The sequence below is a fragment of the Balaenoptera acutorostrata genome, chromosome 10 (assembly GCF_949987535.1).
Source record: "Balaenoptera acutorostrata chromosome 10, mBalAcu1.1, whole genome shotgun sequence".
Lineage (NCBI taxonomy): Eukaryota > Metazoa > Chordata > Mammalia > Artiodactyla > Balaenopteridae > Balaenoptera > Balaenoptera acutorostrata.
In genome coordinates, this window is record NC_080073.1 from 47,955,325 (window position 1) to 48,027,413 (window position 72,089).

Below are 72,089 nucleotides of genomic sequence, written 5' to 3' on the forward strand. Positions count from 1 at the left end.
CAACTTGTTTCTTGGTCAGGCCAGCAATGAGGATGTCAACACAGTGGATGAAAAGTAGTTCTGGGGATACCTGGGCTTGCTGCAGATCTAGGCCTACCACTGGTGGTGTATTGCAGGGGAATTGAGGTATTGCTATAGACTAAATTGTGTCCCCCCTACATTAACATGTTGAAGCCCTAACCTCCAATTTGACTGCGTCTGAAGTCCTAAAACGAGAAATGAAGGCAGATTGCAAAAGTGTGCTTATTCAAGACAAAGGAAGAATAACCCTAAAGGTGATTCAGACATGATCAGGGTTTACCACCTCGGTTTCAAACAGACCAGACAGCTTCCACAGAAGCCATGGGGGCAGAGCCACCCAGAGCCTTGGGATAGACTCCCCCGGAGCTCTGACTCTGTCTGAGCTCTGGATGTTCCCCAGAGCATCCAGAAGGTGGGACCATCACCCCAGTGGTCCTGGAGGGCAGAGGACCGACCAAAAAGTTATTCTTGAGCCTTAAGATCTCATGTAACTTGCTTTGCTAAGTTGTGGACTTGCTCAGGCCCTAGCACTTTCTTCCTTCTGATTTCTCCTTTTTGGAATTGGAATGTGTGAGATTACATTGGTCTCTGCCCCCAGTTCCTGGCACAGAGCCCCTGAAACCCTTGTAATTGTCTAAGTCATAAGAGCTCTAGGAGCATCTTTTGTTCTAATATTTGGCCTTTGACCCTGGTTCTTGACACAGGGGTCCTGAAACATTTGTAATTTCCTAAGTGATAGGAGCATCTTTTATTCTAATAAAGCAACTCTGCGTGAGCTCCTGGATGAGAGCTGGTCACCAGAAAGACCACGCCATGATTCAGAGGTCGGAATTTTCAGCCCCCTTCCCCCAGTCCTGTTCTCCTGATAAGACAGAAGGGCTGGGAATGGACTTAATGATTGACCATGCCTACACGACAAAGCCTCCATAATAATCCCTATAGAACCAGGTTCAGAGATCTCCCCAGTGGGTGACACATCCTGACTCCACAGGGACAGAAGCTCTTGTGCTCAGGACCTTCCCAGACCTTACCCTATGTATCTCCTCATCTGGCTATTCATATGTATCCTTTATCATATCCCTTTATAATAAACCGGTAAATTTAAGTAAACTGTTTTCCTGAGTTCTGTTAGCCACTCTAGCAAATTAAACCCAAAGACGGGGTTGTTGGAACCTCTGATCTATAGCTGGTTGGTCAGTAACACAGGTGATAACTTGGGCTTGGAACTAGTATCTAAAGTTGGTGGGGGTGGGGTAGGGGGATGAGGTGTGTGTGAGTCTTATGAGACTAAGCCCTTAAGCTGTGCGATCTATTTCCACGTAGTGTCAGAATTGAGTTAAATAGTAGGACACCCAGCTGGTGTTGCAGAGAATTAGTGTGGGGGAAGACACCCACACATCTGGTGATCTCAAGTGTAAGAACTGAAACGTTCTGAGTAGTGAAGGTGACACAGGAGGGAAGAACTGCAGGTTTTTTCAACATACAATGTTGATCCTATAACTGTCCCAGCACTGTATTTTGGAAGCACATAACCTGTCTGGTTTCACAGGTTCACAGCTGGAGAGGAACTCTGCCTCAGGATGAATTGTAGCTCAAATCTCACCCATATCTGATTTAGATGAGACTTTGTGGACTTCAGAGTTAATGCTGAATTAAGACTTCGGGGCTGTTGGGATGGAATTAACTTATTTTGCAAATGAGGACATGAATTTGGGGAAGCCAGACTCAGAATTTATGGACCAAATGTTTGTTTCCTTGAAATTCATATATTAAAGCCCTAATCCCCAGGGTGATGGTATGTAGAGTTGGGCCTTTGGGAAGTAACCGGGGTTAGATTAGTTTACGTGGGTAGGGCATTCATGATGGAAGTAATGTCCTTATTAGAAGAGGAAGAGACAGAGAGCTGCTCTCTTTCTTTACAATGTGAGGCTACAGCAAGAAGGTGACGGCAGCCAAGACTCAAAGGATCCTTACCAGAACCTGACCATGTTGGCAACTTGATCTTGGACTTCCCAGCCTCCAGAACTGTAAGGAATAAATGTCTGTTGTTTAAGCCACCCAGTCTATGGTATTTTGTTATACCAACCCAAACTAAGACAGCTGCTAAAGATATGTCCCTCCCAATCCCCTTCCTCCCAAAAAGGGATCAGGCCCAGTTATTTTTATGCTTCAAAGAATAATCCCCTCATTATGCAAACTCTTCCTGGTAATAAAAGAGTAAAAAACAAAACTTCCAAATTCATTTTGCAAAGCAAATTGAATCTAGTTCTGTACTTAAAAAATAAAATAAAATCACCACAAAAAAATGGATTTTATTCCAGGAACACAAGGAAATTTCATTTGGAAACTTGCCAGCAAAATCGATTCTGAAAAGAATGATAAAACCATAACATTACACCAACAGATTTTTAAAAGTCTAACAGAACTTAGCATCCATTCCTAATAAAAACTTAAGTATAATAATAATTTGCTATAGGGTATACTACATGCCAAGTATTGTTTCAAGTGCGTTACACTTACGAACTGATTTTATCCTCAAGGCCCTATGAGGTAGCTCCATTTTACACATGGAAGACAAAAGGAAGCAAAGCAACTTGCCCAGGATCACACACCTAAAGAAAGTGGTGGAGGCAGGATTTGAACCTAGGCTTCCAGGCACAAAATCTGTGCTCTTTACCACTATAACATATTGCTTCTTCTAAAAATAGGAATAGAAGAAAACTTCCCGAACAGAGTAGAGTATTTATCAGAAACAATGAGGTGAATGCCATATAAAACTGTGAAATCCTAAAAAACCTTTCTCCTGAAAGTTAGGAACAAGACACTGAAAGCCTGTTATTCACTATTCAACATTTTTAAAATATTTGTGCTCATGCACGACGTAAGTGGCATACAGATTAGAATTAAGAGAACACTAATCGTTATTTATTGTATACCTAGAAAAGCTAGGAAATGAAACTGAAAAACTCTTCAAACCAGAACTAATCTAGCAAGGTAATTGGATCCAAGTAAATTTTTTTTAAAATCACTGATTATTAAAATACTAGCAATAACCAGTAGAAATTGAGGTGTGGCTTTCAAACGTAGCCCCTTTTCCTCCAACCAAGAGCCTAAGTGCTCTTCTAGCAAGTGAGGACATTCACTGCTACTTAGCACCTACCCCGGACGGGTGGTGGTCAGCTAACAGGGTTATGAACAGTGCTGGATCCCTCCCTCCAGAGACTTAGTGTGGTACAGTATGAGCAGAACCAGAAGATAAAAAATTACAATACTCGACAGAGGGTTCTCTACTAAAGACATAACCAGTCATGTTGAAATCAGAGTAGAGGGCTGGACCCGTGTGTTCATATGGGGTTAGGCTCTCCCCTGGAATCTGGGAGCTTCCAAAGTAAAACACTTTAAAAAAGAAAGTCCTATCGGTTTAAAAAAAATGAAAATAAACACCAAAAATATAGCTATAACAGAAATTTAAAATATTCACAAATGGCAAATTTCCAGTTCTGTCCTTGGTTCAGTAATTTTTTAGGCTCCTAATAAACACTCTAACCTTTTCTGAGATGCCTCACCCAGAATCATATCTAATTCTTATTTTCTTCAGCCCCAACTCTCTTCCCCTTCTTCTCCACTGTCTCGGAGACATAAATCACAGCTCACAAAAATCTCTCTCCTCTAGGTTATGTGCCCGACATTGCCCCTCTAACCTCCTCCTCCTCTGCCACACTGCTGATCCTGTCATATTGCTAAGAGGAAGAGGGTAGCTACCAGGGGCAAAGATCCCCTAGCATTGAGGCCCTACTAAAAGGATGGAAAGAAAAACTTGTGCCTGATACATGACTGTAAAAGAGGAAATCCCCTGAAAATATTTTGTTTCTTAAGCCTTTGAGGTATGAAAGTTGGCCCAGAAGATAATCACAATAATTAAGCGTACACCTCTCACCTAAAAATCAGATGACAGTTGCAGGCATCTAGAACTAGTTGGTAAGAAAATCAGAATGGTGTGACTCTATTATCTTGTCACAAACTTCATTACTGTTCCATTCCAATCATCCAAGAATGCTAGGAACTGAAATTGCCATGGAAGTTGAGTCTTCTTTGCAGTAAACTTTGATGCTGTTCTTAACTTGTTCACTTAGACAGCAGGGTGGAGAAAGCTAGTACAGAACTGGAGTCCATGTTCATGTCAAAGTACGTATCACTGGAACATGACAGCTGCCTCCAATACCTAGATACACACATACACACACACCTGCACAAACTCAAACACAAATCCATTAACTGTCTAGGCTGAGGTAACAGTAGTAAGACTCTAAAGGACACAAGGAGAAGATATGAATGAGGCCTTTGTATGTGATATCTTTAGAAATTTTAGGTCTGGTGGTGAAAGGGGAGTTCGTGCCCACTTTAAGCATGGTTCAGTTGGAGAGGTGAGTTTTAAAAAGCTATTTAACAACTAGAATATGCAAAGTATTATCTATATGCTAAAAGAAATAGATACTATACCCAAGCTCAAAGCCTACATGAAGTTAGTATAAAAGGACACAAAGGGGCATTAGGTTGAGAATTGACAAGGCAATTATATAACAATTGCAAATTATAGCACAGGTTAATTCAAAACACTGAGGTCAATCAACAGGTTAGGAGGAAAAAAGGAGCATTTGAAGAAGACAGTCCTTCAGAGATGACCTAGATCTGAAAGGTTCAAGGGACAAAGATTGGCAAACAGGAAGAAAAGCTTTTCTAGGTAGAGAACACAAGTGATGAGTCTAGATTAAAGTAGTTTTAAAAGAGCCACATTCAAGAGGTAGAAAGAATGACTCAGAGTCTTGGAGAATGACTTGATATAAATGGTAAAATGGAGGAGGTGGAATAGAATAAGGAAATATGTCTTTCCTTAAGAATATAATTATGGAACAAATAATTAAGAAACAGGATAGATTTTAATTTTTTTAAAAAGTGAAAGAAGGGGATTCCCTGGTGATCCACTGGTTAGGACTCCTTGCTTTCACTGCTGAGGGCGTGGGTTTGATCCCTGGTCGGGAAAGATCCCCTGCAAGCCGCATGGCACGGCCAAAAAAAAAAGGTGAAAGAAAAAGGAAACCTACAAGCCCATGAAATGTGTAGTCCTTAGTGGGGAAGGATGGTACTGTTACTCCCACTCTCCCACCTTCCTGACCACCAGAGAGCATTTAAGGAATGATCCACTTTGAATAGTGGTTCCAAGAGGAGACCAGGGTGAGCATACTTCTTATATAGAAACCTTAACTCAGAGTTCCTTGTTGTCTTAGAGAATCATGCCTTAAGAAACAGACCGAGCCAGACCTGAGGGCTTTTCTCCAGTGTGAGTTCGCTGGTGGTGATTGAAAGTAGAACGCTGACTGAAGGCTTTCCCACACTCAATACATTCATAGGGTTTCTCTCCAGTGTGAACTCTTTGGTGCACAGTGAGTTGTGAGCTGTCACGAAAGGCTTTCTCACAATCTTTGCACTTATAGGGTTTCTCCCCAGTATGAGTTCTCTGATGTACCATAAGGCTAGAATTATGACTGAAGACCTTCCCACATTTGTTACATTCATAAGGTTTCTCACCAGTGTGAATTCTCTGATGAATAATGAGGTATGAGTTTTGATTGAAGGATTTTCCACACTCATTGCATTTATAGGGCTTTTCACCAGTGTGAAGTCTCTGATGTCGAATGAGACATTTACTCAGACTGAATGCCTTACCACACTCATTACATTCAAAGGGTTTTTCTCCAGTATGAATTCGCTCATGGTCAGCAAGTTGAGAGATCTGATTGAAGGCTTTCCCACACTCACTGCATTTGAATGGTTTTTCGCCACTGTGGAGGCTCTGATGTCGAATAAGACATTTACTTCGACTGAAGGCCTTGCCACATTCATTACACTCATAAGGCTTCTCCCCAGTGTGGATTCTCTGATGGTCAATAAGATTTCTGTTGGAACAGAAAGCTTTCCCACACTCATTACACTTGTAAGGTTTCTCACCAGTGTGAAGTACCTGATGGCGGACAAGGCTTTTACTCCGACTAAAGACCGCTCCACATTCATTGCATCCATATGGTTTCTCCCCAGTATGGGTTCTCTGATGGTCAAAGAGTTTGGAACTCTCATTGAAAGCTTTTCCACATTCAGTACATTTATACGGTTTCTCCCCAGTATGGAGTCTCTGGTGTTGAATGAGATGGGAGCTGTGGCGATAGGTCTTTCCACAGTCACTGCATTCATAGGGCTTTTCCCCTGTGTGGATTCTGAGATGGACTATGAGCTGAGAGGTCTGCCTGAAGGTCTTGCCACACTCATTGCACTCATAGGGTTTCTCCCCAGTGTGGATTCTCTGATGCCCAATGAGGTGAGAACTCCAATTAAAAGCTTTGCCACATTCATCACATCGATAGAATTTCTGTCCCTTCAGAACTCCTTGATGTTCTGCAGGACTGGAGGACAGGTCTGGATGTCCCCCAAGTTCCTTATATTCATCACACCCATCTTTTGTGGATTTATTTTTATCTTCCTGTGTTATTTCCAAGAAATCGCTTTCCAGTCTGGTCCCTTCTTCACCTGAGGGTTGAACTTCTAGCTTCTCTAAAGCCTCTTCACAGGCATCTCCAGCTTCTGGTCCTCCAGGAATCATCCCACAGAGTACTACTGAGGTCCTATCAGATGACTTCAGAACTTTAGAAATTTCCTTCTTTGGAGGCAACTCTGAACTCTCCATCCTGTTCTCACCTGCTGCCAAAAGAAAGAAAAAAACAACTTTCACTCATTTCTTGTCCTACTGAAGAAAGAGAATCATCAGGAGTCTATATACTTGAAAAAACTTCACATTATAGGTAAAGAATGAGGAGACACATTAAGAACAGGAGAGAAAATGGGAAATGGCTCAAATTTTTCTTCATGGACAGAAAAACAAAGAAGGGAAGCTGGTCAGTGGAGGAGGGTGGAACGACAGCCCTCAGGACAGAAGGATGCTGAGCCAGCACAGCCAGGTGAAAAGGCCAGTTGAAAGGCAAGAGACCAGACTGTAAAGCATGGTGTGATCTTCCAGAAGTCACTTAGATGCGACGTCTCCTTAGTAAATAGAGGAACCCTAAGGTCTTTTCCAACTATGACATTGTATGGTTCCACAGTTCTCAGCAAAGATGTTGGGGAGAGAGAGTGGTGGCAAATACCTCAAATCAAATAAGAGAAACAATGTGGACAAACCTGAGAGTAGAAAGGAAATTTATATTATGAGGATGTGATTAGGAAAAAGTGGACATAAAGAAGTGATTCTGGGGAGGGAGGGGCAAGATGGCAGAAGAGTAAGATGCGGAGATCACCTTCCTTCCCCCAGATACAGCAGAAATACATCTACATGTGGAACTGCTCCTACAGATCACCCACTGAATGCTGGCAGAAGACGTCAGACCTCCCAAAAGGCAAGAAACTCCCCACGTACTTGGGTAGGGCAAAAGAAAAAAGAAATAACAGAGACAAAAGAATAGGGACGGGACCTGCACCAGTGGGAGGGAGCTGTGAAGCAGGAAAGGTTTCCACACACTAGGAAGCCCCTTCGCGGGCGGAGACTGCGGGTGGCAGAGGGGGGAAGCTTCGGAGCCACGGAGGAGAGCGCAGCCACAGGGGTGCGGAGGGCAAAGTGGAGAGATTCCCACACGGAGGCTCGGCGCCGAGCAGTGCTCACCAGCCTGGGAGGCTTGTCTGCTCACCCGCCGGGGCGGGCGGGGGCTGGGAGCTGAGGCTCGGGCTTTGGTGCTAGCTGGGAGGGAGTCCGGGAAAAAGTCTGCAGCTGCCGAAGAGGCAAGAGACTTTTTCTTGCTGCTTTGTTTCGCGGCACGCAAGGAGAGGGGATTCAGAGCACCGCCTAAACGGACTCCAGAGACGGGCGTGAGCCGCGGCTATCAGTGCAGACCCCAGAGGCAGGCGCGAGCTGCGGCTAACAGCGCGGACCCCAGAGACGGGCGCGAGCCACGGTTATCAGCGCGGACCCCAGAGACGGGCAGGAGACGCTAGGGCTGCTGCTGCTGCCACCAAGAGGCCTGTGTGCGAGCGCAGGTCACTCTCCACACCGCCCCTCCCAGGAGCCTGTGCAGCCCGCCACTGCCAGGGTCCCGTGATCCAGGGACAACTTCGCCGGGAGAACGCACGGCGCGCCTCAGGCTGCTGCAACGTCACGCTGGCCTCTGCCGCCGCAGGCTCGCCCCGCCTCCTCCGTACCGCTCCCTCCCCCCGGCCTGAGTGAGCCAGAGCCCCGGAAGCAGCTGCGCCTTTAACCCCGTTCTGTCTGGGCGGGGAACAGACGCCCTCAGGCGACCTACATGCAGAGGCGGGTCCAAATCCAAAGCTGAACCCCAGGAGCTATACGAACAAAGAAGACAAAGGGAAATCTCTCCCAGCACCCTCAGAAGCAGCGGATTAAAGCTCCACAAACAACTTGATGTGCCTGCATCTGCTGAATACCTGAATAGACAACGAACCATCCCAAATTCAAGAGGTGGACTTAGGGAGCAGGATATATTAATTTTTCCCCTTTTCCTTTTTTTGTGAGTGTATAGGTGTATGCTTCTGGGTGAGATTTTGTCTGTATAGCTTTGCTTTCACCATTAGTCCTAGGGTTAGGTCTGTCCGTGTTTTTTTTTTTTTTAACTTAAAAAAATTTTTTTCCCTAATAAATGTTTTCTTAATAATTTTTTCCTTATTTTCTATTTTTAGAAATTAAAAAAATTTTTTAATAAGTTTTTTCATACTTTTTATTTTAAAAAATTAAAAACCTTTTTCTTAATAAATTTTTTAAATATTTTATTTTTTACTACAAAAAATAATAAATCTATTTTTAAAAATTAAAAAAAAATTTTTTCTGAATACATTTATTCTTAATAATTTTTTTTCTTATTTTTTATTATAATAGCTTTATTTTAATTTATCCTCTTTCTTTCTTTCTACTTTTTTCTCCCTTTTATTCTGAGCCATGTGGATGAAAGGCTCTTGGTGCTCCACCCAGGCATCAGGGCTGTGCCTCTGAGGTGGGGGAGCCAACTTCAGGACACTGGTCCACAAGAGACCTCCCAGCTCCACGTAATACCAAACGGCAAAAATCTCTCAGAGATCTCCATCTGAACATCAAGACCCAGCTTCACTCAACGACCAGCAAGCTACAGTGCTGGACACCCTATGCCAAACAACTAGCAAGGCAGGAACACAGCCCCATCCATTAGCAGAGAGGCTGCCTAAAATCATAATAAGGCCACAGACACCCCAAAACACACCACCAGACGTGGACGTGCCCATCAGAAAGACAAAGATCCAACCTCATCCACCAGAACACAGGCACTAGTCCCCTCCACCAGGAAGCCTACACAACCCACTGAACCAACCTTAGCCACTGGGGACAGATACCAAAAACAACGGGAACTACAAACCTGCAGCCTGTGAAAAGGAGACCCCAAACACACTAAGATAAGCAAAATGAAAGACAAAAAACCACACAGCAGGTGAAGGAGCAGGGTCAAAACACACCGGACTTAACAAATGAAGAGGAAATAGGTAGTCTACCTGAAAAAGAATTCAGAATAATGATAGTAAGGATGATCCAAAATCTTGGAAATAGAATAGACAAAATGCAAGAAACATTTAACAAGGACGTAGAAGAACTAAAGAGGAACCAAGCAATGATGAAAAACACAATAAATGAAATTAAAAATACTCTGGATGGGATCAATAGCAGAATAACTGAGGCAGAAGAAAGGATAAGTGACCTGGAAGATAAAATGGTGGAAATAACTACTACAGAGCAGGATAAAGTAAAAAGAATGAAAAGAACTGAGGACAGTCTCAGAGACCTCTGGGACAACATTAAACGCACCAACATTCGAATTACAGGGGTCCCAGAAGAAGAAGAGAAAAAGAAAGGGACTGAGAAAATATTTGAAGAGATTATAGTTGAAAACTTCCCTAATATGGGAAAGGAAATAGTTAATCAAGTCCTGGAAGCACGGAGAGTCCCATACAGGATAAATCCAAGGAGAAACACGCCAAGACACATATTAAACTATCAAAAATTAAATATAAAGAAAATATATTAAAAGCAGCAAGGGAAAAACAACAAATAACACACAAGGGAATCCCCATAAGGTTAACAGCTGATCTTTCAGCAGAAACTCTGCAAGCCAGAAGGGAGTGGCAGGATATACTTAAAGTCATGAAGAAGAAAAACCTACAACCAAGGTTACTCTACCCAGCAAGGATCTCATTCAGATTTGATGGAGAAATTAAAACCTTTACAGACAAGCAAAAGCTGACAGAGTTCAGCACCACCAAACCAGCTTTACAACAAATGCTCAAGGAACTTCTCTAGGCAAGAAACACAAGAGAAGGAAAACACCTACAATAACAAACACAAAATATCTAAGAAAATGGGAATAGGAACATACATATCGATAATTACCTTAAATGTAAATGGATTAAATGCTCCCACCAAAAGACACAGGCTGGCTGAATGGCTACCAAAACAAGACCCATATATATGCTGTCTACAAGAGACCCACTTCAGACCTAGAGACACTTACAGACTGAAAGTGAGGGGATGGAAAAAGATATTCCATGCAAATGGAAATCAAAAGAAAGCTGGAGTAGCAATTCTCATATCAGACAAAATAGACTTTAAAATAAAGACTATTACAAGAGACAAAGAAGGACACTATATAATGATCAAGGGATCGATCCAAGAGGAAGATATAACAATTGTAAATATTTATGCACCCAACATAGGAGCACCTCAATACATAAGGCAAATACTAACAGCCATAAAAGGGGAAATCGACAGTAACACAATCATAGTAGAGGACTTTAACACCCCACTTTCACCAATGGACAGATCATCCAAAATGAAAATAAATAAAGAAACACAAGCTTTAAATGATACATTAAACAAGATGGACTTAATTGATATTTATAGGACATTCCACCCAAAAACAACAGAATACACATTTTTCTCAAGTGCTCATGGAACATTCTCCAGGATAGATCATATCTTGGGTCACAAATCAAGCCTTGGTAAATTTAAGAAAATTGAAATCGTATCAAGTATCTTTTCCGACCACAATGCTATGAGACTAGATATCAATTACAGGAAAAGATCTGTAAAAAATACAAACACATGGAGGCTACACAATACACTACTTAATAACAAAGTGATCACTGAAGAAATCAAAGGGGAAATCAAAAAATACCTAGAAACAAATGACAATGGAGGCACGACGACCCAAAACCTATGGGATGCAGCAAAAGCAGTGCTAAGAGGGAAGTTTATAGCAATACAAGCCTACATCAAAAAACAGGAAACATCTCGAATAAACAACCTAACCTTGCATCTAAAGCAATTAGAGAAAGAAGAACAAAAAAACCCCAAAGCTAGCAGAAGGAAAGAAATCATACAGATCAGATCAGAAATAAATGAAAATGAAATGAAGGAAACAATAGCAAAAATCAATGAAACTAAAAGCTGGTTCTTCGAGAAGATAAACAAAATTGATAAACCATTAGCCAGACTCATCAAGAGAAAAAGGGAGAAGACTCAAATCAACAGAATTAGAAATGAAAAAGGAGAAGTAACCACGGACACTGCAGAAATACAAACAATCATGAGAGATTACTACAAGCAACTCTATGCCAATAAAATGGACAACCTGGAAGAAATGGACAGATTCTTAGAAATGCACAACCTACCGAGACTGAACCAGGAAGAAATAGAAAATATGAACAGACCAATCACAAGCACTGAAATTGAAACTGTGATTAAAAATCTTCCAACAAACAAAAGCCCAGGACCAGATGGCTTCACAGGCGAATTCTATCAAACATTTAGAGAAGAGCTAACACCTATCCTTCTCAAACTCTTCCAAAATATTGCAGAGGGAGGAACACTCCCCAACTCATTCTACGAGGCCACCATCACCCTGATACCAAAACCAGACAAAGATGTCACAAAGAAAGAAAATTACAGGCCAATATCACTGATGAACATAGATGCAAAAATCCTCAACAAAATACTAGCAAACAGAATCCAACAGCACATTAAAAGGATTATACACCATGATCAAGTGGGGTTTATTCCAGGAATGCAAGGATTCTTCAATATATGCAAATCAATCAACATGATACACCATATTAACAAATTGAAGGAGAAAAACCATATGATCATCTCAATAGATGCAGAGAAAGCTTTCGACAAAATTCAACACCCATTTATGATAAAAGCCCTGCAGAAAGTAGGCATAGAGGGAACTTTCCTCAACATAATAAAGGCCATATATGACAAACCCACAGCCAACATTGTCCTCAATGGTGAAAAACTGAAACCATTTCCACTAAGATCAGGAACAAGACAAGGTTTCCCACTCTCACCACTATTATTCAACATAGTTTTGGAAGTGTTAGCCACAGCAATCAGAGAAGAAAAAGAAATAAAAGGAATCCAAATCGGAAAAGAAGAAGTAAAGCTGTCACTATTTGCAGATGACATGATACTATACATAGAGAATCCTAAAGATGCCACCAGAAAACTACTAGAGCTAATCAATGAATTTGGTAAAGTAGCAGGATACAAAATTAATGCACAGAAATCTCTTGCATTCCTATATACTAATGATGAAAAATCTGAAAGGGAAATTAAGAAAACACTCCCGTTTATTATTGCAACAAAAAGAACAAAATATCTAGGAATAAACCTACCTAAGGAGACAAAAGACCTGTATGCAGAAAATTATAGGACACTGATGAAAGAAATTAAAGATGATACAAACAGATGGAGAGATATACCAAGTTCTTGGATTGGAAGAATCAACATTGTGAAAATGACTCTACTACCCAAAGCAATCTCCAGATTCAATGCAATCCCTATCAAACTACCACTGGCATTTTTCACAGAACTAGAACAAAAAATTTCACAATTTGTATGGAGACACAAAAGACCCCGAATAGCCAAAGCAATCTTGAGAACGAAAAATGGAGCTGGAGGAATCAGGCTCCCTGCCTTCAGACTATATTACAAAGCTACAGTAATCAAGACAGTTTGGAGGTGCTGGGAAAATTGGACAGGTACATGTAAAAGTATGAAATTAGAACACTCCCTGATACCATACACAAAAATAAACTCAAAATGGATTAAAGACCTAAGTGTAAAGCCAGACACTATCAAACTCTTAGAGGAAAACATAGGCAGAATACTCTATGACATAAATCACAGCAAGATCCTTTTTGACCCAGCTCCTAGAGAAATGGAAATAAAAACACAAATAAACAAAAGGGACCTAATGAAACTTAAAAGCTTTTGCACAGCAAAGGAAACCATAAACAAGACCAAAAGACAACCCTCAGAATGGGAGAAAATATTTGCAAATGAAGCAACTGACAAAGGATTAATCTCCAAGATTTACAAGCAGCTCATGCAGCTCAATAACAGAAAAACAAACAACCCAATCCAAAAATGGGCAGAAGACCTAAATAGACATTTCTCCAAAGAAGATATACAGATGGCCAACAGACACATGAAAGAATGCTCAACATCATTAATCATTAGAGAAATGCAAATCAAAACTACAATGAGCTATCATCTCACACCAGTCAGAATGGCCATCATCAAAAAATCTAGAAACAATAAATGCTGGAGAGGGTGTGGAGAAAAGGGAACACTCTTGCACTGTTGGTGGGAATGTAAATTGATACAGCCACTATGGAGAACAGTATGGAGGTTCCTTAAAAAACTAAAAATAGAACTACCATACGACCCAGCAATCCCACTACTGGGCATATACCCTGAGAAAACCATAATTCAAAAAGAGTCATGTACCAAAATGTTCATTGCAGCTCTATTTACAATAGCCAGGACATGGAAGCAACCTAAGTGTCCATCATCGGATGAATGGATAAAGAAGATGTGGCACATATATACAATGGAATATTACTCAGCCATAAAAAGAAATGAAATGGAGGTATTTGTAATGAGGTGGATGGAGTTAGAGTCTGTCATACAGAGTGAAGTAAGTCAGAAAGAGAAAACCAAATACAGTATGCTAACACATATATATGGAATCTAAGGAAAAAAAAAAAAAAAGGTCATGAAGAACCTAGTGGCAAGATGGGAATAAAGACACAGACCTACTAAAGAATGGACTTGAGGATATGGGGAGGGGGAGGGGTGAGATGTGACAGGGTGAGAGAGTGTCATGGACATATATACACTACCAAATGTAAAATAGATAGCTAGTGGGAAGCAGCCGCATAGCACAGGGAGATCAGCTCAGTGCTTTGTGACCGCCTGGGGGGGTGGGATGGGGAGGGTGGGAGGGAGGGAGATGCAGGAGGGAGGAGATATGGGAACGTGTGTATATGTGTAGCTGATTCACTTTGTTATAAAGCAGAAACTAACACACCAAAAAAAAAAAAAAAGAAGAAGTGATTCTGGTGTAACAGGACAGTGACAAGATTTGGAGAAGCCATGGGTAGAGAAATACTGGGGAAAAGTATTGAAGGGGAAAGCAAAGCTGTAAAATTGGGCACCCCCTAGTCCCTGGACCACTGGACTGGTAGGTGCCAGTAGGCACTCCTATAAAAATTAATTTTTATAATTTGAAACATAAATCAGAATACATGTTTTGTATCTTGATAATCTGGAGTCATAATGAGACTGAACAGCTGAGTATCTGCTTTTGAATTCTAGAATTTTTGAATACAAAATTTGCGAGAAGGCAGAGCAATCATGGTCATAGCTAAACACAAAAATATTGGTTCCTTTCAATCACATCTTAACCAAGGCCACAAGCCATCATACCACCTTAGCATACAGAAAGTTAAAGATATTCGGTTCCTTGATTCTAAGCTCACCCTCTCCAGAGTAGGCTACTGTATTAGACCGGTCAACCCCAGAACCTGCCCTGACAACAGCCCATTCCAGGAAGCAGCCCTGCCCCAGTCTTTCTGAAGGGGAAGCTGAGGCAACCATGCTTTGTGCCAAGCAACCCAGCTCATCCCATGATGGACAACAGGTGACTGGAACAGGGCCAAGCACCAGACGCCAAGTGTAGCTTATCTGTAGATTAGTCATCAGCCTCTGCGTGGCCTGGGCCAAAGTTCTGCTCAAACAAAGATGATATTTAATGGCTGAACCACCTGTGGAGTCCTTTTCTACATAAATTCTGAACGGAAGGTAGGAAAAACTAAGGAAATTACAAGTAAGAGCTCAAGCTGAAATGATGCATGGAGAGAAGGCAACCATCAGGAGCCAAAGCAAGCAGAACATAGGAGGAAACACAAAGTCTAATTAAGAAGGAGCTCGGAGGGGGAAAAAAGATTCAGAGTAAAGAGAATGGGTATCAGTGGGAGGAGAAAACGGATATGCAGGGCACAGCTGTCTTACGACACTGGTGTAAAAATCCTTTCACTTCCACTGCTGAGGTTCCCAGGTTCCCAGGTCCCCACAAGGCTTCGTTTCCCAGGTTCCCAGGTCCCCACAAGGCTTCGTTTCCCGAAGTCTGGTCTAGCTGGTCAGTCTGTTCAGGGCTTCCATTCCTTTAGTTTTACTGTAAGTAACTTAGCTCATCCCTTACAATAACTAACTGAATGGCACTCTACTCCTTCCAACTACAAACTCTAATAAACTGGCCCAGCTCAATTAATAATAGGAGAATGTTAATAACTATTAAAGTGGGTGATGATGGAGAGGTGTTCATTATACTATTCTCTCCCTTTGTCTTTTTATATTTTCATAATAAAAACTTATAAAAGAAAACGAATATACCAAAGAACGTGTAAAGAAGACAGACTCTAAGTACCGGGGAACAGAGTCATTACCCAGTGAGGCCAGGCTGCGGCAATTTTCCAGCATGATGTTCCGGTACAGGGCTGCTTTCTGGCTGAGTGCCGGACCTTTCCACTTCTGCTGAGTATAGTCCACAGACAGGAACTCGAACACTGCAGCCTCCTGTAATGACAAATTTCTACTGCTCAGGGACATTCCCAATCTGAGGGGCAGAGTCATTAGGGGCACTGAGAGCACAGGGTCGGGGCCCTGGTGCCAAAAGGGGTGGGGGGAGGGTGGGAAGCTGGAAGGACACATTAATAAAAGGAGAAGTCCAGGGCAAGATACAGTCAATGAATTCAGTGGACGGGAGCAGCTCCAGGGGAAGCAGTTAGGTGGGGAAGCCATAGCAGCAGACTCAGAATGGGCCAGAGGCCCGGAGATGAGCTCTAGCTATTCCTGGGCCACAGACTTGGAACTCAGGAAGCTCACCTGGGGCCTGACCATCCGGAGCACCGTTGCCGCTGCTTGGTCTCCTACGTTCCCCACTTGGGGAAGGGCAGGCACTGGGGAAGCATGCTGAGCTGAGGGAGGAAAGAAAGCTCTGAGTGGGACCAGCCCTGCTCTTGGCTCCAATGAGGTCTGTATCCCAGCAAGTGGATTCAAAGAACCCAGGTGGCTCCACACACACGGGCCCTCATCCCTGTTCCATAAACGCGTTATCCTTTGTGAGCTGTGAACTTTTCCTGGAGGCACAGAAGGTCCCTGTTCAAACCGAACTGGCGGCTCCTTCCAGCCCTCTCTCTGCCACTCTCAGAAGGAAGCTACACTTCTGACCATCTTCTCTCTCCCATGGCTTCCCCAGCAGCAGCCTGCTTGGTCTCCCCCTCATCTCTCTGCCCCTCATTCCCTGGCTTCTCTTCCTTCACCTGCCCTCTCATCACGGACACTGCAGGCGTTCAGGTCTCAGAGCTTCTCCTTTCCTTCTCTCAGAGATCTCATTCTCTAATGCTGCTCTGCCAGTTCCTTGTTCTCTCCTCCACATCTAACACAAGCTCTAATTGCCTACTGGACATTTCACCTGGTGTTCCACAGTAGCGTAAACTCAGTGTCAAAAATGCATCTTCTTACTATCTTCATTTCCTATCTTCCCACGTTTTGTTAATGATTCCAGACATCAGTCAAAACCTTTAATTTATGCTCTCTTTTCTTTAAACCCACATCTAACAGATATTCCCCAAATTGATATTCAGATTCAACACAACCCCTTTCAGAAACCCAGCTGGTTCCTTTGCAGAAATTGACAAGCTGATAATAAAATTCACTGGAAATTCAAGAGTTCCAGTACAAGGCAAAAGAAACTTGAAAAATAAAAATAAGCTGAGCGAACTCCCTGGCTGTCCAGTGGTTAGGACTTGGCACTTTCACTGCCATGGCCTGGGTTCAATCCCTGGTCAGGGAAATAAGATCCCACAAGCCACACGGCACAGCCAAAAAAAAAAAAAAAAAAAAAAAAGTTGAAGGATTCACACTTCACAATTTCAAAACATTTGACAAAGCAACACTCATCAAGACAGTGTGATACTGGCATAAGGATAGACATATATCAGTGAAATAGATTAAGAGTCCAGAAATAAACCCATACATCTACAGTCAACTTATTTTTGATGGAAGTCCCAAGACCACTCAAAGGGGAAAGAGACTTTTCAACAAATGGTGCTGGGACAACTGGATGTACTCATACAAAAGAATGAAGTTAGACCCGTACCTCAGACTATATATGAAAATTATATGGACAGCAGGCCTTGGCACCTGTTGCAAACTGGCCCCACTGCTCTGTGTACCAGATCACAGATGATAGCTAGCTTTCCCTGAGAGCATGGAACCCTCGGTCTTCCACGATGGTTAAGCAAATTTTTTAAAAATCACTACCTTCATCCACGATTAAAATAGAGGCCATCATCTCCTATATTTGCTACAAACCAATACCTAGGCAATGTCTCCTGGACTCAGCGAGCACTGCTGGGACTGACAAAAAAGATACAACCGTAAACTGAGATGGGAAGAAGGCTCACACCAGAAAGCTTGTCACCACCCAGATAAAAGAAACTGCAGTGCTGCTACAAGGGGATGGAGAATCAGTTGAAGAACTACTTTGGAAGTTGCTGAAGTTTTGGCAGAGAAATGAAGCTTTGCTGAGAAACAAGGGGGTGGGGTAAGGAAAATAAGTACACAGAGAAAACAAAAGCAAAGGAAAACTGAGAAGTGATAAGGTACATAACTGAAGGCCTGTAAAAAGAGACTTGAAGACACAGCAAGAGGAGGCTGAAGAGGAAAGGTGCCTCCGGAGCGGCAGGGGCAGGCTCCAGCCTTGCTGAGCCGCAGCAGCACCGACGGAGCTGCTCAGGAGGAAGCTGAGAGTCACAGGAAGAGGCGAGAGACGTTCCCAGCCAAACTTGCAGAACAGACTGGGGAAGAGAAAGACACTCAGGTGCAGAGAAATCCGGGAGTGAGACGCAACAGAACGAACTGGAGACCAGAGAGAAATATTTTGAAGAAACACACCCAGCGGGAAATGTAAATGGCACTGACCTATCTCAGGAAATTGAGACCCACAGGGAAATTAGCACCAAACATAAGCCTCCCAGCTGACCTGTTCTGAAGCAGCTGCTGCAGAAATGTCCAAAGAGGTCAGTGAAGTATTTGTAAAGAGGTGATGAGAAGACGGACCAACAGAAAAATGAGGGCAACTGCCTGTGAATATGGCAAAAGATTCCAGCCCTCTGAGCCCAGCCCCTGCAACCATGAACATGGATAAAAGTTAGTGACTTCCTGGGACTTCCCCGGTGGTCCAGTGTTAAAGAATCTGCCTTCCAATGCAGGGGACGATGGTTCAATCCCTGGTCAAGGATCTAAGATCCTACATGCCGCGGGGCAACTAAGCCCACACGCCACAACTAGAGAGCCCACGCATCATGGAGCCCGAGCGCCACAACTAGAGAGAAGTTGGTGCACCACAATTCCTACATACTGCGACAAAGATCCCACATGTCGCAACTAAGACCCGACACAGCCAAAAAAAAATTAAAAAAAGAAAAGAAAACCATTCCTTAAAAAAAAAAAAAAGTTAATGACCTCCTGGGCCTTTCGAAGTCTGAATGAAAGCCCCACAGCATAGTAAAGAGATGGGGCCAGTGAGCTGAAACTGCCCAATTAAATTCAGGTATCCTAATGCCTCAGGGTTCCTTCCAGGTCCCAACTAGCTTCTGAGGACAGAAGAAAAGCTTCATTCATCAACTTGTTAAGATTATACCACAGATGGGAGCCCCCAGGCCTGTGGAGCAACCTGAGATGGAGCAGGCCTCTTCTCCCCCAGAGCTTCATCCCTCTGCCCAGTTTCATTCCCAAATGAAAATGGCTTTCAAAAGAACAGGGGAAATCCCAAGCAATCATGAGGGCATTTTTCAGGGACATTTTCTTCTTTCTGTCATTTTGCTTTATCACCTTATATACAATGTAATTTTGATTTCCTTTTAAAATCCTCATTAAGTAGTCTCTTGTTCTCATGTTTTTCCTGCCCAGTAAGAGGGTACATAAGGTTTACTTTATACACTGATAATAAGCAAATAAGTTTCTAAGGCAATTGCCACTAAAGAAAGATTGCTTCTACGAAATAATGCCATTTGCAGCAACATGGATGCAACTAGAGATTATCATACTAAGTCAAGTAAGTCAGAAAGAGAAACGAATATCATATGGTATCACTTATATGTGGAATCTAATATTTGGCACAAATAAACCTATCTACAAAACAGAAACAGACTCACAGACATAGAGAACAGGCTTGTGGTTGCCAAGGGGGAGTGGGTTGGGGGAGGGAAGGCCTGGGAGTTTGGGATTAGCAGATGTAAACGATTATACATAGGATGGATAAACAACAAGGTCCCACTGTATAGCAGAGGGAAATATATTCAATATCCTGTGACGAACCATAATGGGAAAGAATATTTTAAAAGAGAAGTCTATATGTGTTTAACTGAGTCACTCTGCTGTACAGCAGAGATTGGTGCAACATTGTAAATTAACTATACTTCAATTTTAAAAAAATTTTTAAAGAAAGATTGCTTCTAGTACACATTTAAAATGTTAAAATAATATTTATACCAATTTGCCAATTAAAAAATAAGCTCAGGAGGATAGAGAAGATGGCGGAAGAGTAAGACGCGGAGATCACATTCCTTCCCACAGATACAGTAGAAATACACCTACACGTGGAACTGCTCCTACAGAACACCCACTGAACGCTGGCAGAAAACGTCCGACCTCCAAAAAGGCAAGAAACTCCCCCCGTACTTGGGTAGGGCAAAAGAAAAAAGAAATAACAGAGACAAAAGAATAAGAACGGCACCTGCACCAGTGGGAGGGAGCCGTGAAGGAGGAAAGGTTTCCACGCACTAGGAGCCCCTTCGCGGGCGGAGACTGCGGGGGGCGGAGGGGGGAAGCTTCAGAGCCACGGAGGAGAGCACAGCCACAGAGGTGCGGAGGGCAAAGCGGAGAGGTTCCTGCACAGAGGCTCGGCGCCGAGCAGCACTCACCAGCCCGAGAGGCTTGTCTGCTTAGCCGCCGGGGCGGGCGGGGCTGGGAGCTGAGGCTCGGGCTTCGGTCGGATCGCAGGGAGAGGACTGGGGCTGGCAGCGTGAACACAGCCTGAAGGGGTTAGCGCACCACAGCTAGCCCGGAAGAAGTCCGGGAAAAAGTCTGCAGCTGCCGAAGAGGCAAGAGACTTTTTCTTGCCTCTTTGTTTCGCGGCGGGCAAGGAGAGGGGATTCAGAGCGCCGCCTAAACGAACTCCAGAGAAGGGCGCGAGCCGCGGCTATCAGCGCGGATCCCACAGCAACAGGGGCGCAGAGGGAAAATCGGAGAGACTCCCGCACAGAGGCTCGGCGCCGAGCGGCGCTCACCAGCCCGAAAGGCTTGTCTGCTCCCCCGCCGGGGCGGGCGGGGCTGGGAGCTGAGGCTCGGGCTGCGGTCGGATCGCAGGGAGAGGACTGGGGCTGTCGGCGTGAGCACAGCCTGAAGGGGTTGGCGCACCACAGCTAGCCGGGAGGGAGACCGGGAAAAGGTCTGCAGCTGCCGAAGAGGCAAGAGACTTTTTCTTGCCTCTTTGTTTCGCTGCGCGCAAGGAGAGGGGATTCAGAGCGCCGCCTAAACGAACTCCAGAGAAGGGCGCAAGCCACGGCGATCAGCGCGGACCCCAGAGACGGGCGTGAGACGCTGGGGCTGCTGCCGCCGCCTCCAAAAAGCCTGTGTGTGAGCACAGGTCACTCTCCACACCTCCCCTCCCGGGAGCCTGTGCAGCCCGCCACTGCCAAGGTCCCGGGATCCGGGGACAACATCCCCGGGAGAACGCACTGCGCGCCTCAGGCTGGTGCAACGTCACGCCGGCCTCTGACGCCGCAGGCTCGCCCCGCCTCCTCTGTACCCCTCCCTCCCCGCGGCCTGGGTGAGCCAGAGCCCCCGAAGCAGCTGCTCCTTTAACCCCGTCCTGTCTGGGCGGGGAACAGACGCCCTCAGGCGACCTACACGCAGAGGCGGGTCCAAATCCAAAGCTGAACCCCAGGAGGTGTGCGAACAGGGAAGAGAAGGGGAAATCTCTCCCAGCAGCATCAGAAGCAGCGGATTAAAGCTCCACAAACAACTTGATGTGCCTGCATCTGCTGAACACCTGAATAGACAACGAATCAGCCCAAATTCAGGAGGGGGACTCTGGGAGCAGGAGATATTAATTTTTCCCCTTTTCCTTTTTTTTGTGAGTGTATATGTATATGCTTCTGGGTGAGATTTTGTCTGTATAGCTTTGCTTTACAATAGCTTTATTTTACTTCACTATATTATAGCCTCTTTCTTTCTTTCTTTCTATTTTTTCTCCCTTTTACTCTGAGCCGTGTGGACGAAAGGCTCTTGGTGCTCCAGCCAGGCATCAGGGCCGTGCCTCTGAGGTGGGAGAGCCAACTTCAGAACACTGGTCCACAAGAGACCTCCCAGCTCCACGTAATACCAAACGGCAAAAATCTCCCAGAGATCTCCATCTCAACATCAAGACCCAGCTTCACTCAACGACCAGCAAGCTACAGTGCTGGACACCCTATGCCAAACAACTAGCTAGACAGGAACACAACCCCATCCATTAGCAGAGAGGCTGCCTAAAATCATAATAAGGCCACAGACACACCAAAATACACCACCAGACGTGGACGTGCCCACCAGAAAGACAAGATCTAGCCTCATCCACCAGAACTCAGGCACTAGTTCCCTCCACCAGGAAGCCTACACAACCCACTGAACCAACCTTAGCTGCTGGGGACAGATACCAAAAACAACGGGAACTACGAACCTGCAGCCTGTGAAAAGGAGACCCCAAACACAGTAAGATAGGCAAAATGAGACGACAGAAAAACACACAGCAGATGAAGGAGCAGGCTCAAAACACACTGGACTTAACAAATGAAGAGGAAATAGGTAGTCTACCTGAAAAAGAATTCAGAATAATGATAGTAAGGATGATCCAAAATCTTGGAAATAGAATAGACAAAATGCAAGAAACATTTAACAAGGATGTAGAAGAACTAAAGAGGAACCAAGCAATGATGAAAAACACAATAAATGAAATTAAAAATACTCTAGATGGGATCAATAGTAGAATAACTGAGGCAGAAGAAAGGATAAGTGACCTGGAAGATAAAATGGTGGAAATAACTACTACAGAGCAGGATAAAGAAAAAAAGAATGAAAAGAACTGAGGACAGTCTCAGGGACCTCTGGGACAACATTAAACGTGCCAACATTCGAATTATAGGGGTACCAGAAGAAGAAGAGAAAAAGAAAGGGACTGAGAAAATTTTTGAAGAGATTATAGTTGAAAACTTCCCTAATATGGGAAAGGAAATAGTTAATCAAGTCCTGGAAGCACAGAGAGTCCCATACAGGATAAACCCAAGGAGGAACACACCAAGACACATATTAATCAAACTGTCAAAAATTAAATATAAGGAAAACATATTAAAGGCAGCAAGGGAAAAAAAACAAATAACACACAAGGGAATCCCCATAAGGTTAACATCTGATCTCTCAGCAGAAACTCTGCAAGCCAGAAGGGAGTGGCAGGATATACTTAAAGTCATGAAGGAGAAAAACCTACAACCAAGATTACTCTACCCAGCAAGGATCTCATTCAGATTCGATGGAGAAATTAAAACCTTTACAGACAAGCAAAAGCTGAGAGAGTTCAGCACCACCAAACCAGCTTTACAACAAATGCTAAAGGAAATTCTCTAGGCAAGAAACACAAGAGAAGGAAAACACCTACAATAACAAACCCAATACATTTAAGAAAATGGGAATAGGAACATACATATCGATAATTACCTTGAATGTAAATGGATTAAATGCTCCCACCAAAAGACACAGGCTGGCTGAATGGATACAAAAACAAGACCCATACATATGCTGTCTACAAGAGACCCACTTCAGACCTAGGGACACATACAGACTGAAAGTGAGGGGATGGAAAAAGATATTCCATGCAAATGGAAATCAAAAGAAAGCTGGAGTAGCAATTCTCATATCAGACAAAATAGACTTTAAAATAAAGACTATTACAAGAGACAAAGAAGGACACTATATAATGATCAAGGGATTGATCCAAGAGGAAGGTATAACAATTGTAAATATTTATGCACCCAACATAGGAGCACCTCAATACATAAGGCAAATACTAACAGCCATGAAAGGGGAAATTGACAGCAACACAATCATAGTAGGGGACTTTAACACCCCACTTTCACCAATGGACAGATCATCCAAAATGAAAATAAATAAGGAAACACAAGCTTTAAATGATACATTAAACAATATGGACTTAATTGATATTTATAGGACATTCCACCCAAAAACAACAGAATACACATTTTTCTCAAGTGCTCATGGAACATTCTCCAGGATAGATCATATCTTGGGTCACAAATCAAGCCTTGGTAAATTTAAGAAAATTGAAATCGTATCAAGTATCTTTTCCGACCACAACGCTATGAGACTAGATATCAATTACAGGAAAAGATCTGTAAAAAATACAAACACATGGAGGCTACACAATACATTACTTAATAACGAAGTGATTACTGAAGAAATCAAAGGGGAAATCAAAAAATACCTAGAAACAAATGACAATGGAGACACGACGACCCAAAACCTATGGGACACAGCAAAAGCAGTGCTAAGAGGGAAGTTTATAGCAATACAAGCCTACCTCAAGAAACAGGAAACATCTCGAATAAACAACCTAACCTTGCACCTAAAGCAATTAGAGAAAGAAGAACAAAAAAACCCCAAAGCCAGCAGAAGGAAAGAAATTATAAAGATCAGGTCAGAAATAAATGAAAAAGAAATGAAGGAAACAATAGCAAAAATCAATGAAACTAAAAGCTGGTTCTTTGAGAAGATAAACAAAATTGATAAACCATTAGCCAGACTCATCAGGAAAAAAAGGGAGAAGACCCAGATCAACAGAATTAGAAATGAAAAAGGAGAAGTAACCACTGACACTGCAGAAATACAAAAGATCATGAGAGATTACTACAAGCAACTCTATGCCAATAAAATGGACAACCTGGAAGAAATGGACAGATTCTTAGAAATGCACAAACTGCCGAGACTGAACCAGGAAGAAATAGAAAATATGAACAGACCAATCACAAGCACTGAAATTGAAACTGTGATTAAAAACCTTCCAACAAACAAAAGCCCAGGACCAGATGGCTTCACAGGCGAATTCTATCAAACATTTAGAGAAGAGCTAACACCTATCCTTCTCAAACTCTTCCAAAATATTGCAGAGGGAGGAACACTCCCAAACTCATTCTACGAGGCCACCATCACCCTGATACCAAAACCAGACAAAGATGTCACAAAGAAAGAAAACTACAGGCCAATATCACTGATGAACATAGATGCAAAAATCCTCAACAAAATACTAGCAAACAGAATCCAACAGCACATTAAAAGGATCATACACCATGATCAAGTGGGGTTTATCCCAGGAATGCAAGGATTCTTCAACATACGCAAATCAATCAATGTGATACACCATATTAACAAATTGAAGGAGAAAAACCATATGATCATCTCAATAGATGCAGAGAAAGCTTTTGACAAAATTCAACACCCATTTATGATAAAAGCCCTGCAGAAAGTAGGCATAGAGGGAACTTTCCTCAACATAATAAAGGCCATATATGACAAACCCACAGCCAACATTGTCCTCAATGGTGAAAAACTGAAACCATTTCCACTAAGATCAGGAACAAGACAAGGTTGCCCACTCTCACCACTATTATTCAACATAGTTCTGGAAGTCCTAGCCACAGCAATCAGAGAAGACAAAGAAATAAAAGGAATCCAAATCGGAAAAGAAGAAGTAAAGCTGTCACTATTTGCAGATGACATGATACTATACATAGAGAATCCTAAAGATGCTACCAGAAAACTCCTAGAGCTAATCAATGAATTTGGTAAAGTAGCAGGATACAAAATTAATGCACAGAAATCTCTTGCATTTCTATACACTAATGACGAAAAATCTGAAAGTGAAATTAAAAAAACACTCCCATTTACCATTGCAACAAAAAGAATAAAATATCTAGGAATAAACCTACCTAAGGAGACAAAAGGCCTGTATGCAGAAAATTATAAGACACTGATGAAAGAAATTAAAGATGATACAAATAGATGGAGAGATATACCATGTTCCTGGATTGGAAGAATCAACATTGTGAAAATGTCTCTACTACCCAAAGCAATCTACAGATTCAATGCAATCCCTATCAAACTACCACTGGCATTTTTCACAGAACTAGAACAAAAAATTTCACAATTTGTATGGAAACACAAAAGACCCCGAATAGCCAAAGCCATCTTGAGAACGAAAAATGGAGCTGGGGGAATCAGGCTCCCTGACTTCAGACTATATTACAAAGCTTCAGTAATCAAGACAGTTTGGTATTGGCACAAAAACAGAAATATAGATCAATGGAACAGGATAGAAAGCCCAGAGATAAACCCACACACATATGGTCAACTTATCTTTGATAAAGGAGGCAAGCATATACAGTGGAGAAAAGACAGCCTCTTCAATAAGTGGTGCTGGGAAAATTGGACAGGAACATGTAAAAGTATGAAATTAGAACACTCCCTGACACCATGCACAAAAATAAACTCAAAATGGATTAAAGACCTAAGTGTAAGGGCAGACACTATCAAACTCTTAGAGGAAAACATAGGCAGAACACTCTATGACATACATCACAGCAAGATTCTTTTTGACCCAGCTCCCAGAGAAATGGAAATAAGAACACAAATAAACAAATGGGACCTAATGAAACTGAAAAGCTTTTGCACAGCAAAGGAAACCATAAACAAGACCAAAAGACAACCCTCAGAATGGGAGAAAATATTTGCAAATGAAGCAACTGACAAAGGATTAATCTCCAAGATTTACAAGCAGCTCATGCAGCTCAATAACAAAAAAACGAACAACCCAATCCAAAAATGGGCAGAAGATCTAAATAGACATTTCTCCAAAGAAGATATACAGATGGCCAACAGACACATGAAAGAATGCTCAACATCATTAATCATTAGAGAAATGCAAATCAAAACTACAGTGAGGATAGCCTCAACCACCAGAGGGCAGACAACAGAAGCAAGAAAAACTACAATCCTGCAGCCTGTGGACCAAAAACCACAGTTACAGAAAGACAGAGAAGATGAAAAGGCAGAGGGCTATGTACCAGATGAAGGAACAAGAAAAAACCCCAGAAAAACAACTAAATGAAGTGGAGATAGGCAACCTTCCAGAAAAAGAATTCAGAATAATGATAGTGAAGATGATCCAGGACCTCGGAATAAGAATGGAGGCAAAGATTGAGAAGATGCAAGAAATGATTAACAAAGACCTAGAAGAATTAAAGAACAAACAAACAGAGATGACCAATACAATAACTGAAATGAAAACTACACTAGAAGGAATCAATAGCAGAATAACTGAGGCAGAAGAACGGATAAGTGACCTGGAAGACAGAATGGTGGAATTCACTGCTGCGGAACAGACTAAAGAAAAAAGAATGAAAAGAAATGAAGACAGCCTAAGAGACCTCTGGGACAACATTAAACGCAACAACATTCACATTATAGGGGTCCCAGAAGGAGAAGAGAGAGAGAAAGGACCAGAGAAAATATTTGAAGAGATTATAGTTGAAAACTTCCCTAATATGGGAAAGGAAATAGCCACCCAAGTCCAGGAAGCGCAGAGAGTCCCATACAGAATAAACCCAAGGAGAAACACGCCGAGACACATAGTAATCAAAGTGGCAAAAATTAAAGACAAAGAAAAATTACTGAAAGCAGCAAGGGAAAAACGACAAATAACATACAAGGGAACTCCCATAAGGTTAACAGCTGATTTCTCAGCAGAAACTCTGCAAGCCAGAAGGGAGTGGCATGATATACTTAAAGTGATGAAAGGGAAGAACCTACAACCAAGATTACTCTACCCAGCAAGGATCTCATTTAGATTTGATGGAGAAATCAAAAGCTTTACAGACAAGCAAAAGCTAAGAGAATTCAGCACCACCAAACCAGCTTTACAACAAATGCTAAAGGAACTTCTCTAAGTGGGAAACACAAGAGAAGAAAAGGACCTACAAAAACAAACCCAAAACAATTAAGAAAATGGTCATAGGAACATACATATCGATAATTACCTTAAACGTGAATGGATTAAATGCCCCAACCAAAAGACATAGACTGGCTGAATGGATACAAAAACAAGACCCATATATATGCTGTCTACAAGAGACCCACTTCAGTCCCAGGGACACATACAGACTGAAAGTGAGGGGATGGAAAAAGATATTCCATGCAAATGGAATTCAAAAGAAAGCTGGAGTAGCTATACTCATATCAGATAAAATAGACTTTAAAATAAAGAATGTTACAAGAGACAAGGAAGGACACTACATAATGATCCAGGGATCAATCCAAGAAGAAGATATAACAATTATAAATATATATGCACCCAACATAGGAGCACCTCAATACATAAGGCAACTGCTAACAGCTATAAAAGAGGAAATCGACAGTAACACAATAATAGTGGGGGACTTTAACACCTCACTTACACCAATGGACAGATCATCCAAAATGAAAATAAATAAGGAAACACAAGCTTTAAATGACACAATAGACCAGATAGATTTAATTGATATATATAGGACATTCCATCCAAAAACAGCAGATTACACGTTCTTCTCAAGTGCGCACGGAACATTCTCCAGGATAGATCACATCTTGGGTCACAAATCAAGCCTCAGTAAATTTAAAAAAATTGAAATCATATCAAGCATCTTTTCTGACCACAATGCTATGAGATTAGAAATGAATTACAGGGAAAAAAACGTAAAAAAGACAAACACATGGAGGCTAAACAATACGTTACTAAATAACCAAGAGATCACTGAAGAAATCAAACAGGAAATCAAAAAATACCTAGAGACAAATGACAATGAAAACACGACGACCCAAAACCTATGGGATGCAGCAAAAGCAGTTCTAAGAGGGAAGTTTATAGCTATACAAGCCTACCTAAAGAAACAAGAAAAATCTCAAGTAAACAATCTAACCTTACACCTAAAGAAACTAGAGAAAGAAGAACAAACAAAACCCAAAGTTAGCAGAAGGAAAGAAATCATAAAGATCAGAGCAGAAATAAATGAAATAGAAACAAAGAAAACAATAGCAAAGATCAATAAAACTAAAAGTTGGTTCTTTGAGAAGATAAACAAAATTGATAAGCCATTAGCCAGACTCATCAAGAAAAAGAGGGACAGGACTCAAATCAATAAAATCAGAAATGAAAAAGGAGAAGTTACAACAGACACCGCAGAAATACAAAACATCCTAAGAGACTACTACAAGCAACTTTATGCCAATAAAATGGACAACCTGGAAGAAATGGACAAATTCTTAGAAAGGTATAACCTTCCAAGACTGAATCAGGAAGAAACAGAAAATATCAACAGACCAATCACAAGTAATGAAATTGAAACTGTGATTAAAAATCTTCCAACAAACAAAAGTCCAGGACCAGATGGCTTCACAGATGAATTCTATCAAACATTTAGAGAAGAGCTAACACCCATCCTTCTCAAACTCTTCCAAAAAATTGCAGAGGAAGGAACACTCCCAAACTCATTCTATGAGGCCACCATCACCCTGATACCAAAACCAGACAAAGACACTACAAAAAAAGAAAATTACAGACCAATATCACTGATGAATATAGATGCAAAAATCCTCAACAAAATACTAGCAAACAGAATCCAACAACACATTAAAAGGATCATACACCACGATCAAGTGGGATTTATCCCAGGGATGCAAGGATTCTTCAATATACGCAAATCAATCAATGTGATACACCATATTAACAAATTGAAGAATAAAAACCATATGATCATCTCAATAGATGCAGAAAAAGCTTTTGACAAAATTCAACACCCATTTATGATAAAAACTCTCCAGAAAGTGGGCATAGAGGGAACCTACCTCAACATAATAAAGGCCATATATGACAAACCCACAGCAAACATCATTCTCAATGGTGAAAAACTGAAAGCATTTCCTCTAAGATCAGGAACGAGACAAGGATGTCCACTCTCACCACTATTATTCAACATAGTTCTGGAAGTCCTAGCCACGGCAATCAGAGAAGACAAAGAAATAAAAGGAATACAAATTGGAAAAGAAGAAGTAAAACTGTCACTGTTTGCGGATGACATGATACTATACATAGAGAATCCTAAAACTGCCACCAGAAAACTGCTAGAGCTAATTAATGAATATGGTAAAGTTGCAGGTTACAAAATTAATGCACAGAAATCTCTTGCATTCCTATACACTAATGATGAAAAATCTGAAAGAGAAATTATGGAAACACTCCCATTTACCACTGCAACAAAAAGAATAAAATACCTAGGAATAAACCTACCTAGGGAGACAAAAGACCTGTATGCAGAAAACTATAAGACACTGATGAAAGAAATTAAAGATGATACCAACAGATGGAGAGATATACCATGTTCTTGGATTGGAAGAATCAACATTGTGAAAATGAGTATACTACCCAAAGCAATCTACAGATTCAATGCAATCCCTATCAAATTACCAATGGCATTTTTTACAGAGCTAGAACAAATCATCTTAAAATTTGTATGGAGACACAAAAGACCCCGAATAGCCAAAGCAGTCTTGAGGCAAAAAAATGGAGCTGGAGGAATCAGACTCCCTGACTTCAGACTATACTACAAAGCTACAGTAATCAAGACAATATGGTACTGGCACAAAAACAGAAACATAGATCAATGGAACAAGATAGAAAGCCCAGAGATTAACCCACGCACCTATGGTCAACTAATCTATGACAAAGGAGGCAAAGATATACAATGGAGAAAAGACAGTCTCTTCAATAAGTGGTGCTGGGAAAACTAAAAAAAAAAAAAAAAAAAAAAAACTACAATGAGATATCATCTCACACCGGTCAGAATGGCCATCATCAAAAAATCTAGAAACAATAAATGCTGGAGAGGGTGTGGAGGAAAGGGAACACTCTTGCACTGTTGGTGGGAATGTAAATTGATACAGCCACTATGGAGAACAGTATGGAGGTTCCTTAAAAAACTACAAATAGAACTACCATACGACCCAGCAATCCCACTACTGGCCATATACCCTGAGAAAACCATAGGTCAAAAAGAGTCATGTACCAAAATGTTCATTGCAGCTCTATTTACAATAGCCATGACATGGAAGCAACCTAAATGTCCATCGACAGATGAATGGATAAAGAAGATGTGGCACATATATACAATGGAATATTACTCAGCCATAAAAAGAAATGAAATGGAGGTATTTGTAATGAGGTGGATGGAGTTAGAGTCTGTCATACAGAGTGAAGTAAGTCAGAAAGAGAAAAACAAATACAGTATGCTAACACATATATATGGAATCTAAGGGAAAAAAAAAAAAAGGCCATGAAGAACCTAGTGGCAAGACGGGAATAAAGACACAGACCTACTAGAGAATGGACTTGAGGATATGGGGAGGGGGTGGGGTGAGATGTGACAGGGTAAGAGAGTGTCATGGACATATATACACTACCAAATGTAAAATAGATAGCTAGTGGGAAGCAGGCGCATAGCACAGGGAGATCAGCTCGGTGCTTTGTGACCACCTAGAGGGGTGGGATGGGGAGGGAGATGCAAGAGGGAAGAGAAATGGGAACATATTGTATATGTATACCTGATTCACTTTGTTATAAAGCAGATGCTAACACACTATTGTAAGGCAATTATACTTCAATAAAGATGTTTGGGAAAAAAAAAAAAAAATAAGCTCAACCTAGTGCCCAAAATTTGGTTTCTAAGTACCACTCTGCAATAAATGAAACCAGGAATCCTTGCAGAAATGGTTGATTCCAGGGCTGGGGGAGGTAAAAACACAAGATGAGTAACTTGTAGTGCCTGAAAATCAAAGAAAGACACACAACAGGATGGAAGCATGTAAGGGGAAACAGAAGCCAACTTGAAAGAGCTCCCAATGGCCAAAATCAGAATAACTTAAGCCACAAAATAAATAACAATACATGCAATAAACCCCCAAAATAAACACTGAACTCACACACTGATGTAATTAAGTAAATAAACAAAAGGGAGAAAAGGCACAACTCTTCCTTACAAAGAATTCCAGTTAATAAATGTAGAAGAAAAAATAGAAATGAAAGGCACCTAGAAGAACATCACAATAATAACTGCTACAGACAAGATCCACCAAGAAATGCTAATTAGTGGCTAAAAGTTGAGGAGAAAGGATATTTCTATGCAAAGTCTCAAAATGTCTTCCTCAAAATAATTACTAATTACAAAGGAAAGACAGCAACTTTACAGTGATGAAACTTGGCAGAAATACTGGATCAAAAGTAGTATCACTAGTAAGAAGACATATTGACATCATCCTCAATCTAAGCAGAAGAACATCTGACAAAACCAAATCGAGAGCGTCATTCTAAAATTACAAATATAAAATACTTCAAAAGTGTCAAAATCATGAAAAACAAGTAAAACTGAGGAAATGTCACAGACTGAAGGAGAACAAGAAGACATGACAATTAAATGGAATGAGGGATTCCAGATTGGATCCTGGAACAGAAAAAGAACACTAGTGAGACAGTGATGAACCCTAAATAAATCAGCAGTTTAATTAACAGTATTGGACCCCTGTACATTTCTTAAGTTTGATGACTATACTATGGCTATGCAATATACTACCTTTAGGCAAAACAGGTAAAGATATAAGGGAACTCTGTAAAGTTCGGACACCCTCTGTGAGTCTACAATTGTCAAAATAAAAAGGTGGGGTTTTTTTTGGCCACACCATGCAGCATGCGGGATCTTAGTTCCCTGTCCAGGGATTGAACCCGTGCCCCCGCATTGGGAGCACTGAGTCTTAATCACTGGACCACCAGGGAAGTCCCAAAATAAAAAGGTTTTTAAACTGAAGAAGTCTGAGTTACTGTGTTTATTTCTATCTAGAAATATTAATGTCTAGATATTATGGATTAACTTGGCAATAAGGGCATTGAATACTGTCAATGCTTATCATCTCCAATTTGTATTTTCTTTCATTAATTTAACAAATATTTACTGAGCACCTACTATGTCCTAGGCACTAAGGTCTCTGCAGTGAATAAAGCAGACAAAAAGCACTGCCTTGAGTAGCTTATGAGAAGACAGACAATGAAATAAAGACAGAGACAGGTCTTATGTACTATAATAAAACAAGGAAGGAGGATGAGGTCTAAAATCAGGGAAGAAAAAGTATAAGCTCAAAAATTCAATCTAGAGCACACGATGACTCACCTGAGGGACCTCTTCCAGACAGTTTCTGATATTAAAAATACTGAAGATTGCAAAGTAAAATGACTTATACTTTACTACATTTTCTGTATTTTTGCTCTGGAGAATGACAGCATAGAATGCTCATGCACTAATGCTTCCTGGATACCAGAGCCATAGAAAACTTAACCTTGGCATAGTTACTATTTTTCATGTTTTTGTCAGTTTCCCTTCCTTATTAGTACATATAGAGGTTTATCTTCAAAACAATCCCATCTTTTTGGCTTACTTTTTAAACCAAAATTTGTCTGCCTTTCTTCAGCATTGAGAACAACATGCAAGAGCAGCCTCATTTGTCAGTCCCTGAAAATGCACAGATATAAACATGTGTATAACAAATGGAAATTCCCTGAAATCCCTAAGCAAATTACTTCCTTGCAAAATAAGCGACCTAACATTAAGGAGTTTTCAGTTTGGAAGTGAGACAGGCTGGGACCTGGGACCCTTCGCTGCAGTGCCTGCACCTAGACAAACATCTCCTCCACCAACAAAACACAAAGAAACTATAAGGGACTAAAAATAACTGCTTCCAGGCCCAGCTGGGGCAAATTATGAACAACAAGATACAAAAAGACCAAAAACCCAACTGCCACTTCTGAGGAGCTGGGAGCAAAAGCAGAGTATAGCCCATGTACCCTGCACACAGCACCACCAAGGGTGGGTAGACGACCGAAGCCACCCCTCAGTTGGGACCCCCAGACCTACCCCTACCCTCACCCCAAGTAAGAAACCCCACCACCCCTTCAGGGAGCAAGCAAGGGAACCTGTTACTTGTTTTCACTCCCTCCTGCTGCCTTGCCTGAATTTCTTGTCAGGCCTCTTAATTTCTATTGATTAAGGAGGCCAAGAACCCTGGTTAGTAACAGAACCGCAAACAGTTTGAAAGAGGATGGTGTTCTTTTCCTTGCCACCACTCTTAACTTAGGAAGGAGAACATTTTCTTATTTCTTAAGCCTGTATGTCAGACGACAGTAGAGTAGTTTTAGGTTAGTGCTGTTACTTGTGTTTAAAAACTGCATTTTATAGACACTACTCTTTTATTTTGAAAACAGAAATAATCACCCTAATAAAGAATTTGCTATTTTTCTGCACAAACATCAGTTGCTCGGCATTTACAGCTTCATGTAATGTGTATTATACGAAATAAACTGCAAACAAAATGTTTTATTTTAATTATACTTGCAAATATATATCTCAGTGGTGTCATAATGCTGGCATCAATTTTAACCAATATATGAATAAATGCATTCCGGAAGCTGAAGATATAATTTTCAAGAAGCAACAGTACGAATATACTTAATGCTACTGAATTATACACTTTAAATGGTTAAAATGGTAAATTTTTATGTATCATATGGTAAATGTTATGCATATATTATCACAATACTGTTTTATTACAATACTAAAAAATTTTTAAGCAGTAGTAGGATCCTGTTTCGTAGTTAAAAATTTACATATACGTGTAAGAGTTTGCATAATCATGCACAAATTTTAAAAGGTCAGGAAGCCTCCAGACAAAAACAGTAACGGACTGCAGTTACTTTTACTTTTCTTACGCTCACCCGCGTCATCTAATTACCTGTAATGAATACGCTTTGTTTGCATAATTGGGAGAAGTGATAAAACACAGAAACCAGTACTCCAAATTCGCGCCCCGGGCAGCGAAGCGCAGGCAGATACGCCCTCACCGGGGCGGGGCAGGCTCCCAAGCCAGACCCCCGCCCGGGCGCAGCCTCCAGGCCAAGCCTCACCCGCCGCCCCCCGGGAACCCCGCGCCCGCACGGCAGCCCCCGACGCGCCCTGTTGCCCCGCTCACCGACGCCCGCGGTCGCGAGACTCTCAGTCCGCGGACTGCACGACCAGCCCCGCGCCAGCCCCCTTTCCGGGCTCTCCGCTGGCCCGTATCGCGCACGCGCATCGCCGCGCCGGGCCTCTAGGCCCCTCTAGGAAGCAGGGAGGGCCAACGTCTCGGCTTCTCCCGGGCCCTAGTGCCTTTCTGGGCGTCCTCTGAGCCCAGCCCATAGGCTTGTCCCCGACACTCCCCACCTAACGTAACCCACTGGACGCCTGCCTTCTGTTCATGCCCCAGATCTCTATCAGTCTTGTCCTGTTTTCCTACACCCCTCCCCATGTGTGTGCAGGGCTTCCCTCCAGGGCTCCCTCCCCCCAGAGAAGAATGACATCAAAGCTGTTTCTTATCCCCAACTGCTTGGGTGGACCCCAACTGGGTCTTTCCTTGCGAGGTGCTACTGGCTCAATAGAATGAGACCAGGTTCAGCAGAGCAGAAACTTTATTTGTTGATCAAGGAATGAGGAGGGGAGAGCTCCTGTTCTGAAGCCCCCTTCCCGTTGAGGGAGGGACGCCTGCAACTTTTAAGGGGTAAGAGGTGGGTGTGCCATCAGAATTTGGGGGAAGAGATGGAGATTTCCAGAAACAGCAGGAGCAAGAGCATTCCTCTGGGCTCCCTTGCACTCAGCACTAGTTGTGCCTAGCAAAGTGCGAGTCTCCACTTTGGGCAGAGATCCTAGCATGGTAATGAAGCAAAGGCAACTTTCACACACTTCCATCTCATCTGCACAGGTGTTGCCCTCGTGGTCAGGCTAGAACCGGTTCCGGAGAGTTGGCTTTTGCCATCTTGGGCCTTTCTGTCTCGGGCCGGTTCTTCGGTTTTGCTTCTGTGGACTTCTGCCTTCCTTTCTATTAAGCAAGCACGGCTGTGGCATAGATTAGCAGATTGTGGCGTGGGAACAAAAGAGAAAGTAGGTTAGCCTCTGTACAGGTGTGGGTCTCTTTCCGGTGACAAAGCCAGGAGTCAAGATAGCGACCAGGCTGGCCAGAGGGAGCTGTTAAGGGGACCACTCATTACTCCGTGGGGCCCCTTTCAACAAAGGGAACCAGATCCGCAGGGAGGCTCTGCTCCAGGACAGTCTCTTCCCCCATCACCACCACAACCAGGGGTACTTGCTTATTCCCAGCCCACAGGCACACAAAACTCTACCTTCCCACAGCTTCCAGCTCTTTTATCTTATGGGTGATTTCTAACAAGTCTCACCTAGTGGGTGAACAATGGTACTATTTGCCAGTATGTGGAATCCTGGAGGAGTAGGTTTGGGGATAGAGAGGCTGCTTGAAGAAGGGCTGAAGTCACATCAGGAGACTGCCCAGTCCCTGTAGGAGCAAATGTCTTCTATCGACAGCATCAGAGAACCTGGAGGGTGTGGAGCCAATGCCATAAAGACCACCTGCTGCCATTGGAGGACACGTGCAAGCTGCTGTGTCAAGGGGCCAGATAGCTGTCCTGGTTGCCCTCTGGTACATGCACCCTAGTGCCAGGCCTCAGCATGTTGCCAACTGATGTTTCAGTAGGAGGGGTGCTCATCCGTGCGCTGAGGCTCTGTTCCAGCCGTCCGAACCACCCCAGGTTCTTTGTCAATGCCCCAGCCGCCAAGGATGGAAAGAGAGAATGGATCCTGGCACCAGAGGGCTATTGATGAGGTGAGACACAAACCAACGGCACAGCATAAATGAGCGGCAACATATAAAAAGTGTAATTGGGGACTTCCCTGGCGGTCCAGTGGTTAAGGCTCCGCGCTTTCACTGCAGGGGGCACGGGTTTGATCCCTGGTCGTGGAACTAAGATCCCATATGCCTCGTGGCGCGCCCCCCCCCAAAAAGTGTAATTGTTAAGAAAACACAACATGGGGTTCCCGGGGGGCGGCGGGTGAGGCTTGGCCTGGAGGCTGCGCCCGGGCGGGGGTCTGGCCTGGGAGCCCGACCCGCCCCTGTGAGGGCGTATCTGCCTGTGCTTCGCTGCCCAGGGCGCGAATTTGGAGTACTGGTTTCTGTGTTTTATCACTTCTCCCAATTATGCAAACAAAGCGTATTCATTACAGGTAATTAGATGACGTGGGTGAGCATAAGAAAAGCAAAACCCCAGGGCTAGCGATATTTGGAAACTATTACCACCCCTAGGAGCTGGCTACCTGACAGAAGCTGTGGCCTTCAGTTCAGGGACACGCCCAACCCCATGGTCCAACACACAGTGAGCTGGGGTAATAAGTTTCCTGACTCTCCCTTTGATCTCCTGCCAGGGCCTGCCACTGGCCCAACTGTGAACAAAGAGTATCTCTCATCACCCAATTATATAAGGGTTAAGTTGCAACCCACTGCACTCTGCACCCCGAGAGGAATTCAGGATGAAAAAAGGATAAGGTACTCTGTGCTTTGGATAAACAGGCCCCTAGATAGTTAAATGTATATCTCAGGAAGAATTACAATGACCCCAGATTCTTGCATCTCCCCCTACACAGAAAAGCAATGAAATTATTAACTTGAGGTGTCTGTTCTTTGTGACCAGCAGTAGGTCTTTTACCATGATGTATGCTTGCCTACATGTATTTCCTAGCCAAAAGAAAAGGAAAAAACCATATATAAACTGGTTCCCCCCCCCCACCTCTTCAGAGAAGTTCCTCAGAGCTACTGAGAGGCTGTCTCCTGGTCTCTAGTCCTCAGCAAGACCCTGAACAAAATGTAAACTCACAACTCTTATGTTGTGTGTTTTTCTTTGAGTCAACATGACTCAACTGGAAGCTGGCGGAAGAAGGTCAGCTTCTCAGGTCTCAGGACAGCGTTGAGAAGGATTGAGAGTGAATATGGGGGAGAACTGGAAAATATCCAACATACCCAAAAAGGAAAGTGGGAACTGCTCGTCTATACAGTTTTCCTTCTGAAATAATGTTCTTAGCAACTTGTCTCCAAGGAGTGGGTGAATGGGTTAGGGATTGGACATCTGCCACCACACACAGGAAAGAGTTTTGAGTCTTGTCTCATCAACTGAAAGAAAAACACACAACATAAGAGCTGGTAGATTGGGTGTTACTGAGGACTATAGCCCAGAAGACATCCTCTCAGTAGCTCTGAGAGAGCTGCTCTACAGAGATCGAGGAGAAGCCAGTACACATATGATTGTGTCTAGGGAATACGTGCTGTCAAGCATACATCTCAGTGAAAGGTCACAAGGAACAGGTATCTCAGTTAATGATTTTAGTGCTTTTTCTATGTTTGGGAAAATGCAAGAATCCAGACTCATTAAAATTCTTCCTGAGATATACATCTAACTGTCTAAGGGGCCTGTTTTTCCAAAGCACAGAGCGCCTCATCCTGGTTTTCATCCTGAATTCCTCCTGGGGTGCACTGTCGGTCAGCAGCTGCAGTGGCAAATGACTTAATCCTTGTAGAACTGGATGGTGAGCAACATTTTATGTTTTACCGTCTGTTTGAGAACACAGTGTTCCCATCACAGAGGAGCTCGAGCAGGTTCTGTGTTTGGGGTGTGCTTATGCAACGGGACAGCAGCTAACATAGACAGCACCCAGACTGGTGTGGTCAAACAGATCCAGCAGATCGGCCCCTCCAGCGTTTGCACCGCTGCAGAAGCAGTCTCTTTGCTCTGTTTGCTCTGCTCAGAGAGCAGCTCTGTTTTGAAGTCCTGCCCCGCTCCCTGAGGCTCAGCCCACCTCGGCCACTACCTGATTTCTCTGAGAGCCACAGCACAGAGCCTGTAGCAAGGAGGTCTCTTCCGTCCTCTGGTTGGGGGCCTATTCTTGGAGCTCTGTTTCCTGAGTGTTTTACCTCCTTTCACATTGGGCCAGTTTGCTTGGCAGGAGCCCTGGGCAGAGCTTCTCCAACTTTAATGTGCATAGGAATGCAAATCACTTGAGGTTAAACAGGTTTAACTGGTTAAACTGCAGATTCTAATTTGGGAGGTGTGCAAGGGGGCAAAGACTATGTCTGACAAACTCACAGGTGTGCCCATGTTGTATTCTTATACCAGGCTTTGAGTAGCAAAGAACTGTGAATGTAAATCACGGGCTCTGCACAGTATAATCCCCTGGGGAGCTCTTAAAGCGTTTACATTGCACATCAATTAAGCGCAAAGCTTTGTGGGTGGGGCCCAAGTGTTCCTACTTCTTTAACTCCCCAGGTGATCCCAACATGTAGCCAAAGTTGACAACCTGGGAGCGCAGGATCCTTCCTTTTACCCTGATTCCCTGCAGCATGCAAAAGCCACAGGCTGAAGAGCTTTGTTCATTTGCGTGTTTTCAAATTTAAAATGCATCAGCTTTTTGCCTCTAAAAAGAAGGGGAAAATCTCCCCCTTAATTTTTTCCCTCCTATTTGAAGTTTGGGTATGGGGAGTGGGAATGTGGTCAGGACTGTGGCCAGAGAAAATAGATCAGAATGTAAGCCTGAGAATCAGCTGTGGCCAAGTGACAGAAAGTAAAATGTCCTGCTGCGATTTTCACCCTATTTTTAGCCACTCAATCTGGGCCCTGTCTTTGAAGACATAAGGCACTCAAGTACCTACTATGAAAAGAGCCAGTGGTCCAGTGTGGAAAACTGATAAGCCATTTCACTAATAACTTCACATCAAATATTTACAAATGCTAAGTTAAAAAATGTAGGGAATTCCCTGCTGGTCCACTGGTTAGGACTCCGCGATTTCACTGCTGAGGGCGCGGGTTCAATCCTTGTTCGAGGAACTAAGATACCGCAAGCCGAGCAGTGTGGCCAAAAAAAAGAAATAAAGTAACAGGGTTATTTGAGAGTGACTGATTACCATGCCTGTATATTTTCTTAATCACCTCACAGTTCCTGTAGCTCCTAGCACACTGCCTGTCATAGATTGGTTTGGGTTGCCCTAGGAAGTAGGGTAAGTGGAATAGCCACCCAGGACGAATCCTTCCGTCTTTTCACTACAGCTTTCCATCATATCCTGTCCCATCTCCATCTAGAGGAAGAGCAGGGGATGGCATGGCTCTGACCTGGGATCCCAGAAGCTACGGAAAGGGGTTTGTGGGTAGGGTAGTGAGGAGGGCTAGTTAGGCTCAAGGACAAGTTTCCAATGAAAAGTCCCTGTCCAAGAATGGGCACCACCCAGAGAAGCAGGGATGATTCAAAATATTGAGGCCAAGAGTATATCAAGAACAACAGGCAAGGATGAAGGTCAAAACTCACATCAGAAAGTCAGAGCAGGCTGGTTCCTAGGCTATAACTGGAAGAGACTTTGTGGCGCTATCAGCTGGAGAAGCAGGTACAAAGCAGTACAAATTTTAGTTTGTACATATGGTTATAGCTATTCTGGTTCCAACCATTTTTTTCTTATCATTTTTGAAAGTTCCCATGTTCCAGTTGGTAAATAGTGGCTGAACTATTTAAACACACGCTGAACCCCACAGGAACTCCCCCGCCAACCAACCCCTCACGGATCACTCATGTGATACAACAATTGAAGAGTTAATGCCTAGACCATCAAGGACCTGCTTTGATCCATTTAGGCTAGTAAATTGTTAATAATTTAAATATTACCCCTAAGTGAGAAAGAGACCTAAGTAGCACTTTCAGTTCTGTCTGTAGACTGGAGTCTTTGAAGGGGCCTAATATCCCTCCCTACCTGGAACTCCTCCTCACAGGTAGAATGAGACCAGGTAGGAAGTGTCAACCAAAAAAATAATGCAGGAGGATGAAAAAAAAAAGTTTATTTGGGATCTTATTGCAATTGCAATAACTGTAATTTGGGAGACACAGATTCAGGTAACTCTTGAAAGAGTATTCCCTGATGGGGAAGAGAAACAGGGGCTTATAAAGACAGAAAGCCACGAGGCTGGGACTTCCCTGGTGGCACAGTGGTTAAGAGTCTGCCTGCCAATGCAGGGGACATGGGTTCGAGCCCTGGTCCAGGAAGATCCCACATGCCATGGAGCAACTAAGCCTGTGCACCACAACTACTGAGCTTGCACTCTAGAGCCTGTGAGCCACAACTACTGAGCCCACGTGCCACAACTACTGAATCCCAGGCGCTTACAGCCCAAGCTCTGCAACAAGAGAAGCCACCATAATGAGAAGCCCGTGCACCGCAATAAAGGGTAGCCCCCGGTCGCCACAACTAGAGAAAGACTGCATGCAGCAACAAAGACCCAACGCAGCCATAAATAAATAAATAAATAAATGTGTTTTTTTTTTAATTATTAAAAAAAAAAAGCACGAGGCTGTTGAAAGTTGCCTGGCAAGAATTGTGGTTGGCACTGACATGATCGGAAAAGATTTGTCCTCAGGAATCACAAGTTTCTTTAGGGTGTCAATAAGTAGATATGTTGTTTCTGGCAGATGTTCTGGATGACTTCATTAGGTCAAAAGGTCAGGTTCCACAGGCTAAGACGTGCATAAGTCACGCTTCCTCAATAGCTTGTTAGAGAGCTCTCTTGGCAATACAGACTCCATTTTTATTTTCCTTTCACAGAAGAGCATCTCCTAATTAACTCCTTAGTTGCTGGATCGTATGGATGATCAGGGTTAGTATGATTGTAGAGCAATGAAAGATCAAGTAGATTAAGAACGTTGGGAGAGAGGACTTCCCTGGTGGTCCAGTGTCTAATACTCTGCGCTCCCAATGCAGGGGGCCCGTGTTCGATCCCTGGTCAGGGAACTAGATCCCACATGCCACAATTAACAGTTCGCATGCCACAACTAAGACCCGGTGCAGCCAAATAAATAAATATTAAAAAAAAAAAGAAAAGAAAAGGAAGGTAGGGAGAGCTGGTATCATAGGGCCATGGGGTTAAGGACCTCATCCATTCTCCACAAGCCTGGATAATTATTCACTGCATGGGTGGAAGATGTGGGAGTGCCTGCTAGAAGGAGAGACAGATGTGTTCCATGCTCATGGCCTCCCACATGGCCTGGCTCTGGTTACCTTACTTTCCAGACCAGCAGAAGTTATAGATTCCTTTGTGTGACCTGACTGCCAGGGTGTCAGTGGGGTTAGGGGTGTACAGAGCAGGGAGATGTAGAGGCCATAATTGTTCTGTTGGGGATGATGGAGTACAAATTGGATGCCGTCTTATAGGCGGCAAGATGAGAGAACCAGGAGAGTTATGAGGAAGATGTTCTTGAGCATGCAGTTGACACTTCATGTGTGGTCCTCAGTCAGTAGAAACTGGGCAGGGAATGGGTAAATACAGAGTCAGAATGCCTCAACTGTTCCTTCCAAAATCAGGAGACAGACTGGAGACAGTATTCAGAAATCAAGTGGTTAGGGAGTCATAGGAGCAGGGTACCTCCTTGATGAACAGGTAGGCCAGGACCGATGTGGACAGGGAACTCGTGTGAAGTGTGTCAGTACTATCTACTGCCACCCTGTGAGGGATGTAGGTCAGTGATGAGGTCTGGGGTAACCCATCTGAGGGTTTTGGGGGTCTGGAATAACTCTTACATTCCCTCGGGCCTCCCAGGCTTAGCCATGGCTAAGATGCAGGTTTCATGAATGGCAAAACATGGGTTTTAAGTCCTGACATGAGGCGTAGTCAGTGCTAAATCTGGCACCAAGAACGTCAAAAGAAGAGAGGCTGTAAATTCAGATGGAATAATGGTCTAGTTGGAGCTGTGGAGGTAGTGTCACCTTTATAACCCATGGAGGAATGACAAAGTCTAGTGTTTCTCAAATATGTCCACAATTTTTTGCTACTCCTACCTTCAAGAGATGGAGCGTCATTCCCCTCCCCTTGAGTGTGGGCTGGATTTAGTGACTTGCTTCTAACAAATAGAATAAGGCAGAAGTGATGATGTGTCACTTCTAAGACTAGGTAGTAAAAAGGCCTTGAGGCTACCTCTCTGCTCTCTGTCTTTCTGAGATGACTCACAATGAGGTAAGCTAGCTTCCATAACTGAGAAAATTTGAGCAGCATTATGGAAGGCCCGTGACTTCAACCCTAACCAATATCATGACTTCAGTCTCAGGAGAGACCCTAAACCAGAACAACCCAGCTAAGCTGCTCCTGAATGCAGAAACTGTGAGATAATAAAATTGTTGTTTAATAATAAGTTTTGGGGTAATTTGTTATGTAGCAATAGATAACGAACACACAATGTTTTTAAGAACTCTCAAATTTCTCACACTGTCCTTGGTCTGCAATTCCTGACTCCCTCTCTGAAATGGTACTTGAGATAGTACCAATAGAGGACTATTTTGAGATAGTCCTCTGCACTAGTTAGGACTTTCTTCATCACACATAAGAGACACAAATCAAAATAGTTTGAGCAAAAGGGAACATTACTGAAAAGAACTTAGATAAACACTTGAACAACAGAGGTGCAGCTGGGTCTTAACAGCCACTGGAAAAAGACCAGAAAGTCTGTCAGAACATACCAAATAGCTCTGTTCTCAGTTGCAATTTAAAAACTCAGAGGACTTCCCCGGTGGTCCAGTGGTAAAGAATCCACCTTACAATGCAGGGGATGGGGATTTGATCTCTGGTCAGGGAACTAAGATCCCACATGCTGCGGGGCAACTACTGAGCTCTCGCGCCTCAACTGGAGAAGAGAAAACCCGCACGCCACAACTAGAAAGAAGCCCGTGCACCGCAATGAAAGATCCCACATGCTGCAACTAAGACCCGATGCAGTGAAAAATAAATAAAATAAATAAAAAATAAATCTTAAAAACAAAAAACTCAGGAACATCCAGGTTGAGGCTGCATGTTCATTCTGAGATCAATCAGTCAACAGTGGTGGGACAGGATTTCTGTTTCAAGTAATTTTGCATATTAGATAACCTGAAAACAAGCCCTCCTGCACAGAGATGTAGAGATTGAAAGTATGAAAGAGATTGAAAATGTGAAAGATATACTGAGAGACTTAGGGGAAGGAATTAGGTCTCATCTACATCAATTAGGAATTCAGAAAAGAATAAAAAATATCTGGGTATGTTCAATGATAGAATAGCCGATAATTTTCCAAAATTGTTTAAAGGGCTGAATCTTTAGATTCAGAAATCCCTAGACTTAAAATATCCCAAACAGGATGAATAAATACAAATCTACACCTACACACATTGTAATGAAATTGCAGGGCATCAAAGGCTATAAAGAGATCCTATAATCAACCAAAGATAAAAGGACTTCCTACAAAGAAACTACAATTAAACTGACAACAGATTTCTCAACAAGACAATAGAAGCCAGAAGATAATGTGGTATCTTCAAAAACCTTGAATATGGGGTCAGCCAACTATAGCCTGTAATAGAGTCTGCTTCATCTTTTTTTATGTTTGACAACTGACATCTTTTAAGCCTAACTCTCCTCTTCCACTTCTCTCCTACATCTGAGCAAGCTGATAAGAAATCCCAGGTGTTTCCTCCGTTGACGCCAGTAGGAAATTCAAACCATTCAGATTCTACCCATCTGTGAGAACCCTACCTTGGCCCCAATCCTGAACCACCATAAAAACCTCAGACCAATTTCCTTTCCCTGCTCTCTCAAGCCTTTTTGTTTGTTTGTTTTGTTTGTTTGTTTGTTTGGCTGTGTTGGGTCTTTGTTGCTGCTTGCAGGCTTTTGCAGCGAGCAGAGGCTACTCTTCGTTGCCATGCACAGTCTTCTCATTGCAGTGGCTTCTCTTGTTGCAGAGCATGGGCTCTAGGCACGTGGGCTTCAGTAGTTTTGGCATGCAGGCTCAGTAGGTGCAGCACGCAGGCTCTAGAGTGCAGGATCAGTAGTTGTGGTGCATGGGCTTAGTTGCTCCGTGGCACGTGGGATCTTCCTGGACCAGGGACCAAACCCGTGTCCCCTGCGTTGGCAGGCGGATTCTTAACCACTGCTCCACCAGGGAAGTCCCTCAAGCCATTTTGGATCTGCGTGGGCGTCACCCTACTCTCCCAGAATTCCTCATTATGTGAGTAATAAACCTTTGATGAATGTGTGGTATCACTAATCTCAACATACATGCCAAATTTGGCAGAGTGGCTGCACGACAGCCCATGGGCCAAATCAAGCCTGCTGCCTGTTTTTATAAGTAAAGTTTTATTGAAATACAGTCATGCCCATTGATTTCTGTATTATTTGTGGCTGTGTTCCTGCTACAGTGGCAGAGTTGAGTGGTTATGACTGAGACTATATGACCCTCAAAGCTGAAAATATTTACTATCTGGACCTTTACAGAGAAAGTTTTCTGATTCCTGCATTGGAAGAGGGCTACAACCTATAATTCAATACCCAGCTAAGCTATCATTCAAGAATGAGGGAAAATCCCAAGAAAATATTTGCAAAATGTATTTCTGATAAAGGATTTATATCCAGAATATATGTAGAACTCTTACAACTCAACAATAAAAAGGCAAATAATCCAGTTGAAAAAATGGGCAAAGGATCTGAATAGACATTGCTCCAAAGAAGATATATATATATACAAATGGCCAATAAGCACATAAAAAGGATGCTCATTACCATTAATCATTAGGGAAATGCAAATGAAAACCATAATTAGATACCACTTCACGCCCACTAGGATGACTGCTAGATAATAACAAATGTTGTCAAAAATGTGGAGATATTGGAACCCTCATACATTGCTGGTAGGAATGTAAAATGTGCAGCCACTTCAGAAAACAGTTTGGCAATTCCTTAAAATGTTAAACATAGTGTTACTATATGAAAATATATATATTGTTCTCTGTCCCTGATCCCTGACGCAGGGTTCCTAAAACCCTTGTAATTTCCTAAGTAATAAGAAGAGTACTAGGAGAATCTTCAGTTTTAATGAGGTGACTCCGAATGGGCTCCTGGAGGAGGGCTGGTCACTGGAAAGTAAAAGCCATGATTAGCAGCTTAGAATTTTCAGACCTGCCCCCCATCCTCCAGAGAGGGGAGAGGGGCTGGAAATGGAGTTAATAATTGATCATACCTACGTGAGGAATCCTCTATAAAATCCCAATAGTATGGAGTTCAGAGAGTTTCCAAGTTGGTGAATACATCCTCATACTGGGAGGGTGACGCATCCCAAATCCACAGGAACAGAAGCTCCTGCCCTCTGGACCCTCCCAGGCCTCACCCTATGTTATCTCTTCATCTGACTGTTCATCTGTATCCTTTAGCATATCATTTAATAAACTGGTAAATATAAGTAAGTGTTTTCTGAGTTCTGTGAGTGGCTCTAGCAAATTAATCCAACCCAAGGTGGGGGTCATGGGAACCTCTGATTTGTAGACAACGGAGACAGAAGTTGTGGGTAACCTGGGGACCTACTACTTGTGATCGGCATCTGAAGTGGGGTGGGGCAGTCTTGTGGGACTGAGCCCTTAATCTGTGGGATCTGACACTATCTCTGGGTACATAGTGTCAGAATTAAGTTGTAGGACACCCAGCTGGTGTCTCAGAGAATTGCTTGGTGTGGGGAGAAACCTCACGCATTTGGTGACCAAAAGTATCAGAAGTTAAGTGTTTTGTGTGAGTAGTAAAGGAGACACATAGGAAAGAAAGACACATTAGGGAAGAAATGGGTTTTTCCCTACTCAGGAGGAGAAAACTGGTGGTTTTCCTAATAGAATACCAAAGAAAAATGGAAACATATGTCCACACAGAAATCGTACATGGATGTTTGTGGCAGCATTCATGTGATAGCCCCAAAGTGGAAACAACCCAAATTGGGAACCAACAGGGAATGATTAAACAAAATGTGGTATATCCATACAATGCAACATTATTTGGCAATAAAATGAAGTACTGATAGATGCTCCAACATGGATGAACCTTGAAAATATATACCAAGTGAGAGAAGCCAGTCACAAAAGACCACATATTATATGATTCCACTTATATCAAATGTGCAGAATAGGGCTATGACCCTAGGCTCTGGTATACAGTGAGCAGGGCCAGGGTCAGAACAGGCAGGAGGGCTGTGAAACCAGTCAGAGGAGGTGGGAAGGGATGTACCAGATGAGAGAGCAGCATGCAAAGGCCCCAAGGTAGTCACGAGCTTGGTGTGTTTACAAACTGAAAGATGGCCAGCATGGTAGGAAACTGCCAGAGAAAAACCAATCCAGACTTAGTAAATAGAGACTTGTATTCAAAAGAATTAATGCAAGAGGGAAAGGGGGACTATTGCAAGACGAAGATCGTGACCCTGGGGTCTGCAAGTGTCTCCAATCAAACAGAAGATGGTTTTTCTTTTATAGTGTAAAGAGGAAGCAAAGATAAGCAGAATCTTTGGGGGGAAAGCTGGACGAGCAAGGCGAAATGACTAGTGGGGTCTGACAGAAAAGTATCTCCCTGGGGTCCTACTCCCGATTCCCGGGAGAAGCTGATAAGGGGGCATGTTCCACTTTTCTGTGCTTGCTCAGCCTTGGGGGACAGCAGAGGTCAGAGGCCTGGAGGAAAGAGAAGCCTGACTGAAGTCTGGCTAGCAAGCATTTTGTTCTGATTGATCAGTGGGGACAAGCAGCTCAGCTAATGAGACAAAGAATGGGAATTTGGCCAGTCTGTATCTGGCTTTGTCTTAAGTACCAAGGAGGGTGTCTGTGAGTCTTAACTGAGTCATATATGGGAGGGTGATTCTGTGCAGTAAGTTGTTTTCTGGAACACAAAAGTGTGAGGGGATTTCTGTTTTTTTTTTTTTTAATAAATCTATTTATTTATTTATTTTTGGCTGCCTTGGGTCATCGTTGCTGCGCAGGCTTTCTCTAGTTGTGGTGAGCAGGGGCTACTCTTCATTGTGGCGTGAGGGCTTCTCATTGCAGTGGCTTCTCTTGTTGCGGAGTATGGGTTCTAGGCGTGCGGGCTTCAGCAGTTGTGGCACGCGGGCTCTAGAGCGCAGGCTCAGTAGTTGTGGCACACGGGCTTAGTTGCTGCGTGGCATGTGGGATCTTCCCGGACCAGGGAATCGAACCCATGTCCCCTGCACTGGCAGGCGGGTTCTTAACCACTGCACCACCAGGGAAGTCCGTGAGGGGATTTCTTAACCTTCACTGTTTACCAGGATCACAGGGCTCAGGCAAAATTCCACATTGCCCGAACTGAAATCAATCATGGCTTCTCCGAGGCTAATCCAAGTCCAGGAGCTGTTCATGAGTGAGATCTTTACAGAGGATCTTTCTTGGGCATAAGAGCAGAGAAGTTAGAAAAGCTTGATTTAGTCATAAAAATGCCTTAAATTTTCATACCGAAAGCTACCTTTTTCATATTAAAGATATGTTTAGGGCAAGATTAGAATAATACAAATTTATCTTTTTTCTTTTAGATAGTTCTTATGCTTTACTTTATTTATTTTAATTTCTTTATTTTAATTAAATTTTTTTTTTTTGGCGGCATTGGGTCTTCGTTGCTGTGCAAATTTATCTTTTACTTTAAAATTATACTTTATCAGTCACTGCTTAACTCAGTGCTGGTTTTCTTTTTCTGCCTTCTGGAAAACCCCTTTAAGTGTGCATTGTGCATCTACATTATACATTAACCAGACCTCCTTAGAAGATTCAGAGATGACTGCTTGACCGAAAAGAGCAGTTTTCTCCTGATGCCAGCAAGATAACTCCTTAGGAGATAACATTCCTTTCTTAATCCTGTAATCAAAGTGAAACAGCACCAGCTTAAACTAGTTTTGCCTCTTTAAATAGGTGGTTGATTAATCAAACCTTGAGTTATTTTACAGAGACAGCACCACACGTGTGTAAGGCAAGGACCCAGGCCTCCACGATGACCCTGGAACCAAGAATCTTCAGTCTTGCCACTGAAGCCCTTTAGGAAGCAAGAAGTCCTTTAATTAAAAAAAAAATCTGGCTTCCAGCAGCACAAGTAGCTTATCTGGACTAATTCAGAACTAGCCAACCAGCTCCCAAGTTTGAAATTCCCCTATCTCTTAAATTTCACCCCAAACACTGGATGGGGGAGACAGATTGAGAGCCTAAAAGCTGGTGCTATAGTATTGGCTTCCAAGCACATTAGAAAGCAAAACCTTTGCTCGGTAACATCCCCACAAATGGAGGAACTGATTGCTTCTTTTAGGCAGTTAAGGGGGAGGTAAAGAGCTTTTCCTGAGTCTGCTGGGTCTTGACTGACCTCTAAGCAAAATAATCCTCATGCCAAAGTGGCAACTTTTGGGGGACTTGTTCGGAACCCCTTCAAGAACAGGCACTATGACAGCTTTCCAAGGCAGACTCAATCCCCTATGAAGCTTGCTGGCCATGACATTAAATAAATAGGAATACGGATTAAGCCCTTTAAGTTCTTTTTGGAACTTGTAGTTTATTAGAAAGATCCACAAAAGGGACTTTCAGCTTGCATCCTGTGCTGTTTCTTTTGCCTTTATGATGTGGTTCTGAAACATATCAGCCTCACCTGGAGGCCCTGTTTGCTGGGCCCTACTCCAGTGTTTATGATTGAGTAGGTCTAGAGTGGGACCTGAGAATTTGCCTTTGTAGCAAGTTCCTGGGTGATGTTCACACAGCGGTTCGGGGCACCACATTTGGAAACCCACTATCTTAATGGAAACCCTCTAAGTTGGCAGTTCAACTTTAGTTGCACATTAGAATATCAGGAGAACTTTTTTTAATTCAGCCCTCCACCCCACCTCAAACCAATTCAACCAGAATCCCATGGGCAGGGCCCAGGCATTGGATTTCTACAAAGCTCTAAAAAGGTCCTTTTGTGCATTAGAGTTGAGAAGCACTGCCCTAAATTTGTTTTGCTTCCTGGGGAAAAGTTCCACATGGATTTCTTAAGAAAAAGTGATAGGAACCTCCTCTGTTTGTCTAATTGGAGGGTGGGGCTGTATAAAAATCTGCTCCACCTAAGTTGTGTTTGACCCCAAGGGTGGCCAATGGTTTCAGCCTCCTGCCCTCTGTCCCTAGGTTTTAGAGTCCACAGGTGCCATTGATTAGAAGACCTTAACCTCATATGTACCCTTTGCTTCCCAACCTCTCCTCCTTGGGACTGTTGGGGCTCCTAGAGATGAAGCATGAATTGTAAACAGAAGGCTCCACCCAGACCAGTGCTTTTCAGACTTTAAGGTACATACAAATCTCCTGGGACCTTGCTAAAACGAAGATTGATTCCATGGGACTAGGCTGGGGCCTGAGATTCTGCATTTCTAACAAGCTCCCAGATAATGGGGGGAGACTGCTATTCTGAGGGCCACACTTAAAGGAGCAAAAGCCAAATCTCTTTTTAAAAATTAATAAACAGAAAACTCAGTTAAATAGAGTTGGGAGACCAGAAGAGGGAGCTCTCATGCCCTGTGGCCATAGCAAAGCCCAGTAGGAAGAAGAAATACTCCTCTTATATCCTGGCAAGGACTCAGCCAATGAAAAGCCATGGGTTCTTTGTTTACTATACCCGCCCTACTTCCTTTTCCTTTATGAAAGGGTTCTCCTTCCCTTGTCGTTCAGGAACTTGCATGTGGTTTGCCATGGTTACAGACCTCAAGTTGAAAATCTCTGCTGATCCTGAATAAACCCACCTTTGCTGGAGAAATATCTGGCAGTCTATTTGTTTCAGGTCAAAATTTTGGTAGCCCACACAGGGACCAATGAAGATCCTCCCATGGCTTCCGTGCTGGTGAGCAAACAGGTGTGGTAACCACAATTTAGCCTATTGAGCTTTCTAGCTCATTGCTTTCTTGCTGACCCTGGAGTTTGAAGGCACGTCTTTCTCCTGGATCTGAGCTCATGCCCTCTTTGCGTTTGAAGCTCCACAGGGTTTATTTGGGATCTACTTAAAGGTTTCATCTTTCTGGTTGAAGCCTTGTTTTGTATGTGTTTGGCACTTCGGTCTGATTTTGAAGTCAGACTGTTAACCGAAGCTGGCTGAAAAGGCCTTTGCCTGATTCCTTCAGAAACAGGGGCTGCTTCTCTGAAACTGTGCTGGTTTTTCAGTCTTTGGCCTATTCCTTTGGAAAGGGCCATTCTCTGGAGACTGGCTGAAAAAGCCTTTCCACCTGGCTTCTCCGAGACCAAGCTATCTCCTTAGGACTGACTGGTATTCAGGCTTGCAAGCTATTTAAATTGAGCTGTTTGTGCTGTAAGCTCTTGGAGCTGTTTGAAAATTGTTCTTTACTCTAGAGAAAAACCTCTGAGAAATGGGATCCTAGTTATCTAAATATTTTGAGGGTACCTACAGGGACTCGGGCCAATTTTATGTTTTTATTATTATGGCTTCCTCATGTGCATTTTTTAAAAATAATTTTTCTTGAAATATAGTTGATTTACAATGCTGTGGGATTTTTAAAAAATAAATTTATTTATTTATTTACCTTTTGGCTGTGTTGGGTCTTTGTTGCTGCGCGGGCTTTCTCTAGTTGCGGAGAGCGGGGGCTACTCTTCGCTGTTGTGCACGAGCTTCTCATTGCAGTGGCTTCTCTTGTTGCAGGGCACGGGGTCTAGGCCCGCAGGCTTCAGTAGTTGTGGCACATGGGCTCAGTAGTTGTGGCTCACGGGCTCTAGAGCGCAGGCTCAATAGTTGTGTGGCACAGGCTTAGTTGCTCTGCGGCATGTGGGATCTTCCTGGACCAGGGGTCGAACCCGTGTCCCCTGGATTGGCAGGCTGATTCTTAACCACTGCGCCACCAGGGAAGTCCCCTCATGTGCATTTTTAACTAAATGGACTGACCTGACTAAAGGCAACTTGTAATATCAATGGCCATTATGGGGAACTTTTGAAATCCCCAAACTTAATTTCCTTAAAGCTGAAATGGACTACAAGAGCTCAAAAATTTCCAGAACTGAGTGGAATGCTTATTTCAATTGATATTTTAAGGCTTTCCAATATTATCAAGAGTCTAAATTGCCTCTCTGCAAAGTAAGATTCTGAGATCAACTGAGGCAAACAAACGATTAAAGAAAGATGAAATAGTTCCCAAAGACTCAGGCTCTTCTCCCTTGGCCTCTTTGCCTCAGGCTCTGCCTCGGGCACCATCTTGTCTCTCTGCAATCTATGCTGCCTACGCCTCCTCTATACCCTCAGTTCCCCCTTAGTAATTCTCCCACCATACTTCCCCTTTTCTCTGAAACTCTCCCGGCTCCCTTTTCCTCTGAACTTGTCAGAAGCTGTCCCTTTAAAATCAAGCCTTCAAAGGTTCCAGAAGCTAAACCCTTAATTTCTTATAATCTCTGGACTAAAGCTGAACTGCGAGCCATAGTCAAAGATTTTCCCAAAGTAATGGAAGTTCCTCACAGATTTGATGGGGAATTTAATATAGCCATTCTAACTTGTCAGCCTGGATTCTCTGACTTATATCATCTAGTTCATATGCTTGTTGGTGAAGGCCAGACCCAGCTTTGGATGAAAGCCACCAATTAGGCAAGTCCTGAAAGGTCTCTAGAATTACAACTGGTAGACCAGCTACCTAACTTACGTGATCAGGCTCGGGCAATCGCTAGGCAACTTCATCAAGCAATTCCTGGGGCCTTTCCAAGGCCTGTTGATTGGAACAAAATTCAGGCTTACACACAAATCTGACAAACCTGTTCATGATTATTACAATCAACTTCAGACTGTTTTTAAAGGAAATTCTGCTCTTCCTTCAGATATTGATTCCATCCAAGTAGCTTTTAACTGTGTCTATTAATGGGCTGAACTGAGACCGTTCCCTTCTAGTAAAAAGGACCAGGATGGAATGGGAAACTATGTCCACTCCAGATTTAGTTAATCTGGCAAGCCAGCTCTCTCGTACTCTAGATGAGTCACCTCCTAGGAAGACTGCCAAAATTCTTAATCTTCAACAAATGAAGGCTCAGAAATGAAACCAAAACCCTCCTAGTTTCTGCTATTATTGCAAATATCCAGGACATTGGAAAAGAGATTGTTACAAATTTAAGCACTTCAGCCCTCCAACCAGCCTTTCCAACATCTTCCCTGTTTTCAAAGATGGGGCTCCAAGGAACTACATGGGGCTCTTTCTAATCCTCCCTCTTAATTGGTTGGAGAAACATTTCTCCAGATTGGGGATCAATCTCTTCCAATCCTCATTGACACCAGAGCCCCACACTTGATGCTCAACCCCACCACTATGGAACAGCCCCTGGCTTGGAGTACTAAAACAGTTCAAATAGTAGGGATCTCTAAGAGGTTCCTGTCTCTGAACCTATTCCCTTTTGTTTAGGCTCTTTGAGAGATATACACCCTTTTCTCCTTAGTTCCTCCAGCCCATCCATTTATTTATTATTAGAGAAGTATTATGATGGAATTTCTCCCCCAAAATTGAAATAATTCTAGAAATTGACAGTAGCCATTAAAGTAACCAACACATGAATTGAATAACTCTTTGACATTTTTATTTTTTCTGTCTCTGACTGTACTAAAGCTGATTCTGGAAACGCTGATCATTAGTTCCTACTGAATCAGCTACCACCTTCCTTTTGGCCAAAATCTCCAACTGATGTTGGCAAAATTCATAGCACACCTTCCATCAAGATTCAAATAGCCCCCTCAAAACTTCTTCCCAGAGTTAATCAATACCCTATAAATAAAAAAGCCCTTCCAGGCATAAAGCCCATAATAGATTACAAGGGTTAGACCTCATTATCCCTTGTACTAGCACCTGTAATACTCCCATTTTATCAGTGAGAAGACCTAAGGGCCAAGGATGGGGGTTTGTCTCCGACCTCAGAGCAAATAAACAACATTGTTATCCCTCAACACACTGTTGTTCCTAACTCTCATAAGTTATTAACATCCATTCCCACTGGAAGTAAATTGTTTACTGTAACTGATTAATGCATTATTTAGTATTCTAGTTGATGAAGCTAGCCAATACCTTTTGCCTTCACTTGGAAAGAAAAACAATTCACCTGAAAAATAATGTCTTAGTTTTATATTGAGAGTCCTTATTTCTCACAAATCCTGAAGGCTGATCTAGATGATATAAAGCTCCCTAGAGGTTCTACTTTGTTGCAATATGTGGATGATCTGCTTCTTTGCTTTCCTTCCGGAGCCTCCTCACAGGAAGACAGCATACACTTACTAAAGCTTTTTTAAAAAGTACATAAGGTCCCCAAAGAAAAATTTCAGTTTGCTGAAACCCAGGTTCAATATTTAGGGCATCTTGGACTTCCCTGGTGGCGCAGTGGTTAACAATCCGCCTGCCAGTGCAGGGGACATGGGTTCAATCCCTGGTCCAGGAAGATCCCACATGCCGCGGAGGCCATGCACCACAACTACTGAGCCTGCGCTTTACAGCCCGCGAGCCACAACTACTGAAGCCCATGCACCTAGAGTCCGTGCTTTGCAACAAGAGAAGCCACTGCAATGAGAAGCCTACGCACCACAACGAAGAGTAGCCTCCACTCGCTGCAACCTAGAGAAAGCCCACACGCAGCAACGAAGACCCAACACAGCCATAAATAAATAAATAAATAAATAAATAAAATATTTAGGGCATCTGATATCAGAACAAGAGCTATACCTAGAACCAAATAGACTTCATGATGTTGTAAGTTTCCCCAAACCAAAACCAAATGCTAACTGTGAGGTTTGCTTGGGCTAGTTGGTCATTGATGAAATTGGATTCCAGATTTCTCACTTATGGCCAAATCTCTGTATGTTTTACTTAACAGTAACAATCCAACCCAACTTAATGGGAAGAATTAGACAACATAGCCTTCAAGGCCTTAAAGGAGAATTCTCATCATACTCAACATTTCTGTCAGCCACCTCACCTCCTACGAAGTCCTTTTGTTAACTGCTCCTCACATAACTCTTTTACCTGGTGTTAACCCTAACCTGGCTACTCTTCTCCCCTTGTCACTAATCAATTACCTCACAAGTGCATAACACTGATGGACCACCTCCTGTAATGATCTACAGGAAATTCCACTGGGTAACGTTGACTTCTCATGGTTCACTGATGGTTCTTATTTGAAAGGTGACAATGGGGAATTCCCTGATGGTCCAGTGTTTAGGACTCCGCACTTCCCCTGCAGGGGGCATCGGTTTGATCCCTAGTCAGGGAAGTAAGATCCCACATGCTATGCAGTGCAGCCAAAAAAAAAAAAAAAAAAAAAAGGTGACAATGGCAAATGTTGCGCTGGGTATGCTATTGCAACTCCTTTTGATGTTGTTGAGGTAGCATCTTTAACTATGGCTACTTTAGCCCAACATACTGAATTATACACTCTTACACGGGCTTGTGCTTTAGCCAAGGACAAAACTGCCAATATTTATACTGATAGTAGATATGCTTTCAGAGTAGCTCATGACTTTGGAATGTTGTGGAAGCAACGTGGCTTCCTTACTTCCAGCAGAAATAAAATTTTAAATGGTCCTATGTCCGGGAATTACTGAATGTAACACTTTACCTGCTGCTTTAGCTATTTTTAAGATTCTGGGGCATTCTAAACCTGACTCTCTGGAAGCTAAGGGAAATCACCTCTGATATTTCTGCAAGGAATGCTGCCCTTAAAGGGACCAACAGCAGTCAAACCTCTGTCATGGTCCAAAGAGATTAGTTCACCAAAGGATAATTTAGAAAAACTGGCTGTAGAAGCCCAACATTTGGCCTCAAAAAAGGAAAAACAAGATTGGAAATTCAACAACTGTTGGTTTGATCAAAAGAGAAAGCTCTGGTTTGTACCAAATAACAATCCAGTCCTACTGGAGGCTCTAAAATTCCCACTCCTCACCACTGTACATGCATTAAACCATTGATCTACTGACAAAATGATAGCCTTTATGAATCAATATTGCTGGGGAAACATTAACAAATTTGCAAAAAGTGCTTACCTCACTTGTCCCACTTGTCAAAATACAACCCAGGGAAGCCTGTTCATACTGCTTCTGGACATTTTAAACTGCCAAATGGACCATTCGAGGTCTGGCAAATGGATTTCATATGACTTCCTTTGTCTCTTGGATATAAATATGTTTTAGTCACGGTCTGTACTTTTTCACACTGGACTGAAGCCTTCCCTTGCAGACAGCCTACTGCCTCTTATGTGACTAAAGTCCTTTTGGAAAAGATTATCCCTACCTGGGGAACTCCTCTCAAACTTCACAGTAATCAAGTAACCCATTTCACAGGCCAGGTGCTTCAAGAAGTCTGTGCTGTTCAGCTGGTTTTACAACACTTTCACTGTACTTACCATCCTCAATCCTTTAGTCTAGTCAATACACTAACAATATTATTAAGACTCAGTTGGCAAAATTTGTAGAGGCCCTCCAAATACCTTGGCCAAAAGCATTGCCACTGGTCCTTCTAAATCTCAGATCCACCCCTTTTGGAACTCAAACTCTCATTCTTTGAGATAGTCATAGGATGCCAAATGCACTTGGCTCCTACTTCTTTTGACCCACAGCTGATAAAAACAGAGATACTTCAATACCATAAAGGCCTAATTGCTTCTATTAAAAATAACCATGCTTTAGTAGGGCAATCTTTTCATAGTGCACACTCAGGAGATAAAGACCTTAAGCATCACACCTTGCAAACTAGAGATTTTTGTCTACTGGAAAAGACACTTTCAGAAGAACTCTCTACAGCATCACTGGGAAGACCCCTATCAAGTACTGCTAACCAAACCCTTGTGCCACCAAACTCCAAGGAATTCTTGGATGCACATGACACATCTAAAGAAAGCACTGGATCCTGACTGGACCTGCACATCATCTGGTGACCTGAAAGTAAAGATTTCCCCAAATTGAGGCAGATGACATCTGATGAGATAGCTTTCCCAAGATGACCAGGCCTGTTGGAAGTTTGTTGTCAAACCTTTGATGATATAATGCTTCAGATCTCAAAAAAAATTTTCTATGATCTTGATAACATATGAACTTTAGAAAAAGAGCACCTGAGAGTTATCCCTCTTACCCCTCCTTGTTACTTGAATAGGTTTCCAATCTGTGTACTTTCTCTCTGACATGAGACACTACCCCCAGAAAAAATCCTTCTTGATATTGAGGGACAAAAAGCCACAGAAACTAGAAAAACTGACTCAATCAGTGATGCTTTCAGAGAAAGATATTGATCAAAAGGGGGAAATGTAAAAAATTAATAAACAGAAACCTCAGTTAAATAGAGCTGGGAGACTAGAAAGGGGAGTTCTCACCATATGTGATGATAGCAGGGCCCAACAGAAAGAAGAAGGACTTCTTTCCTGGCAAGGACCCAACCAATGAAAAGCCATGGATTCTTTGTTTACTACAGCCATCCCAATTTCCTTTTCCTCTCTATAAAAGTGTTCTCCTTCCCTTGCCATACGAGGAAACTGCATGTGGCTTGCCACGATTGCAGACCTTGAATTGCAATTCTTTGCTGATCCTGAGTACACCCATCTTTGCTGGAGAAATATCTGGCAGTCAATTTATTTCAACACTTCTTTCCTTGTCAACATTAAGGATTGTTAGGAACCAGAGAATATATAAGAACCGGGCCCTATAAAGGAAGCCCAAGGTAGAGAAAAAGTGATTGCTGCTTTCCCCTAAGTGAGACCTTGGTGGCACAGGGGTGAGGGACGCATGATTAGTGATTAAATCAGGAGCCTCCTGGCAGGATGCCACTCTGCATGGTGGGGGGTAAATGAACACTTGGAGGGAGGGATATATGAAGCTAGAAAGTAAGGCATGAACCTGAGTGGAGGAGGGCTTTGGTGTCATGTCTGAGGGTTCTGAACTTTCCTGTTTGTGACAGAAAATCATGAGCGAGCTTAGAGCTTGGAGTGGGCAAGCTTTTTGTTTGTTTGTTTTAAATAGTATATCACGCTCAGCTCTGAGCTGTATGCTGTATTTGGGTCCTGCTATTGTCTGAATATATGTGTCCAACCAAAATTCACTTGTTGAAATCCTAACCGCCATGGTAATGGTATTAGGAGGTGGGGCCTTTGGGGGGTGATTAGATCATGAAGGTGGAGACTTTATGAATGGGATTAGTGCCCATAAAAGAGACCCCATGGAGACCCCCTACCCTTCTACCATGTGAGCACACAGTGAAAAGACTGCTGTCTAGGAAGAGGCTCTCACCAGATACTGAATCTGCTGGTGACTTGATTCTGGACTTCCCAGACTCCAGAACAGTGAAAAACAAATTTCTGTTGTTTATAAGCTACCAAGTCTATGGTATTTTTGTTATAGCAGCCCCAAATCGCAAAGCCTTTTCATTACTAGCATTTAAGCAATTGCTGGAAAATGGAGAAAGAGCTATATGCTCTTTATGTGATCAAAATTCTTTCCTTCAGCCAACATAACCACCAGTTTTTATAGTGAAGAGACCACATCCCCTTTTGGCAAAAAAAAAAAAAAAAAGGAAAACCCCCAAAGCATGCTTTTGGCATGTCTTTTTCAAGAAGGCATTTCCAGCCAGATATTAATCAGGCCCTCCTAGACTAATTCTGGGCAGCAGAGCAATTCTGGTGTCTGCTGATACCTCATGGCCTTGGCCTTTGGCCATTGCTCATGTCTTCTGAGGCATCAGGAAATCAACACCACAGAGAAGCCCTAAATATGTAAGGAGACTGGAAAAGAAACTGTCATAGGAAAGAATAGAATATTTTCCAGGGAATTCCCTGGCGGTCCAGTGGCTAAGACTCCACACTTTCACTGCCAAGGGTATGGGTTCAACCTCTGGTCAGGGAACTAAGATCCTGCAAGCCACCTGGCACAGCCAAAAAAGAAAGAAAAAAGAACAACAACAACAAAAAGAACATTCTCCATCACTTGCCTCTCCTCAGGTTGTGAGAATCTTCTCCACCCAGATCTTTCTAAGGATCAGGACTCCATGGTTCATTTCTTCTTCCAGTTTGGATAAAAGAACAGGGCTTGGGAATGGAAATGCTACTCAAAGAAATGAAATGAGACAAAAAAAGATGAGTGAGGTGTCAGAGAGCTACTCCCAGATCCCTTTCCAGGTTCATTCATGTGGGGGTTGGTGGAACAACAAAAAAATGAAATGCCCAGGAGGGAGAGTGAGGAAGGTTCAGGGAGGTCAGGAAACGAGCTCTGAATCCTGATCCCAGAAGGGCCAGTCCTTGGGTCAAAGAAGGGTCAGCTCTCTTTCCTTTTCACCATAGCCAATTCAGCTGCATCAGGTCCCAAGGCAACCCCAAACAGAGAGCTGGGTGACAAGCAACCTGAGGGGGCAGGGCAGAGGGTGATTATTTCTATGCTAGAATCATCTGAGATTCTAGGGCCTCTAGAGAAAAGTCAGGGAGCCCTAAAGGGCAGAATCTCATTCCCAGGACCACCAAGAGCCTACCACAGGGAGGGCACGTCCCCATAATTCTCTAGCACCACATCCCTGTACAGGTAGGATCCTCTGAGCAGGGGCCAGTCCAGCTCATTCCTTCTGAGTGAAGAAGGAGGCCATGTCTTCAAAAGCCACCAAATCCTGAGATAACATATCCTGGCTTTCCTGGGAAACTTGAGAGTTTGAAGAGTTAGCTGTGCCGGGATGGGTGGCGGCATGCTGGTTACATGTCCCTGACAGTTGCAGGGAATGAGTGTGAGGCAGGGAAACAGGGAAAGGAAAAACTCAGGGGGCACCAGGAGCCCAGTTCCTGGGAAAGAAATTGAGGCCAGCCCCGCTGGGACGATACCCTTAGGGGGTTTCCCTCAGAATTGGGTGAGTATCTCGGGTTTAGGCTCTGTTGGAAATACCTGTTTATGGACATTCAGTTTAAGTGCAACTTTCTGATGAATGCTGGGTTGCTTTTGTTATGTTTTGTATGGTCTCTGCTTTTTTGTGGTTGTTGACAAGTAATTGTAAAGGCACTCGTGGAACTCTTGAAGTAACAAGTTTATAGAGATGGAGAACAGATCAGTGGTTGCCAGAGGTTAGGGCTGAGGGGACAGTGGTTGTGAGTATAAAGGGGTAGCACGAGAGAGTTTCTTTGTAGTGATGAAACAGTTTTATATCCTGATTGTGGTGGTGGTTATATGAATCTATACATGTGATAACATTTCATAATACTATACACCTTCTATTAGTTTCCTATGGCTGCTGTAACAAATTACTATAAATTTAGTGCCTTAAAACAACAGAAATTTATCTTTTCACACTTCTGCAGGTCAGAAGTCCAAAATCACTTTCATTGGACCAAAATCAAGGTGTCAGCAGGGCCACACTGTCTCCAGAGACTCTAGGGGAGAATCTGTTTCTTGCCTCTTCCAGCTTCTGGCGGCTGCCATTATCCTTTGTTTGTTGCTGCACCACTCCAATCTCTGCCTCTGTGGTTACACTGCCTTCTCCTCGTCTCTGTGTCTTTCACTTACAAGGATACATGTGATTGTACGTAGGATCCACCTGAATGATCCAGGATAATCTCTCCATCACAATATCTTTAATTTAATCACATTTGCAAAATCCTTTTTTTTTTTTTTCCATATAAGATAATACAGGTCCCAGGGATCAGGAGGTGGATATCTTTAGGGGAGCCATTATTCAGCTTACACCTCCCCCCACTGCCACCATGAAAAGATTGCATGTAAAAACTGGCGAAATCCAAATAAGGTCTGTGATTTAGTTAATAGTAGTGTACCAATGTCAACTTCTGGTTTTGACAGTATACTCTAGTTATATAAGTGGTTATCATTAGGGGAAGCTGGCTGAAGGGTTATAAGATCTCTCTGTACTATTTTTATAACTTTTAAACATTAATTAATTAATTTGGTTGTGTTGGGTCTTAGTTGCGGCAGGAGGGCTCCTTAGTTGTGACAGGTGGGTTCTTACTTGTGGCATGCATGTGGGCTCCAGGGATCGAACCTGGGCCCACTACATTGTGAGCGAGGAGTCTTAACAACTGTGCCACCAGGGAAGTCCCTATAACTTCCTGTGAGTCTTAAATTATTTCAAAATAAAAAGGTTTTAATGGTACACTGTTGATACAGGAGGATAAGAATTACTGTATTTGTCTTCCAACCTATGTGTCAACTTTATAAATCAACTGCTGAAGGTTCTGGACTATTAAGATTAGTCGATGAAATGTTGAGATTTGACGAAAACAGAGAACTGAGGATTGGGATCATCGTGGGTGAGAAATGAACTGAAAAGAGTTCTTTAAACATTTCAGTTCTATTCTAAAAGCATTTGATTCACATGCCCACTATAAATGGTCAGAGAAAAAGAGACACCCTCTCTCAAAATGTTTGCAAAATGACAAGAATGGCAAAAATGGCAAATTCATAGCAAGGACGGGCCCCTGGCCCATCCTGTGAATAAAGCTATGGCATTTCATCACCTGTTCTTCTGTTCTTACCAGGTACAGGGCTTCAGCTGCTCTTGCATCTCTTGTAATATAATGTTTGGCATATTTTTGATATTTAACCTGCCTAGGTAAAAATATTTTTGCTGGCTGAGTTCATTTTTGGTGGACTTGGCACGTGGTAAAGTGAGACATTGTCTTTCTACATAGACTACTGTGGGCCTCTGAAAAAACGGGAGCCCAGACTCTCTCCCAAAGCCTCCCCCACGCTTTCTCCTGCTCGCTGTACATTTCACTTGGACGTTCCTTAGCACTGTAAATTCCATGTCTAAAATTCATCTCTTCCTATAAAACCAACTCTCTTTCCTCAAGCCGCAGTTCAGATGTCAGCATCCTCATGGCTACCTCCCATAGCTGTGGTTCTCCCTCTCCCTCCCCTAGGTTATTCCTTGAGAATGTCTCTCACATCCTCCCTTTGCTTCTCACCACCCCGGTTCAGGCAGTAACTGTCTCACGTCTACTCTACTGCTCCTCCAAGAGGAGCGGGTTTATGGGGACAGGGAGCTGAGGTAGGCAACTCCCTGTTTGGCAGGGTAATCTTTTGGAATGTTGATTGACTTGATTTTCCCCCCATTCTACCATGTAGGTGTCCCTCCCCTCGTCAGTCAGAGGCAGTTCAGGGAGAATTTAGGGTTGTTGCAACAGAAATGCAAAGAGAATGAAATAATATTTAGCTTTGACATCCAAATCAGATGACTGAAACTGCCCATCAGAGACAATTTTGAAAACTAAGATGTTGATTAATAAGAGCCAATCAAAGGAACAAGGGACAATGGTTTTTCATAAATGATAGATTGAAAAAAAGGTAACATAAGAGGATATTAGGGCTGGGACAGGGGAAAAAACCTAGGGCCGCAAGAGAAATGAAGAAGCATGAAGAGGGAGGAGCTTGGTGGGGCCTTCTGGAACCGGGGAAATCACGAGGAGAGGAGGCGAACACATATGTGGAGTGAGCCCAGCTTCCACTTGTGTCCGCGTCATTATTACCAGACCACGTTCTTGTGCCAGAGACTCAAGACCACCCCACGAAATTCAAGTGCCCATTGCCATGCCAGGAGCCATCTATTCAGGGTCTTTCTTCAGCAGCTGCCTGCAGACTATCCTTGGTCAACCAGCAGGGGGCACATGACCTGAGGCACACACAGCTCACCCAAACCACCTTTTCAATAGCCTGGGACATTTGTAAGCCTTCTAAAACAAGAGAATTACTCTGGTGGTGCAGAGAACAAGAACAGTTCTCAAAGTATGGCCTGGGGACACCTGGGATCCCTGGGACACCTTCAGGGGGTCCATGAAGTCCAAGTTATTTTCATAATAATCAAATGTCATTGCCTTTTACTCTCATTCTGTCATGAGTGTACCATGGAGTATACAGAGGCTACGTATCTGTCATAGTGCAACAGACTGAATGCAGGAGCAGATATGAGAATCTAGCCAACTTCTGTTAAACCAGTCTTCAAAGAGAGTTGCAAAAATATAAAACATTCTTGTAATTTTTTTTAAAAAAAGTTATTTTTCATAAAAATAGGTTGTTAAATGACATAAATATTAACATGTAATGGGTTTATTATTATTGTTTCTAAATAAATTAATACATATTTTTATCTCAGTTTTCTAATAACTAAATCTCAAGGGATATAACCGCACAAACAAATCTCTTTGGGGTCCTGAACAATTTTTAAGAGTTTCAAAGTTTCCTGAGACTAAAGAGTTTGAGAACTGCTGATCTAGAAGGATGGCATTGTGAAAGGAAAAAACCCCTGCCCTTGGTTGAGAACAAGAGGAACCAAATGAAGATAGTTGAGTACAGAGAACCTATCTACTCCATCTGCTAAACTATAAGAACCAAAAGGATCCACAGCTAGCCTATTCGTATCTTTATTCCTCACATCTAACCCACTGTCTGACATTCAGTTGGTGCCAAACAAATATTTGTTCCATCAGTAACTATTCCATGTGAGACATACTGAGTTTTGAGGTGCCCACGAAACATCTAGGTAGAGACAAGTAAGGAGACATATGTATGAAGCTGGAGTTCACTCTAGCAGATATTTAGATTTGGAAGTTATCAACTTGTGGGAGGTGGGTGAAACAATCAGTAGATGAACTTACCCAGAGAGGGAAAGTGTGAAAAGTGAGATAAAAAGGTCAGGAAAACCTTGGGGAACACTGACATTCAAGGGGTGGATGGAGGAAGAGCTTGGTCCACATTGAGAGCCCCCTAGTTGCATGATGCTTTATACTAGAAAGGGTGTGTCAAAGAAGTAGAACTGAGAGAGTATGTTTCCCTGAAGTCAAGGTAGAAGGGAAGTTCAAGAAAGTAAGAGTAGTCCTGGGGCAGATACTCTAGGTTGGCTTACCCAGCATCTTTTCCAACCCCTTTTCTCCTTGTTCTCCTTTATTTTACAGCTTAATTTGAGACTACCATATGCCAATATGGTAGTCTCTAGTCACGTATGGCTATTTAAATTAAATTAAACTGAATTAGAAATTCATTTCTTCAGTCATCCTAGCTACATGTCAAGTGTTCATTTACCACATGTGGCTTGTGGCTATCATATTATTAGAGCAAATATGGAACATTTCCATCATCACAGAACCTTTTGACAGAGCTGCTATAGAGGCTAGAAACCTCAAATAATCAGTCTTCTAGGTTCTCTTAGAACTAAGGGGGGCCATATGCACAGTTCTAACATATAAAAGAAAGTCTTTGGTGGGGGTGTCTCTTACCACATAATTTTTTTTTTAATTTATTTATTTTTTATTTATTTATTTATTTTTATTTTTGGCTGTGCTGGGTCTTCGGTTCGTGCGAGGGCTTTCTCTAGTTGCGGCAAGTGGGGGCCACTCTTCATCGCGGTGCGCGGGCCTTTCACCATCGCGGCCCCTCCCGCTGCGGGGCACAGGCTCCAGACGCGCAGGCTCAGCAGCTGTGGCTCACGGGCCCAGCCGCTCCGCGGCATGTGGGATCTTCCCAGACCAGGGCTCGAACCCGTGTCCCCCGCACTAGCAGGCAGACTCCCAACCACTGCGCCACCAGGGAAGCCCCACATAATTTTTTTAAAGCCCTCTGGTGAGAAGTCTTCACCTTCCTCCTCAGTCCTGCTTAAAATACAGATGCAATGCCTGATGGTACTGAGAAAAATAAACTTCTTATTTGCTTAAGCTGCTGTTTTTCTGATTTCTGTTACTGTTCAAAGAATTATTCATTGATACAGAATTTGGAACATGTAGTGCTCCCCAAGGGACATCTGTAGACATTTTTGACTGTCACAACCGGAGGTAGGGTGCTACTGGCATCTTATAGGTAGAGGCCAGGGATGCTGCTAAACATCCTACATGCATCAACAAGAATTGTCTGATTCAAAACGGTTGGGACTGAGAAACCCTGTTGTAGTAGGACGCTGCTGCTGAGCCTGGTTATGCAGTGGAAGAGCACTGGTTCAGTTACGTGCTGTCCATTGCAATGCAGACCATATGCCCACTAAAGCTGTAATGTTAGAGGAAATGGCAGGAAAGTCTCAGAATTTTGGTGTGTGCTCTTCACTTCTTGCCGCTTTCAGCAGAGCCTACAAGAGAATTATGAAATTAGAGATTGAAGAGAATACAGCTTTCCTAAGAGGGTATTATCTGCCTGGGGTTTTGTGAGAATCCCATAAATTAGATACAAAGAATATGTATAGTAATAGATATGGGGGGATTTGAGAGAGAAGACCATAATTTTAGATTGGACTGAATTTACTGCTCTAGGTGCACTTATCAGAGGGCACTGAGTGGACTGAAGTGGTAAATGGATTCGTTGACTAAAGATTTTTAACAGAAGATGGCTGGATTCTCATATCTGCTTCTGAATTCAATCTGTTAGGATGTAACAGATATGTATATGTAATGACAGTCTGAACTAAATGAAGCTGACTTTCCAGAAACTGCTTGAAGTAATGTAGACTGGAGAAAGGAATTAAAAGACATAGGTGGATAAAAAAGAATGAAATTTTGCAACTTGCCAGAAGGCCTAAATATACATTTCTTCAAAGAAGACACACGGATGGCCAATAGGAACATGAAAAGTTGCTCATCATTGCTAATTAGAGAAATGCAAATGAAAATTACAATGAGGTACCACCTCACACCAGTCAGAATGGCCATCATTAAAAAGTCTACAAATAGGGCTTCCCTGGTGGCACAGTGGTTAAGAATCCGCCTGCCAGTGCAGGGGACACGGGTTCGAGCACAGGTCTGGGAAGATCCCACATGCCGCGGAGCAACTAAGCCCGTGCGCCACAACTACTGAGCCTGTGCTCTAGAGCCCGTGAGCCACAACTACTGAGCCCATGTGCCACAACTACTGAAGCCCATGCGCCTAGAGCCCGTGCTCCGCAACAAAGAAGCCACTGCAATGAGAAGCCCGTGCACCGCAACGAAGAGTAGCCCCCGCTAGCCGCAACTAAAAGAAAGCCCGCGTGCAGCAACGAGGACCCAATGCAGCCATAAATAAATAAATAAATTTATTTATTTTTTAAAAAGTCTACAAATAATAAATGCTGGAGAGGGTGTGGAGAAAAGGGAACCCTCTTACACTGTTTTTCTTTTTAGCTGTGCCATGCGACATGCGGGATCTTAGTTCCCCAACCAGGGATTGAACCCATGCTCCTTGCAGTGGAAGCCTGGAGTCTTAACCACTGGGCCGCCAGGGAAGTCCCAACCCCCTCTTACACTGTTGGTGGGAGTGTAAGTTGATGTAGCCACTGTGGAAAACAGTATGGAGGTTCCTCTAAAAACGAAAAATAGAGTTGTCATATGATCCAGCAATCCTACTCCTTGGCAGATACCCAGACAAAACTATAATTCGAGAAGATACATGCACCCCAATGTTCACAGCAGCACTATTTACAACAGCCAAGACATGGAAACAATCTAATGAATGTATAAAGAAGATGTGGTGTATATATATATATGTATATATATATATATATATATATATATATATATATATATATATATATACACACACATACACACACACACACACACACACACACACACACACACAATAGAATACTACTCAGCCACTAAAAAGAATGAAATAGGGACTTCCCTGGCAGTCCAGTGGTTAAGACTCCAGGCTCCCACTGCAGGGGGCATGGGTTGGATCCCTGGTTGGGGAACTAAGATCCTGCATGCCACGCTGTGCAGGGTGGCCAGTAAACAAACAAACAAATAAATAAATATAAAGAATGAAATACTGTAATGCCATTTGCAACAACATGGATGGACCTAGAGATTACCATAGTAAGTGAAGTAAATCAGAAAGAGAAAGACAAATACCATAGGATATCACTTATATGTGGAATCTAAAATACGACACAGGGACTTCCCTGGTGGCGCAGTGGTTAAGAATCCACCTGTCAATGCAGGGGACATGGATTCGATCCCTGGTCCAAGAAGATCCCACATGCTGCAGAGCAACTAAGCCTGTGAGCCACAACTACTAAGCCTGCGCTCTAGAGCCCGCGAGCCACCACTACTGAGTTCACGTGCCACAACTAACGAAGCCCGCGCACCCAGAGCCTGTGCTCTGCAACAAGAGAAGCCACCAGCCCCTGCTCACCGCATCTAGAGAAAGCCCATGTGCAGCAATGAAGACCCAACGCAGCCAAAAATAAAAAGATAAGTTAATTTAAAAAATAGTAAAATAAAAATACGACACAAATGAACATACTTATAAAACAAAAACAGACTCACAGACATAGGAAACATATTGTTGCCAAGGGGGAGGTGGGTGGGGAAGGGAAGGACAGGGAGTTTGGGATTAGCAGATGCAAACTATTATATATAGGATGGAAAAACAACAAGGTCCTACTGTATAACACAGGGAACTATATTCAATATCCTGTGATAAACCATAATGGAAAAGAATATGAAAAAAAATATATATATATATGTATAACTGAATCACCTTGCTGTAAAGCAGAAATTAAACACAATATTGTAAATAAACTATACTTCAACAAAATATTTTCAAAATTTTGCCTTTTGCAGCAACATGGATGGACTTGGAGGGCATTATGCTAAGTGAAATAAGTCACAGAAAGACAAATACTGTATGATATCACTTACACGTGGAATCTAAAAAATACAACAAACTAGTGAATAAAACAAAAGAGAAGCAGACTCACAGATACAGAGAACAAACTAGTACCAGTGGGGAGAGGAAAGTGGGGAGGGCAATATAGGGGTAGGGGATTAAAAAAAGAGTTATTATGGTATTGTATGAAATCACATGTGTGAAAGTTTTGAAAACTATAAAGCACTATAGAATTTAAAGAATCTTTTATTCAATAGAAAAAAAGAAAGGGGAAAATCAGACACAAACTTTATGACACATAGATCACTGGAATAAAATATAGTTGTGGGTTTCCCTGGTGGCGCAGTGGTTGAGAATCTGCCTGTCAATGCAGGGGACACGGGTTCGAGCCCTGGTCTGGGAAGATCCCACATGCCGCGGAGCAACTGGGCCCGCGAGCCACAACTATTGAGCCTGCGCGTCTGGAGCCTGTGCTCCGCAACAAGAGAGACCGCGATAGTGAGAGGTCCGCGCACCGCGATGAAGAGTGGTCCCAGCTTGCCACAACTAGAGAAAGCCCTCGCACAGAAACGAAGACCCAACACAGCCATAAATAAATAAGTAAATAAATAAATAAAAATTAAAAAAAATAAATCAAGGCACAGTTACATAAGTTTAAAAAAAATATATAGTTGTATAAAAAAGAAAGTTTAATAGATATCAAAAAAAAAATGACAAATGCGGAAGCCAGGTAGAAGTTCATTTTTCAGACAGTGTTACCAGGAATTTTTAATGGTTAGTATTTGCTATGAGTTTTGAAATTGGAGGACATCACAGCAGAGTGAAACTGTTTGGAACAAAGGTGTGAGATTAGGATTAATGAAATGAAACAAAATTCTGGCAAGAGGGCTAGAAAAGTCCTAAAAGAAAAGATACATTAAAACTTCGGGGAGGGAAGAGCTTCTTCCAGAGAAGAGTTGTAGCACTTATCATAGTCCAAGAAGCAAAGATCAAACACAAGCTAAATTCCAGTACACAACTGACCTTTTCACACTGAGAAGTTTCCACTAGGGCTTTACTCTCCGAACTTTACTGTGCATCCCTTATCAGTAAACTTGATGCCAATGACAAGCCCTTTCTACCCTAATTGGTACTTAGAGAGATATCAGACTTTTCTTCACTGTTATCCTCTTCCCAGGCTCCACCAGCTTCTGGGCAATGGAAGGAAGCCAGAAATGACAGGGATGTAGGATGACAGGGCAACAGGCTCAACTTATTTCAGGTGAGCAACCCTTGGAGACAGCCTTGTTCCAGACACTGCTAGGAAAGAGAGAAAGAGAGAACAATACTCCTGTCCACCTCCTGGGAGAACCAACCTGGCCCTCTGGAACGCCTTCTCTGAGGAAGTAGGAAACATCCACTCACTTAGCAAGTTCTGCATGCTTACTCTATAGAAACATGAGTGTATGGAACACTGGTGTTATTGGGGCACAGGGTAATCTGCTAGATACTCTTAGAAAAGATTAGGCTTAGTCATGGAAGCCCTCCAGGTGCAGATGGAGACTTCCTGGAGGCCTAAAATGGGAAGAGAATTTACAATTTCCCTGGAGTATCAGGGCTCAGCTTCTTCTTGGCTTTCTCCCGATTGTTCAACTAGCAATAAGGAATGGAAATACAATATCACCTGTCCTCTAGTGGTGGAAAAACAGGATCATCAGGGGTCATTACGGTGGCTTAGGGGGCACATAGATTTTATACATCTAAACTAGAGATCTCATCACCGTTTTTAAATTCCCTACAGCTTATAATACTGGACTGAAATAACGACCCCCCAGAAATGTGTATCTCTCAACATTTGATCATATTGTTCCTTCTCCCTGCCAAACCTCCCTAAATCCTGCTTCAAGGCTCAACTCAAATGCTCTTCCCTCTGAGGCTGCTTCTGATCCCTTTCAAGATCAATCCCTTTCTTGGCTCTCTGAACTTCTCTTACGTTGTTATCAGATACTGCCTTTTGTAAGTCATCAGTGTCTGCCTGCCCCTTGCCCTTCATGTTTCCAACGTCCAGTCATTTCCATCTCCCTCCTTGAATCCAAAGTTTCTTGTGTAGGTGCTTTTGTTAATCTTTGGATAGCGCTTAACAGGACATGTCAAAACTCACAACTTACCTCACTCAATCCTCCCAACTCTGAGGGATAAGCAGGCATGGACTGGTTTTTTCCATTTCACACATGAAGAAACTTAAGACTCAGTGGATATATAACTTGTCCAAAATTGCAAATCCCAGATTGTAAGTGGCAAAGTTGAGGTCTGCCATACTCACAGGCTGGAAAGAAACTCCAATCTATGTTTGAGATGCTTCTGGAAGAATTTGAATTTCAAATCTAAGGCCCAACAATACTCAGAAACTGAAAGATTACAGCCAATAGTATCAAGTTTATTATTTCCAAGACCAAAACTGTGCTTTAGGACACTCAAGGTCACAGACACTGGCTCAGAAAAAGAGACAAGGTCTCTGGAATGGGAGGCAGAAGGTCTCAGTTCAAATCCCTCCATGGGCCTGTTTCCCCACCCATAACAGGTAGGAAGGTGATGGCTCGACCAGTGGCTCTAAGAATCCTTTGTGCAATCCACGAGTCCTTGCTAATAACACCCCTGGTGTCTGTGGGAGCTGTGGGTAGGATAGGCTGAAAACGCTCCTTCCACTTGGCAAATCTGCAGTTCGGTGGGCCAGAAGCTGAGCTGAGGGTCGGGTTGAGGGGTTTCGGGACGGGGATTAAGCTAGAACAAAGACTACGGAATACAGTGCCCCGCTTTTCCGAAGACCTCTGGGATAAACCCCGGGAAGGAAGCACGGAGAGTCGAGCGGTATTAGGCGGGGAGACAGTCCTGCGTTCCCACCAAACCCCGTCGGGGATGCGCTGGTATCCCCGGAAGTTTCCTGCTGCCCTCTGGGCCTGTCTCATCATGTGTGTCACGGGGGAGGGTCAATACCAGCGCCAACAGCGGGCAGGAACAGCCCGGGACCGCGGCTCCCACTCCTGGCAACCGGAGGAGGCTCCACGACTAGCCCGCTAGCCGCCCCACCAGCAGTAGCTTCCAACGATTCCTGAACAAAAGATGTCCCGGAAGCGAATTCCTCTCCGATCTTTGGGCCCTTGGAGCCACTTCCTGTTCCGTCTAGGAAGCTCGGAGGCCTTTTTTATCTCGTTGGTCTCCGCGCCAGGGTTTGGCTCCTCGCGGGATCCCTGAGGGCAGAAGGCGTAGAGAATCCTTGCCTTTCCCGAGTCTACCACGAGGCCATGTTCTGTGACCATCGTTGACACACCACCAGCAGGAAGAAATCTGAGAGTAATCAAAGAATGAGGAATGAATGAGGGTTAGAGATAGGATCCTAAAACAGAAAAAAAAGACGAGGAAGGGGGGTGGTCTATAGACCTGAATTCAAAGCCTTTCGTGCCCTTTTCAGCCAGTAAAATGTTACCCAGGAAGCAGGACATTTGCCGAGACTCAGAATCCTCGCCTGTAAACTAATGATTCTGTCTTACAGAGGCACTGGGGTGGCAAAGCAGATAAGCAGATACAATGGATGTCTCAATCTCTTTCCCTCCAAGCCCCTCAGTATAGTTGGCAATCAAAGCGCAGACTTAACAGATTCCTTCCCTGCTTAAAAAGCCTTCCACAACAACCTGGATCAAGGACACATTTCTTAGAGTTAGGCCAGGCTGTATACTGGACACCAGGGAAATAAAGGTGGACTGACCTTGTCTTCCGGCCAAGACAGATATTAAAACCAGCCAGGCTTAGAGTTTGTGCCTCGGGACCCAACTGTGAACCAGAGAGACATGGTGTCAACCCACATAGGGCTTACTGTGCATGGGGGAAGTTGACAAGTAAACAGTGTTAACCTGGTGCAACAAATAAGGGCCATGACAAGCACACGGCAGGCCACCACAGGAGCACAAAGGAAGGGGCACCTAATCCAGGTGGGGAGATGGGGTCCTGGGACGTCTTCCTGGAGAATGGAGTTTCTCAGCTAATTCTTGAAGGACAAGGAGAAGTTTTCAAAGTGATAGGACAGTCTCTTTGCTCTCTTGGCTAGAGCTTGGGCCTCATACATTCCCATTCAAGCATAGCTTGAATAGCAAGTAGCTGGGGTCTCCTGCCCATATTACAACTATCCCCCAACAAGGGGCAGTTCTAGGACCCCCATCTTATTTTCAGGGTGTGTAAGAGTGTCCTGGCTGTTGAAAAGGGGACTGTCCACACAGATGATGTCAGAAGGTATGAGCAGTTTGGGGACAAAGAATCTCCGGACCTGACCATGCTCCTCTCTTTGTGGTCTCCTTAAATCCCAAAGGTCCCTAGGAACATCCTTCTCACAGCTGCCCTCACACCAGGCAGGACTTAACACAGGGAAGTGAACAGTGGCGATGATGCAGAGCAGCATAGTAAGTGATATAGGTATTTTCTATTGTTTTTTGTTGTCATTATTATTGTTATTACATACAAATGGGGCAAAGACTCAGCAATAATCTGGATACAGGGTATAAAGAAGTGTGAGTAAACATGATACTAGAAAACACCTATAATACCTACAATGTGCCAGGCACATTCTAAGTGCTTTATATATATATATATATATATATATATATATATATAATCTCATCCAATCCTCATATCAACTTCATGACTTAGGTATCATTATTATTATTCTCCTTATTTTACAGATGAGGAAGCTGTAGCACAGAGTGGCTACGTAGCTCTCCTACGGTCACCCAGCCCATGGTATGACATCCAGTGTTCTAGTTTGGGCTCTTTGGATGAATGATAGTGCCCTTTATAGTGATGTGAATGTGAGTGGAGCTTCAGGGTTGGGGGTAGATGGTGAGTTCTGCTTCAGGCACATAGAACTGGGTTACTTGTTCTATTAGCTCTCATACCAAAGCTAATGTGATAGTTTCCCAGAGAGGTCAGGGGTGGTGTTCCCTCAGGTATTCTGGGACTGTCTTTGGCCCAAATATAGGTTTCCCAAGGTGCTATATGAGGGGCATCATGGAGCATGTCTCCTCCACTGGAACCCAATCCAGTCATGGTAGGTTAGGCCCACAGTGCTGGCCACAGAGG

General features: G+C 43.0%; 1 protein-coding gene across 1 annotated transcript; it reads right to left on the reverse strand.

Annotated features, from left to right (window-relative positions):
- Nucleotides 1–2,356: 2,356 nt before the first annotated feature.
- ZNF852 (zinc finger protein 852) lies at nucleotides 2,357–34,789 on the reverse strand. Its single transcript, XM_057554626.1, has 4 exons — nucleotides 34,712–34,789; nucleotides 16,325–16,416; nucleotides 15,886–16,015; nucleotides 2,357–6,768 (listed from the first exon to the last, which is right to left on the reverse strand). Exons 2-4 carry the CDS (start codon nucleotides 16,337–16,339, stop codon nucleotides 5,318–5,320), a joined length of 1,596 nt encoding a protein of 531 aa, XP_057410609.1. The 5' UTR covers nucleotides 16,340–16,416; nucleotides 34,712–34,789; the 3' UTR covers nucleotides 2,357–5,317.
- Nucleotides 34,790–72,089: the final 37,300 nt, after the last annotated feature.

Excerpts from the sequence above, each read along its gene's own strand:
- ZNF852 (XM_057554626.1), bottom strand. Across the intron at positions 6,769-15,885 it reads CCGCAGCCTGGCCTCACTGG|GTGAGAACAGGATGGAGAGT; the intron begins GTAATGACTCTG and ends TTTTGGCAGCAG.